Source organism: Thamnophis sirtalis, unplaced genomic scaffold (genome assembly GCF_051295495.1).
Source record: "Thamnophis sirtalis isolate CommonGarterSnake01/CBP01778 unplaced genomic scaffold, rThaSir2_p1.2 scaffold_11, whole genome shotgun sequence".
Taxonomy (NCBI): domain Eukaryota; kingdom Metazoa; phylum Chordata; class Lepidosauria; order Squamata; family Natricidae; genus Thamnophis; species Thamnophis sirtalis.
Genome location: NW_028261391.1, coordinates 16,879,884 through 16,938,049, shown reverse-complemented (window position 1 = coordinate 16,938,049; position 58,166 = coordinate 16,879,884). Strand labels below are relative to the sequence as shown.

The window sequence follows — 58,166 nt, the reverse complement described above, 5'->3', positions numbered from 1 at the left end:
TACAGAAGAGTAATACCATAATCCTCTTTGTAAAATTACTGTAAAGGTTATAAACATTGTGCAGCTAATGAAAATCAAGTGTGCATTTGGGTTAAAATATATAATACTTATCATACTACTATGAATATGAAATTGTGCTCTGCCGACAACTACAGAATATGCAAAAAAAAATTAAAATGCTGTAGCATTTACATATTTAAAATATAAACATTCAAAGAAAAGTCGTTCACAAAACTAAATCAACCCAATATTCAACTCAGTAAAATGTAAATCGTGTGCTAAAAGTGATTTATAAATCAGCATGTGTGTACTCTCTAATTTAGTCCTTTAGAGGACCCCACTCTTAAATTCTTTAAAGTGAATGGGACCAAAGTGGCTATTTTTGTTTGGAAGTTCAACAAATGGGGCCAAATGTGTAATTCTGCTTTGGTGTAAGTTCCCTTCACAAAGCTACCTTTATTTCCAATAGTTGCTCATAATCTTTGCTTGGCTGAAAACAAATTGTCAGATTTTTGCTACATAGCCACAAGGCCTTGCTGTATAAATAATGTAATGATAGTAAAAGTTGAGAATTGGAGAATAATGCAATAATATATTTGATCCCCCACCACATGGACATGTTTTAACAATAGCAATTAATTTTCTTAAGTTATACAGATTGCTTTGAGCTTCCAATAACCTTCAATATTAATCTGTCAATATGTAAACAGCTAGGAATCCTTCTGAAAGTATTCCAAAATACCAGATATGGAATCAGTAAAATGCTGTTTAAGGCTTAAGTGCTCTTGCTAGCTCTAAATAACTGTCAATCAATCGAGGTAATAAGCATTTTTTTCTAATAATTCTCTAATCAAATAAAGAATTTTTTTTGAGATTTATAACTGTAATACTATTTATCACCAGGATGATACCCATGTAGTTCTTCATGAGTGACCTTCTATCAGTCAGTGAAAGACGTGTGAGCAGAGTGATTATTTGCTCCCCATCCAGACTGATTTGGGGAGTCTTCCAGTTTCACAATTTTAGGACCCCCAATAGGCAGGAAGGAAATAAATGAAAAATCACCCTTTATCTATTTTGACAGATTCTTTCAGTGGAATAACCATAACCAGGTATCTTTGCTAGTACCGAGGAATTAACTACAGTAGCTTTCAAGTTCTTCCCAAGAAACAAATCTGTATTAATTATATTATACTGAAGTCTACCTATGTCAGAAATGAATACAGACCTTATGACACCTTATGGAAGATTTACATTCAATTATATAGAGGCTCCCCCTCACCTGGTCATCCCTAGCTAGGGCTGATGGGAACTGTAGTTCCCTGGAGAGTTCTGAATTGGAAGAAATCTGTTACAAGGAACTTCTTTTCTACCATAAAGGTCACCCTTCTCAAGTGTTATCTTACCCAAGAAAAATCATTGGTGTGCATGGCTGATCAAGCCCTATCATGGCAACAAGATCTTTTGGTTTATAGTGCAAAATATTAAGCAGACGCAGAGGGCAAACACCTGACCACTTGCTAATAATACTTTGGTGCCATTGATTTAGGATCCTCGTCACAGTGATGGTGGCCAGTTTCTGCAGATAACACTGGGTTGTGAGAAAACGCTAAGAGCTGAAACCAATGTAATTTCAACCTGTGCTTCTTCCAATAACATCCCTAACAGCATTCAAGGGAGGAAGGGAGGAAGGAAGGAAGGAAGGAAGGAAGGAAGGAAGGAAGGAAGGAAGGAAGGAAGGAAGGCAGGCAGGCAGACACAAAAGACAGATGGAAACAAAGCATGGTAGCCATTTTACTTCTTTAAAAACTACTCTAACAGAGCTGCACACTAGCATTCGGATGAAGAGGTGCCTCTACTCTAGGGATTGGACAGATGAGTGTCAACTCCTTTGGTCTACACGAACCAGCAGCAAAGGCAAAAAGACAGTAACATAATGCCCTCTTCAACACACAGCATCATACAAAGAGATAGTGTATGTGCTTTTGTTAACCGTGTCCTGCAGCTATACTGCTGCATGCATCATACTCACTGGAAGCTCCACCTATTCATACCTCCCCATAGACTAAGGGGGGGGGGGATCTAAACATTGATGGGGGTTCTGCTTAAACTGGCAAGGAGGGCACATGTGATCTGTTAAGATCTAAGTGTCTATGGTAATGGTGGAAGGTTTGCGGGATTCCCAAAATATGACACATGTTTACAGAAAAGCTTCCACGCTTAAAGGAAATGGTATCATGGTGGTTTGAGCTGTAGGATTAAGGGAGAAGAGAAGGTGAACTACAGGTTCTCTTCAAACCATAGGCTCAAGATTAACTGAAATCCAATGAGCACAATTAAATGCATAGCATTTTACCATAGTCAATGCTTCCACAAACTCTGTGGACTCTTCTGTTAATCCGTATTTGTAAAAGCTTTCTATAAAGGAAAAAAAAAGTGTATAGAAACATAATGTAAAACTGTAATCAAGGTTATATATTCAAAAGAAGCTTAATTCTTGTAATTGCCTTTTTTTTTTGGAATAAGCATCACCCATAACATTTTACATACACTTCTTAAGAGCTTCCCACTGACTCTACCTCACTCAGGTTTTGACTAATATTTTTTTTTTAAACCAGCACAGCTTATGCTTCCTGAATAGCTGGAAAGTTTTGAAAGTTCATATTAAAAATGTTCCTCCGACAGTTTTTATGTGGAAAAAAAAAATGCTTAGCAAAGCAAAGCAGTAATCATTGCATCGAACACTGAGATGTTGGCTTATTACTTTACAAGTCAATTTAAAACTGTGGTTTAAACCTTGGTTTTCCACTACAATTCCTTCAGAGAGTTGATCCGTGCACAGATTTTTAGTGCGGGTCCTAGCTTAATATTCATCGCACTCATGAGATGATCCTCTTTTAATAAGAGAAGAGCCTGCCCATCAATCTCTTGGGCTCGAAATTCATCAGCAATATCTTGACAACCTGCAATAGATAACAAACATTACTAAGAAAGGAAGGCAGGGATGCCTTGAAATGAGGGACCAGAGGATATCCTTTATAACTGTGTCACCTGGGGCTTTTCAAGGTGGCGAGAAATTCTGGATAAGATCCCAAGAGATACTGGAGCAGAACCATTTTGCAACTTCCATCAAGAAGCACCAAGAGATTATTTGGAATGTTTAGTAGCATTAGCACTTATATACCGCTTCATAGTGCTTGACAGCCCGTGTCTAAGCAGTTTACAGAGTCAACATATGGCTCCCAACCATAAGGGTCCTCACGGAAGGATGGAAGGCTGAGTCAACCTAAAATGGAAACTTAAGTAGAGGAAGGTGGGGAAATACTGACATATGTTTGTTTATATCATAACGTTTTATCTTCCTGTTATATGCTATTAGATAGCGCACAGTACTGCAATGGAAATTTACTGCATTTTTTGGAGTATAAGATGCACCTTCCCCCCACCCCCAAAGAGGCTGAAAATCTGGGTGCGTTTTATACATTGAATACAGCATTTTTTGCCTCCCGAAAAACCCACCCGCTTCACAAAAATAGACGTGGAGAGGGTTTGGGAGGCCTGAAAAGTGCTCCTGGGGGCTGGGGGGAGGGCAAAACAAGCAAAAAACAGGCCATTTTTTGCTCATTTTTGCCCTTTCCAGCCCCCCAGAAACACTTTGCAGGCGCCTCAAACTCTCTGCATACCCCGTTTTTCACAAAAAAATCGAGGCGTGCAGAGGGCTTGGGAGGTCTGGAGAGTGCACAAACTTTTTTAAAAAATTTACCTTGATGCGTCTTATACTCCAAAAAGTATGGTATTTATTGTTCACATTTTTGAACCACAACTCTCTCCCTCAAAGAATGATAAGGTATCTAAATGCAAAAGAAAAAAGTCCCACAATATTATACCATGTTTTCCCCAAAATAAGACTGGGTCTTATATTATTTTTTGCTCCAAAAGATGCATTGGGGCTTATTTTCTGGATAGGTCTTATTTTGGGGAAAATACGGTACTAATTGTGTCTGCCTGGTTGACGATTTTAATTGGGGCTTATTTTTTGGGTAGGACTTATATTACCTGAAAAATCATGTTGGGACTTATTTTCCAGTTGGGTCTTATTATCGGGGGAACTGTGTAATTAAATTTATAATTTAAAGAAGGCAATTAGGAGTACTGTTCATCACATAACATATTTTTCGGAGTATAAGACAAACTGGAGTATAAGACAAACTGGAGTATAAGACGCACCAAGGCTTTGAAGAGGCAAATTTTTTAAAAAAAGTTTTTGCACTCTGCAAACCCCCCAAAAACGGCCTGTTTTTGTGAAAATGGGCCAGTTCCCCCCCCCAAAAGGGCATGAATAGCCCTTAGGAGGCTTGTAGAGTGCTCGGGGGGGGGGGGAGCTAGGAAAAAATGTCCTGTTTTTCGCATAAATGGGCCCATTTTTTGTCAAAAAAAGGGCATGGATAGCCCTTAGGAAGCTTATAGACTGCTAAATGGTCAGTTTTTTGCTCATTTCTGCCCTCCCCAGCCCCAGGAGCTCTTTGAAAGCTTCCTATAAACTATGCATGGCCATTTTGGTTAATGGGGCGGTGTTTCGGGAGGCAAAAAATGCTGTATTCAGGGTATAAGACGCACCCAGATTTTCAGCCCCTTTTTTGAGGGAAAAAGGTGCATCTTATACTCTGAAAAATACGGCATTTCCTGCTGATTATCAAACTCTCTAGATCTACCTAGCATTCACTTTAAAAAAAAATTCAGAACCTTGTGTGCTGCAAAGAAAACCACTAACCTCAGGAACAATGAATTCTTATATATAAATATAATATATATATTTCCTCTATACTTTTTCTTTTCCTTCTTATATTCTTCTTAGCTTGCATTAGTTTTTCATCTTTGTGCTTCTAAGCTTTAACAAAGAGTTTTGTTATTATAAATTATTAAATGAAAACGAACACCCTATATGAATGTGCAACCCCCATTAGGCTTCACATGGACTATGGACTCATTCTTTTAAAATAAAATGGTGTTGGAATACATTCCAGGATTTTTGATAGCTTTACTATATGGCAGATGAGTTATGACAGAATGCAGAAGATACAGACAGTCTGCCATCCTGTTATGTCACCTGTCACACATTCAAATTATTCTTGTGGAATCTGGGAAAAGAACCAGAAAAAGAGTTTTCACACACAAGCAAGTCTTCTCAAAATATTCTGAAAGTAAATTCTAGATATATCACATGCAATAGGCGGTACATCCGAAATTTCCCCAACGTTTTTGCAACAAAGTATGGACCTCATATACAGGTAGTCCTCGGCTTACAAGAGTTCATTTAGTGATGGCTCAAAGTTACAACAGCCTTGAAAAAAGTGACTTAGGACTGTTTTTTTCACACTTATGACTGCTACAGCACCCCCATGGACACATGATCAAAATTCAGATGCTTGGCAATCGACTTGTATTTATGGTGGTTGCAGTGTCTTGTGATAGTGTGATGCCCTTTTGCAACCTCTTTAAAAGCAGAGCCAATGGGGAAGCCAGATTAATTTAACAACCGTGTTACTAACTTAGCAACTGCAGGGATTCACTTAACAACTGTGGCACGTAAATTGGGGCAAAATGCACTTAACAAACGTTTAACTTAGCAACAAAAATTTTGGGCTCAAAGGCGGGTCGTAAGTCGAGGACTACCCGTCTTCCCCTCCCAGCGAGCCTGTCTTCGCAAATTGAAACAGATTTCTGCTGCGTACCAGGTAATGAACGGATGAAGGCCCAGACATCTTCGACGGTCCACCCCGATGGGACCGACTGCATGGCTGGCGACAAATCCATGTTGTCGGCTGTTTTCCGAATTCTCAGTTCCCTAAGTTCCCGCTCCCTTTCTCTCTCGCTTTGCCTTCGCAGGCGAGTGGTCATGGCAACTGGCACGCTGTCTTCCTGAGAGGCCAAGTCTTCTTCTGCAGATGGATAAGTAATTGGTAGCTGGAAAATGCAGTACAGACAAACCACAGTATAACCATTTTCCTTTGCGACTCTTGTTAAAAGGACACCGTGGAGTTCAATTAGTATTCTACAGACCTGTCGAAGGAAGTGTTCCCTTGGAGCTCCTTCAGAGCCACTGGGACGCCGCCCTCGCCGCCCAAGAGCTGGATTATCTGGACTACGGCTCCAACGACTGCTCTTGTCTGATGAATATAATCCAAATTTCTTACCACAGCTCACATTATACCTAGATGCAAATGACGAAACAGTATGCAATCATTATTATAATGGTTCTACAATGAAAACCATCGAAAGTTTCAGTTGAAGTAAAACAGAACAATGAACCAGTGAAACGACTTGCCTCCAGAAGTTGTGAATGTTCCAACGCTGGACGTTTTAAAGAAGAGATTGGACAACCATTTGTCTGAAATGGTATAGGGCTGGGATGACGAACCTGTGGCACGCGGAGCCATTTGTCAGGGCACGCGAGGCGTTGCCCTGTCAGCTGGCCAGCACTCATGCGCGTGCTGGCCAGCTGAGTTCAGCCGTTTTTAAAGCCATTTTTCACCCTCCCCAGGCTCCAGGGGCTTTATAGGAGCCCGGGGAGGGCGAAAAGAGCCCCCCCCCACCCGGAGGCTTCAGGAGCTTCCCTAAAGCCTCTGGAGCGCAAAAAAAATGGCCCTATGGGCAAACTGGAAGTTCAGGAAAGGACTTCCAGGTTGCTCGTATGGTCGGTTTAAGCCCTCCGGAGTCTTCAGGGAAGCCTCCTGAAGGTCCCTGAAGTCTTTGGAGGGCTTAAACCGCCCCTATGAGCAAACCGGAAGTCCTGAAGGTTCCTGAAGCCTCCAGAGGGCTTAAACCGCCCCTATGAGCAAACCGGAAGTCCTGAAGGTTCCTGAAGCCTCCAGAGGGCTTAAACCGCCCCTACGAGCAAACCGGAAGTCCTTTTCTGAACTTCCAGTTTGCTTAAATGACTTCCGATTTGCTCATAGGGTCCTTTTCAGTGCTCTGGGGGCTTCAGGGAAGCCTTCTGAAGGTCCCTGAAGCCTCCAGAGGGCCTCTGGGGGAGGGGGAGTCTGTTTTCGCCCTCCCCTGGCTCCCATAAAGCCTCTGGAGCCTGGGGAGGGCAAAAAAAGCATGCAAAAAAATGGGGGGAGCGCCTCTCATGCGCGCACGCACACTGGGGGAGGGTCATGCATTGCATTATGGGTGTGGCATGCCCGCGCACAACCCCCCTGTGCTCCCCCCCCTTATGGCACGTGAGCCAAAAAAGGTTCGCCATTGCTGGTATAGGGTTTCCTGCCTGAGCAGGGGGTTGGAATAGCAGACCTCCAAGACCCCGTCCAACTCTTCTATTCTATGTCAGGGTTCCAAGTAACACCCCAAATGAAAGAAACGTTGTAAAAGATGGCTTCCAGACTGACATTGTATTGTGTTCTGTTCTGTTCTATTCTATTCTATTCTTGGAATTGAGGGTAGAGTCCCTTTAGTCTCATCACAAAAAGATGTTAAGATTCAGTGACTTGTAGTTCAAATAAATGTATGTTTCGATACTCTGGATGAAATACACACAGCCATGCATAAACTGGAAGTAATTTACACACTTCCTGTTATGGTTTTAAATGATGTAGTCACTTCATTGCAAAATATATTCATAAATTTTTAAAAAAGTAAAGATTTGATTTGAAATGTTTATATTAAGCACTCTGTGTGTGTACGCACGAGTGCATGCAGGCACACACACATTTCTTTTATAGCCTGAATTTTCCCCAAAGGTTCACTGTGGCTAATACAGTGTTTTTTTTAATTTAATTTCATTCTTCCAATTCCCACCCATGAGATAGATTGGAATGAGAGAGAGGGATTGGTTCAAAAACCTGTTTGAGGACAGGCTAGAAACTGTATTTCTTCATTCCTCGTCTGTCCTTGGTGGAAATTTATCACTTTTGATTGTTTACATACTCTAATGATTCTTCAATGAGGAAGTTTTAAAATGTATCAACTGAATATTACTACAATTTAAAAAGAGCTTTGTTTTTTTCCTATTTAATATTGCTTAGGTTGAACAACCTGTTCCCTTTTTTGTTTTAATTGCTTTTGACATACAAAGAATCATATTTCCAAAGAACATGATCTCTATTTTCAACATATAATTGTTCTCTAAAGTTGTTTATGGTGTTATAAGCTTCTGATTAAATACAATTGATTAAGAAGCTTAAAAATCTGAAAGGACAGAAGAAAAAAAATCTGAAAAAAGAAAAAAATCCATTTGAATGGACGAAAGTTTGTACATTCACCTCAGTAAAACTTTGGAGGCAGAAGCTTTATAGAAATTTATCGGCTTTATGAGTAGAAGAGTTATAGAAAGCGCGCGAGAGAGAGAGAGAGGGAAGGAGGGAGGGAAAGAGATTATTGAACTATTTTATATAATGTACAACTTTTTCTTTGATCTTATACTCCTTTGATACAAGGATAGGTATTCATCTGTTCCAGTGTATAAATAATATTTCTCATTTCCAAGCTTCTTTTTAATATTAATATATATACACACATATATATACACACATATACACACACACACACACACACACACACACACACACACACATATATATATATATATATGTGTGTGTGTGTGTGTGTGTGTGTGTTATTTTTATTTGTGCTGATAAATAAATAAAGGGAGACTGGTATAGATCTATTTCAAGCTATTTAGCTCTCATCAGCTAGCCATACCCTTACTGGGATTTGAACCTGGGCTATATTACATCCTAGGCAAACTTCTTAGCCATTAGGCCACAGGCTCTTATCCGTTATCAGCGAAGCCAGGGTGAAAGGTATCTATTAGATTTTTTACAACCCCTGGTATATATATATATATGGGTGTATATATATATTGGTTGGGTGTATATATATGTATATATATGTATATATATATACATACATATACATATATATACACCCAACCAATGCTGGGATTCAGTCAGTTGGCACCTATTTAGGAGAACCAGTTGTTAACTTTCTAAGCAGTTTGGAGAACCGGTTGTTGGAAAAAAATCTCCTTTGTTTTTTTCCACTTTACAGGGCTAATCCTGTAAGGAAACATTCTGGTGTTGTTTCTAGCCTAATCTTTATTGCCCTTCTTACAGAAACTGCCTCTCTGGTTAACCCTTATTAGATTGTAACAGAAGGTGAAGCGCCCATTGACGTGAGTGACGTTGAGTTGGCCATGCCCACCCAGTCACATGACTACCGAGCCATGCCTACCCAGCTGGTCATTAGAGCAGAAAACTGGTTGTTAAATTATTTGAATCCCACCAGTGTACCCAACCATTTAATAACATATCCTTATGGATGAAACAAGCAAATCCTTTACTCAGAATCATCCCAGCGAGTACCTTTGTTTGAGACTCATCTGATTTAGTATCAGGGTTCTGAAGGATGCCCTAACTAAATCATGAGCCTTAAGCCAAGCTTCAAAAGAAATCCAATTATTTATTAGGAGCGTCATGTTGGCACGTTCCCAAGTGAAGCCAGGTCTGACCCCACGTAATTTACGGCCCCAATCATGACCCCCCCCCCCAGGGTGTGTCATCAATCACATTCAACAACGGGCTGGTTGTAGAGATCACTCCCCTCCTGCCGCTATAATTAACCCTGGGATACAGCCTTGAGAGAGATAAGTTTGGAATGTGCATCTGTCTTTTGCTGCCAGGGCCGTTTCATCAGTCCCCCCCCCCCCCCCGCTACTTGAGAGCAGACCAGGGATCCTTTGCAAGTTGACATTTAATACATAAGAATTCGATTCCAAATGGTGCACTGTATTCATGGCTTTTACAATCTCTAGAATGATAACGAGTGAAGAATACCTCTTAGCGCAGGACATGGTGCAGAACCGTTTTGACCTCAGGAACTTGTTCGCGTACCCCATTTTCCCACAAAATTCACACTTGAGAAGATCTGTCTCCATCTCATCCAGTCCCTCTAAAGGAAATAGCAGAATAACTGCAGTTAGTTTGTACCATTCCATTACAACAGAAGGGTTTGAAAGGCTCAAGTCTTGGGGAATTGTACGCCAAAATGATCTGGAGACTCTGAAAAGCTAGTGGTCACAAGGAAGGCCTTTCCTTATGACTGAACCTTCCTTGATTTAAAGACAAATCAAGAACATAGCATTAGTTCTGCCAGATTAAGATCAAATAATTTAAAAAAATTCTATCCATTATGGACCATCTCACCCTAGGAACCACATACATCATTACAATTAACCTCATTAATTGTGAAAATATTCACAATTAACATTACAAATCAAAGATGGTTTTGTGCAATCAAACTATATGTCCAGCCTGCCTAGTTAGCAATAGCAATAGCAATAGCAGTTAGACTTATATACCGCTTCATAGGGCTTTCAGCCCTCTCTAAGCGGTTTACAGAGTCAGCATATCGCCCGCACAGTCTGGGTCCTCATTTCACCCACCTCGGAAGGATGGAAGGCTGAGTCAACCTTGAGCCGGTGAGATTTGAACCACCGAACTGCAGATAGCAGTCAGCTGAAGTAGCCTGCAGTACTGCACTCTAACCACTGTGCCACCTCGGCTCCATTTTAAAAAATGTCAGCAGCTCACCATCAGAAATATAGGTGTTACTGAGTCTTTAATACTTAGTTAATGACAGGTATTACTTAATTAATGACACCACAACAACTGTTGGAGCTTGCAATACCACTGAACAAGTGGTGCTGACAACTGCTTCTCTAAATTCCAGCTGCTGTAACGATCCCATGATCATTATTTGTGACCTTCCTCTCTAGCTTCTCACAAGTAAAATCAATGGAAAAGTCATGATTACAATGACATCCTTAACTCAACAACCTACACAGTCCTCATTTAATGCTGGCAATCACTGACAATTGACATTGTTCAGCAAGAACGACCTGTAACTTCTTATTCAATAATCAAATTCTTTTAAACTGATCAGAGGTTTTAATACCAAGACCATCCATGTATAGAGCAATAGCAACAGCACTTAAACTTACCGGTATATATTGCTTTACAGTGCTTTACAGCCCTCTCTAAGCGGTTTACAGAGTCAGCATATTGCCCCCAACAATCTGGGTCCTCATTTTACCAACCTCAGAAGGATGGAAGGCTGAGTCAACCTTGAGCCGGTGAGAGTTGAACTGCCAAACTGCCGGCGGTCAGGAATTAGCCTGCAGTACTACATTCTAATCCCTATACCACCATGGTATATGTTATTTGATTTTACTCTCTAGTGTCTAGTACACAAAAACAGGTACATTGTATTGTTCTGTGTGTTATAGCTTGAAATTGTATGTCTTTTGATCCTGTAAAACCATATATATATTAGCAATAATAAAAGAGTTCCTACAAACGCAGGTTTACGAATGTCAGCATTCAAAACTACAGACCTGCATACATTTCCCGAGCGCAAGGCTCATTAAAAATAAGATTGATAACAACATGGCTTCTCCTCCAAATTAATAAATTTAGGACTAATGAAAGAGACATGGTATTTTCCAAGTAAATTCATATCTTTTTTTTGAAAAAAGCCCATAAGCAATATCTAATATCAATTTCCGTCACTGCTTAGTCATATGTCAATCAAGCCTCTGATTTTCATATAGTGAGGAAAAAAGCCTCCAATAGGTACCGTGTTTTCCCGAAAATAAGACAGGGTCTTATTTTCTTTTGACTCCTGAAATAAACCCTTGGCCTTATTTTCGGGGAGGTCTTATTATTTTTGAGGTGCAGGAGGCGGCAAGTGTGGGTCACCTCATGGCTGCTGCTGTGTTGCAATATTTTGGGAGGAGGGCTTATTTTCAGGGGAGTGTTTATTTCAGCGCATGTGCTCAAAAGCCCGATTGGGCTTATTATCCGGGGAGGTCTTATTTTCACGGAAACAGGGTAGTAATAACATGGTGGTGCAGGTAGTCCTCAATTTACAATGCTTCCTTTAGTGACTGTTTGAAGTTACAACAGCACTGAAAAAAAGGGACTTATTTCTGTTTTCCCCCGCATGCGACTGTTGCAGCCTTCCCGTGGTCATGTGATCAAAATTCTGATGCTTGGCAACTGACTCATATTTATGATGGTTGCAATGTCCCAAGGCCATGTGTTCCCCTTTTGCGACCTTCTAACAAAGTCAATGGAGAAGCCAGTTTCACATAACAACCGAGTTATTAATTAAACATCAGCAGTGATTCACTTAACAATGGTGGCAAGAAAGAGGCAAATGTCTCACTTAACAACAGGAAGGTTGAGCTCAATTGTGGTTGTAAGTCGAGGACTACCTTTATTCCCTGAAAGAATGAATATTGCTTGCCCGCAGTAATAATAACAATATACATTTTAACCTATAAGGTAAAGGTAAATGTTCCCCTCACACATATGTGCTAGTCTTTCACGATTCTAGGAGGCGGTGCTCATCTCCATTTCAAAGCCGAAGAGCCAGCACTGTCCGAAGACGTCTCTGTGATCACGTGGCCGGCATGACTCAACGTCGAAGGCGCATTTTTCTATTTTTACATGCTTTCGAAATGCTAGGTTGGCAGGAGCTGGGACAAGTAACGGGAGCTCACTCCATTACACGGCACTAGGGATTTGAACCGCCCAACTGCCGACCTTTCCGATCAACAAGCTCAGTGTCTTAGCCACTGAGCCACTGCGTCCCTATAAACTATATTAACCTATAAACATTTGAATTTTCCACCTTATTCTGTGAGGTGTAAATTGCCAGCCACTGTATTTAAATACACTGTTAATCTTCAATAAACCTTCGATGAGCTGAAGCATTCACAAGATTACCTCCAACAGGAATTTAAAGATGGGATTCAAGTGACTCATTCATGCAGTCAATGCAACTTTTATTCCCATTTAGTTATAACAGTGCAGATGGGAATATACATCTTCTTCCAGAGCCTTTAAGTTAATCTAACATGAAAACCTAAAGCCAGGTACAGGACAGTGGTGGGTTCCGGATCCCGTTGCAATGGGCCGGCGTCCACATGAACGTGTGCAGCACCCGCACGCGTCCTTACCTCCTGCGATGCTCCAGCTACTCGGCGGAGTGTTGCGCAGGCGCCATACACTCCATGCATGGAAGCGCCGAAGAGCTCAAATACAGGTAAGGAGCGCGGGCGGGCGGGTAGGCCCTCTGGTGCACCGTACCGGTACCCGGTACTCCTGGCACGCACCGGTATGCCTGTACCGGGGCGTACCGGTCGTAGCCCACCTGTGATACAGGATGTTCCCTTGCAGTTTCAGCCCTGACACCTTACAGTTGATTGGTAACTTCCTTGCAACAAACTCTTTTAAGAATCTGGTATCCCAAAGGTGGGAAGGTCATTCTGGATGATATTTAAAGCTCCTGGGAAAATAAGAGGAATAAATATTCATATAGATTAAAGGAAATACAAAAACCTTCAGTAATTATGTCCTCCATCTCTGTGTCTGAGGAGTTGTCTGCATGTTTGGCATTGTTCTGAAGCTCCGGTTCAACACACATAACATTCACAACTTGCTCCTCCAATAAGAGTCTCTTTTTTGCAGGCTGGTCAGTCAGAAGAGATGAACAACTTACCTGTTAAGAGAGGAAGACAAAATCATTAACAAAAATAAATAAATGTTTGATTTCTCATATCAAGTGTCTGAAGAGTTCAGGGCTTTGCTGATTTGGTAATCTAGCTACTGCTACAAGGACATACAGAGCCATAGATTAGATGCTTCTATCAATTTCAAAGACAGGCACCAGTATAGCCATTAGAGGGGTGGGGTGTCCAGAGGCTATGGGTGAACCACCAACATATGGAAGAAAATGTGAAATAAAATATGGAGATGTGAAGGGGGAAAAAAAATCAGTTTTTAATATGAAATAACCTTTGTTTGAATCTTCCATTTGTGGCTTTGTAATGAGATGCCACAGAAAAAGAAAAATGTTATCTTCAGGATACATCCTGAGTTACTGTTCTATTCTATTAAGAGGAAATGGGATTATATTCTGCTGTCTCTTTCCAGCCCTGACATGCACAGGAAAACAGACGGGGAAATATAACTTTTTGTTATGAAAGAGAAGAGCAACCAACTTTAGGATGAAGGGCCATAAGTTGAAAACACACATTTATATTTAGTTAGTTAGTTAATGTGTGTGTGTGTGTGTGTTTTTCTGCGTGTGTCTGTGCATACTGGGATTTTCCATTTGCCTTTGGATGTGCAGCTCTTATGTGCAATTTTGCAAGCTGCGCTGAATGCTAACAGTACATTTAAATCTATCAATACATAAAGGAATACAAATAATTGCATTTATGAAACAGAAAAGTATTGAGCCTTAGTTGTGTTTAAAAGATGTCTTCAACAAAAAGGCAGGAGTCCATGCTTCCTGCCGAATGGAAAATGTCACCTTACTTCTACCCTGATGGCATCTTTGAGAAGCAACCTGCCCCTGGGAAGGAACTGGTTTCCACTCAAAAAGACAATGGGAAGGACAAACGAAAATCAACACCAGGAATCACACTCCTCGACCAAACACTTAATATTCCTCAACTATAGGATAAGTATTTAAAAAAAAATCTCTTAAGAAAAATAATTAAAAACAGATCAGTTTAAATATAGTTTAAATGTAACTTTAGAGACATTGTTTGGTTATTTTAAAATTCCCAATTCAAAATTATTGATGGACTAATCCCCGACATTTATCTCCAGGTTATGCTTTTTTCCCTTCCCCGAGTCAACATAATTTACAGGGATTTACAGGGAGCAAATACAATCATTACTAAGACTTATGGGCCCATCATAATTTTATTTATTAAAAATATTTAGCTACGCAGTTCACCAGAAGTGACTCTAGTGAGAATGCTGCTGATGTTGAGGAAAGGAGATTCAGTCATTTTGCGTTTATGTCAGTGGTGGGATACAACCGGTACGCCCCAGTACGGGCATACCGGTGCCTGCTGGGAGCACCAGGTATTGTTCTGGTACGGTGCTCCGGAGGGCCCACCTGCCCGCTTGTCTTCCTTACCAGTATTTGAGCCGATCGGAGCTTCCGCGCATGGAGCGTACGGCACCTGTGCAACACTCCGCCGAGCAGCTGGAGCATCGCGGGCGGTAAGTACGCATGCGCATGCTGTGCATGTAATGGACGAGCGGCCCCGTTGTACCGTACTGGTTGCACCGGGATTTGGAACCCACCACTGTTTTATGCTTACTCTTGATAACACTCAACACGTATTTTATGACCTCACATTTGTTCTCCATTTATGGTATATCCAACCACCCATGTGCTAAGTCTTACGTTACAAAATTTGGTGGGTAGGAACATGAACCTTTTTAGGGAGAGATTGTAGGAAGGATTTTTGGTAGCAAATATTCTCAAAGCGTTTGGTCCCACCTTTTCCAACCAACAAATCTGACTAAAAGGCATACATTTTTGTGAGTTGCCTGATCCTTTCCAGCAGAGGTCATTCTGATTGCAGTCACTAAAGTTCAGAACGCTGTTGAGCAGAAAGCTTAAAACTTCACTGGCTTCATGAAGAACAGACAATAATGATTAATAAGACAATTAGTCTAAATTATTCAGAGTAACAAAGATTAAAGAAACAGAAGCCCCAAATAACCACAGCACATTGCCTTTTTTAAAAGGAAAATATCACACATACAAGGTGCAACGATGTATTTTTTTTTGCACTTACACTTACAGGAAATGGTTCTAAACCCTCTTGGATCACAAAACCCTCAATGACATGAGTCAGGATTTGTGGTTTAACGATAGCCTGTGGAAGTTTGATTTCTATACTAGGGTTTCTATTGGACACTGATGCGCTGTGAGTCCTTGTTGCAATTGCTGGGAGCAAAAGAGGTGGCAGTGGAATAGAGGCATGCGAAGGGTCTGATGGTGATTTAATTACAGATGCGCTGACTGATGAGGCCATTGAAGAATGTCCCTCTTGTTCTGGAAAAAAAAAGTAATGTATGTATTTTTAAATAACTCAAAATACCTTCATAATTACAGAAAGCAATACTTTCATTCACAACTTGGCTACTACAGAAGTCTCTTCCCATATATATTGTATCAACTGACATGGAACTTTGGAAAATGAAGCAGATCTGGGGACCATATAGAACAGTGATGTCTAACCTTTTTGTTGTTGGGTGCCAAAAATGCGAGCGTGCATGCATAATAGTGTGCGCGTGTGCCAGCACCAGAATGCAAAGCGTGTCCCCACATGTGCATGCGCACACAAACCTACGCTCCCTCCCCCCACGTGGGCTGCACTGCTTGCCTCCAAGCTGAGGTTGGTATTGCTTCTGGGGGGGCTGGGGAAGGCCGCTTTTGCCCTCCCTAGGCTCCAGGAAAGCTTCCAGAGCCTGGGGAGGCTGAAAAACAGGCCCAACAGCCCTACCGAATTCCAGTAGGCCTGTTGGGTCTGTTTTTCACCCTCCCCAGCTCCAGAGGCTTTCCTGAAGCCTGGGGAGGGTGGAAATGGCCTCCCTCAGCCCTCTGGAAGTCTGAAAATCAGCTGGCATGCGTGCTGGAGCTGACGGCTTGCGTGCCAGCAGATATCACTCCTCGTGCCACCTGTGGCATGTGTGCCATAGGTTCACCATCATGGATATAGAATTTCCACACATTTATTTCTTCTGGAGAGGCAGACTGCGGTTCTGCTAGGGCTTTGCTGCCCTCATGAGGTTGATTGTATCTCTTGATTCCTCTTCATTTATCTGCTCCAGCAAATTTATTCACCCATTTGCAGCTAACCCTGCGTGTCTGGAAGACCCAGCACCTAAATTAGATTTCTTTGACTCTCAAGGCCTGAGGAATGTAAAGCATTCTCTACAGATTCTACAGTATCCAAGGCTGCGGCTTCGGACTAAAAGAACTCTATGGTTGTTGGGGCTTTGCAAAAGAGGTCTTCAACAAATCAGAAAATGACCAGTGGCTTCAAGATTGACAAGCTAGTAAGGGAGAGGCCAATGGATAAAGAACAGAATGGTTTTATCCTCTTTCTTCTAGTAATCTCAGCTGCAACAAGGCTCCCCATGTGAATGTATTCTTGAAAATGTCCATCCTACCATCAAACCCTTGTATGCAGCCCATGTGGCCAATAAAGTTTCCCACCACCAATGTTCTATCTCTGAAAGCATCCATTCCTGCTTGCGTTTGTGAAAACGCACAAGGAATAACTCAAGTAGTAATTCCCAGCTGTGCACTATTATCTACTGCTCTTCTGAGGTTTGCAGACAGCTTAAGTGAAACAGTTTGCGGCTCAACTATGTTCTGTTAACCTGCATGGCTTTTTTCCTCCTTGTAACTTATCATATTTTTCAGAGTATAAGACACTCCAAAGTATAGGACGCACCTAGCTTTTGGGGAGGAAAACAAGTAAAAAAAATCTGCCTCTTTGCAGCAAACAGCCCTTTTCAGTTTCAGTGGCCTCCCAACGATCAGCTGTTTCAGGCTGCAGGGATTGCCATAGCCTATTGCCGCCTCCATTCCAGATTTTCGGCCTCTGCATGCCCCATTTTCTGCCCATTCCAGGTGGTGGGAATCGGAATGGGCAGAAAATGAGATGCTCAGAGGCCAAAAATAGGATGCGGAGACTGAAAATGGGGTGCACAAAGTGGCAATAGGCAATCCCTGCAGCCTGAAACAGCTGATGGTCAGGAGGCCGATCCAACCAACAATCAGCTGCTTGTGCTAATCAAGCTGTGCTGAAGCTGAAACTGAAACAGGCTGTTTTCTGTTTGCTGGAAGGAGGCAAATTACTGGGAGGCAGAGGCCAAAGGGTGGGGGCCGGCAGGTAGGCAGGGCTACATTCAGTGTAAAAGACACACCCAAATTTTCACCCTCTTTTAGGGGGGAAATGTGTCTTATACTCCGTAAAATATGGTAATTATTCCCCGTGTTGCATTCTAAAATAACAGTTCTTGCCTTTCTTTCCTCTGACATTTCTCTCATTAAAGAATATTTGTAGCTCGGGGCTGAAATGAGGGGTACTTGGTGATCTCTGAGCTTGGTTGTTTTCTTGCAGATGTTTCATTACCCAAACTAGGTAACATCATCAGTGCTTTTGTCTGAATGTTACCTAGTTTCAGTAAGGAAACATCTGCAAGAAAACAACCAAGCTCAGCACCAGGGCCCCCTCTGATATCTCATCAGGTATATGAGGAGAACCACTGTGTCCCTTTTTAGTCTTCTCTTCTCAAAGCTGACCATTCCCAGCCCCTTTTCTTTTTCTCCCTTCATAGGACTTCACTTCTAGGTCTCTGGTTAGCCCGTCTTTATCTGATGCTGTTCTAATTTGCCTGGATCCTGCTTCAATTTTAGTTATGCAATTGCCCTGTGCAAATAAATGCAACAATGGGAGGTAACCAAATGAATCAGTAGACTAAAATGGGGGTGGTGGTGTTGAAATGCAATGTTTATTGTGGGGATTTAGCATGCAATGACAAACACAATAGAGACACCATATATTTATTGACCAACACCTGGTTTGCAGATGATCAGATTTTTGTAGCTCTAAAAAGTTTTGAAGTTTCAGTTTCCTAATGGTTCCCTTTTATCAAGTAGGGAAAAACCCACCTTGGGCAATATATATAGCCTCATTATTTTCTCTAATTCCTACAGCTCAGCAACACCCACTGTCAGTTAAAAAGTAAAGGTTCCCCTCGCACATATGTGCTACTCATTCCTGACTCTAGGGGGCGGTGCTCATATCCGTTTCAAACCCAAAGAGCCAGCGCTGTCTGAAGTCTCCGTGAACATGTGCCCGGCATGACTGATAGCCAAAGGCGCACGGAACGCTATTACCTTCTATTCCTACTTCTTACCTTCTATTTTTCTATTTGCATTTTTACATGCTTTTGAACTGCTAGGTTGGCAGAAGCTGGGACAAATAACGGGAGCTCACTCTGTTATGCGGTGCAAGGGATTCGAATCGCCAAACTGCTGACCTTTCTGATCCACTAATCCCTTTAGCCCCCATATACTTGTTCACATAATACAACCGTATTTTTCGGAGTATAAGACGCTCCGAATTATAAGACGCACCTAGCTTTTCGGGAAGAAAACAAGGGGAAAAAATCTGCTTCTGCCTCCTAGCAATTTGCCTCCTTGCAACAAACAGAAAACAGTACAGGCAATATACACTGTTTGTAGTGTTAAATTTCAAACTATACTTGTACAGATGCTATTAAAATTGATGTGCTTTCTGGAAGCTTGGTTATTAGTAGTAGTAGTAGTAGTAGTATAATCTTTATTGTCATGATACTTAAATACAATGAAATTGGTTATTCTCTGCTATGTAAAAGAAGATACAATAGCACTGGACCTCTTCAGATCAAGCATTTATTTTAAAAAGCTTCTTCATTTTGTTAAGCTGTCTAGAACAATAATAAAGCAATCTGTAAAAAATAAGTCTAATAATTTGAACATTCTATAAGCATTTACAGTTATTGACTTACCTTCTTGCAGCAAACAGCAAACAACCAGATTAGCACAAGAAAAAAATCTGCTTCTGCCTCATGGAGTTTCACTTTCAGTTTAAGGTGCCTCCCATCATCAGCTGGTTCAGGCTGCAGGGATTGCTTTGGCCTATTGCAGCCTTCACAAACCCCGTTTTCCCCGTTTGCTGCAAGGAGGTAAATTGCTGGGAGGCAGAGGCCAAAGGGTGGGGGACAGTGGGGCTGTATTCAGTGTATAAGACACACCCAAATTTTCACCCTCTTTTAGGTGGGGAAAAGGTGTGTCTTATACTCCGAAAAATACGGTAGCTCTCTCCATTGCCTCCAATATTTTTGAGCTGCCTAAGCTTGAGGTGTCAAGATGAAGAGAGATCAGTTGATGACATTCCTCCTCTTCTTTCTGCCTTGCACCAAGGGTGACTTTATGTTCTTAAGACAAGGGAATCCAATCTGTGAGCTTCCACATTCTTGCTTTCAATTTATAACAAAGCAGCAAGCCTGATTTTCAAAATGCCTTCAGCAGTACTGCACAGCCCTTAGAACTTAAAGATGATACCATGTTTTCCCGAAAATACGACCTTCCTGAAACTAAAGCTTGTCACATTTTTTGTGTGGGCAAAAATATAAGCCCACCCCCCGAAAATCAGCCCCTTGGACAACCCCCCCCTTCGGCCAGGCAGAGCACCACTCACCGACCTAGCGGTATCCCGAAGGTGCCAAGCCGCAGGAACAAGGTGGGGAGCAAAGGCGTTCGCGTTGCTTGGTGCTTTCGGGATACCGCTAGGTTGGTCAGTGGCGCTGTGCCCAGCTGAAGAGGGGGGGCTGCCGGGCAGCTGCTCTCTTGTGAGCGGGCTCCCGAAGAGCCGGGCACAGCCTCAGGATCGAATGGCTGTGTTGCGCTATCGCAGCAGCAACACAGCAGCCATGAGGTGGCCACGCTTGCGAGCAGCCGCCCGGCAACCCCCCTTTCCAGCTGGACATAGCGCTGCTGACCAACCTAGCGGTACCCTGAAAGCACCTGACTCTGCAGAGCTAGCCAAGGGCATCGTGAGCCTGTGAGTCGCGCAAGTGGGGAGCGGAAAAGCTGCTCGCGCAACTCCCCCCCTCTCCAGCCATGCAGAGCTCCATTCACTCACCTAGGGGCATTCCGAAGGCGCCGAGCTGCAGGAGGCGGAGGGCGGCGAACAGGTGCTCACGTTGCTTGGTGCCTTCCGGGTACCACTAGATTGGTCAGCGGCGTTCTGCCCGGCTGGAAAAGGAGTTTGCCAGGCGGCTGCTCGCGAGCGTGCCCACCTCATGACTGCTGTGTTGCTGCTGCGACAGTGCAACACAGCCATTTGACCCTGAGGCTGTGCCCGGCTCTTCGGGAGGCCGGTCGCAAGGGAGCAGCCACCTGGCAACTCAAAAACAATAAGCCCTCCCCTTTAATAAGCCCAAGGCCATATTTCATGGGTCTAAAAAATATAAGACCTTGTCATATTTTCGGGGAAACACGGTATGTCTATAGAGATTCTCAGTCTTCCAGGTCATGGTTATCCCCAAGGTGTTTTTTTAAAGAGGCAACTGGACTTTCTGGTGTTTCACTTCTCATCCAAGAAGCTTCTTCAGCTCTGACTGGATGGTGGGGAATGGAAGGATTTATACTCCTTACAGACAGCTGGTCATTTGCATCCTTTTAGCAGATCGCTAAGGCCACCTGGAGGTTTATGCGTGTCATCCAGGGTCACCTGAGTGGTGCAAATGGGTGTGGGGCCTTCTTGGAACTGTTGAAAGGACTGTGTTGTAGACTGGAGATAGATGATGTTGTATCCCTCCTTCTCTGTTGAGAGAGGGCTGTTCAATTTTGACATAGATGGCCTCTTTAACACAGTCCTTTCAACAGTTCCAAGAAGGCTCCACACTTGAAAAAAAGCACCTTTGGGACTTACAGGTGATGCCATGAAACAAGACATCTGAGCCAGAAACTGGGCTCGGTTACAATACCACAATGTGTGTTCTTTTTCTCACCTGCAAAAGCGTCTTCGTAAGAAAGCTCTTCGCGGCTTCTTAAAGTTATAGCTGGTGGTGACAGCGTTGGTGGGGTGGGAGTCCTAACCATGCGAACACCATCTGAGTCCTCAGGCATCTCATCTTCACAGACATCTTCCTCCTGGTAAAGCTGCATTGAACAAATCAACCCTCTTTAGAGTCAAGCTTTGTGGGTATTTTGTTAACCATTTGAAAAATTATTAAAATCAAAGTGCAACTAGAGTCAGTTTGTTTATTAAAATCAATTCTCAAGAAATGTATTAAATTTTTAAAGGCAAAACCTTAAAAATAGATCAGATAGCAGGCTAAATGAATTAGATTGAATCAAATTAAATACTCAAACTATTTACAATAGAACAAATATATACCGTATTTTTCGGAGTATAAGACGCACCTTTTCCCCTCTAAAAACAGGCTGAAAATCTGGGTGATACACTGAATACAGCATTTTTTGCCTCCCGAAACACCGCCCCCTTCACCAAAATGGCCGTGCAGAGCCTGTAGGAGGCTTTCAGAGTGTTCCTGGAGGCTGGGGAGGGCAGAAACAAGGAAAAACAGGACTTTTTTCCTCAATTCCCCCCCTGCCCCCAGGAGCACTCTATAAGCTTCCTAAAGGCTATCCATGACCTTTTTTTTTGACAAAAAAACAGTTCCGTTTTCGCGAAAAATGGGCTGTTTTTGGGAGGTTTGTAGAGTTTGCCTCTTCAAAACCTTTGTGCGTCTTATACTCCAAAAAATAAGGTATGTGTATGTGTACGTAAGAGTACACACACACACACACACACACACACACAAAAGAAATTAATTTAGAAGATGTTTTTGCTGTGAACCTGTCTTGCCTAAACTTGTTTCTTGGGATAAACAAATCAATCAGAAATCTGACACTGTTTTTTTAAAATTAGCTACTTTAAGTGGAATTATTTATTATCCCTTCATTTTTTTATGTGTGAACCATCCACAGAATCCTGGTAACTCGGTGGATAGAAATATATCAGTAAAGAAAAACTATGAACACGGAATATAAACTCATATTTCTGTAAAGAGAAAATGCCTAAAACTTTTCAAATTGGGAATCATCCCTGATAAAATCCATTGACATTTTAGGAGGAAAATACAGGCAAAATTAATTATGGCATCATCAATTACCTCTCAAGCAAACAAGTGCTTACAAAATTTCATTAGAGCTTTGCAAAGCATTGGTAAGGGGGCATTGCCAAGCACACTGGGCAGGCAAAGCGCCTCTCCCTCCAAGCATTAAAACAGCTACTCTCTTCAGAAGGCTCAGTATAACTAAAACAATTACGATGAGCTTTCTGAAGGACAGTGTCATTTTAATGCTCCAAGGGATGGATTTGCTTCTCCTGTACAAAACGCTCTACCTCGGTCTGCCTTCAACAGCTCTGCACAATCCCTATTTACAACAGTGCTTACAATCCTTCAAAATTTTGCTTCTTCAGCAGGAGCCTAATGCCAATAAATATTCCAGATAACGTTCACTTGTCCATCTTTCACGCAGTTTTAAAACTAGAACGGAAGTCATTCTCCAGAGGCTTACCACTGGGGTTTCAATAGGTACTGCTTGTTGCACTTGGAGGTTTACTGCAACCGTTTGGGGAGGCGGAAGAGTCTGAAGTGGCAGCTGGACCAAAGCTTCAGCAGCGGGAAGCTCCTCTTCAGAAACTAAGGTATTTTGTACCAAAACCTGATCTTGGGACAAAAGTTCAGGCTGGACTTGCAAAGATGGAACAGGAGGAAGGCTCATCTGTTGAGGGTGGGCTGGAGTTGATGACAGCTGTGGAGAGGTTGCAAGTGGAACTGGCGCTGGGTGCAATGTTGGGTATGGTTGATGAGATGATGGCGATGACATCTGTTGGCTGGGAGACAGCATGGAAGGCCGGTCTGCTGGTCCCCCGTGGACTAATGGGGAAGGGGACAACTGGGGCGGATGAGCAGCGGACTGTGAGGTTGATTCCGTTGAACTCTCATCAGCTTGCACCGAGTTATGTTCGGACTGGAGCGCCGACGATGTCAGTGGATGGGATTGAATAAGAGTCTGGGGGTGGATAATTATACTGGGGGATTGGCTGGGCGAAGTAGGGGGCGGCGGAGATACTACAACAGATTGTTGTGGGGATGGGGATGGGGTTGGAGAAAGTGGAGGAGGGTGGACATGGACAGGGGTGCAGTGCTGGGATGGGGTAATGGCGGGATCTGGAGTCAGAGGATGGCCCTGAAGGGGGGCACAGTGCTGGGACGGAGTGGCTTCGTGGCTGGGAGGCAGCTGGAGTGTGATTGGTTGGACTTGCTGTTGCTGAAAGATTAGCTGATGGTGAGAGAGCTTGGAAGGTGGCGAGTGAAGAGGGAGGTGCTGATGTTTTAACAGGGAATGAGGTTGCATCGGAGAATATGAGGCTACATAATAAAAATGGAAAGATTTACAATTAATATTTATTTTAAGAGCACAGAAAGCCATTAAAATATGCTTATTTTCAGATAAATATCAATATTTGTACGTAGGTTTACCAACTGTTTGCTGCTTAATACCCATTGTATTTAACATTACTTAAATTTCACAAAGCCTTAAGAGAAAGACATCTGTGATCATGTACAATTAAACTTACAATAAGTTTGAATAAATTAATCCCCAGTATGTTTTGATTTGTTTTTTAAAAAAAATAATTTTAGAAATCTTTAACATGAGCAGCTTTATCTAAGGATCTATACAACTGAATTTCTAAGGAAAAAAACCACATTCAGAGCAAGAAAAAAAATCTTGTACCTTAAGTGACTTAAAATAGATGTCTCGCTTTGAACTTTAACAACAAGAACTAAATCTACTTTATCTTTATTTTATTAAACAATAAAAGAAAGCAATGAGAATGATTTTTCTGGATTATTGGATCGAGTGCAAGGGAAATATTGTATTGGGTTATTTATGCTGCCTAAACTCTACAAGTAATTCAAGGATAGCAATAGCAATAACACTTAGACTTACATGCCGCTTTACAGAGTCAGCATATTGCCCCCAACAATCTGGGTCCTCATTTTACCCACTTTGGAAGGATGGAAGGCTGAGTCAACCTTAAACGTGGTGAGATCTGAACTGCCAAACTGCAGCCACCTGGCAGTCAGCAGAAGTAGTCTGCAGTACTGCACTCTAACCTCTGTGCCATCGTGGCTCATAGTTGTCAGCTAGAACTTTGAATCTAACATTTGATGCCGACTGATTTCTGAATTTATTGAATTCTGTACCGAAGTACTAAATTTCTTCTAACCAATTCAATTGGTTGTTAAGTGGCAAAACCTTCTCAAATGTTGATACACAAGGGATTCATTTCTTTTCTTTCTTAGCTTTCTTTAATAAATTAAAATATTGTAAATGCTGACTTCCCATATCTAATTATTCAGGTACATCAGATGTCTTCTTTGGAAAAATGTGATCCATGCCCCTAATATCGTAACTATCTAGTCAATAACAACATCTGAGATACAAAAGAGTCAGAGAAAAGAGAGCAGAGACTTCTGCTCCCTTAGTCCAAGGGCTTCGCATGAAATGGGTCCCCACCAATGAAGAGCATCCTTTAGTTCCGTAGAGATTCAGGTTTTGTAGCCTAGCCGACATATTATTGGATGCAAACCATCTGACATAATAATGCCTACAAATCAAGTGGTTTTGGTACTTGTGACTGGGGTAGCAACAAATGGACAAACATTTCAACAAAAGTCTTAACTATAAATCCTTCTGTGGGTTTTTAAGGATGTCCTGCTGTTGGATTGTCCTACCTGGTGCCATTAACTGATGAATACTTGACGAACGGGTAACAGCTGGACTTCGAGGCTCAGCATTTGGGCTGTCCCCTTTCCTTTTGCTTTCTAGATCCGATTGGCTGGCTTTGGCACCGGTTACAGATTTGCTAGGACACACAGCTAATGTCTGGGGTTGACTAGCGTTTTTGGGCGTTCCGTTTTGAGAAGTAGACAATACACCCAGCTTCTGACTCCGCAAAGTCAAATTCTGGACCTAAAAAAAAAAAGGCAAATAAATATTTTTAAAGGTATCTTTTCGTGTAAATACATGCATTCTCTGGGGCCGTGCCTGCACTGAGGAACAGCAATCCCTCCCAGAGATTTAGATGGGTTTAATTCTGTTAGCTTTTAGACTGAGAATAACTTTATTGTCACTTTGAATGTACACTAATCGGCATACATTAAAATGAAATTTCGTTGCATACAACTCTCAAAGGGTCACCACCTCCAATATGCACTACTTTTTGTAAGTCTTAAGTCCTGGCAATCATTTAGGCTAGTAAATTAGGTGAGTTTTGTTGTGATGTGGTTTTGTTTTGAGGGTTATTGTTTTAATCTGGGCATCATGGGGAACATATTGTTAGGTGGATTTAATCTTTGTATGCTTCCCAGAGTTGCTGTTGTGAGATGGGAAGCTCTATAAATGGTTTAAACAAACAAACACAAACACACACACACACACACACACACACACACACACACACACACACACAAGATCAGGGGTCGACAACCTTAAACAATCAAAGAGCCACAAAGGTCCTAACCGGAAGCTCCCTGTTCAATTCTGCAGCCGATCGGAAGTCCGGTTCCCCCACCATAGAGTCTCCTCCTAGGGTGGCATCCCTTTTCCTCTACCTGTCCTAACCAAAAGCCCAATTAATTGTGGAGCCAACCGGAGACAGGGAGCTACAGCAGAGGGATGAAAGAGCCACATGTTGCTGACCCCTGCACTAGATTTACAAAAAAAAAAAAATCTAATATTGAAGAAATTTGGCTATTTTCAAAACAAGACAGAAAAGCAAACCAGGATCAAGTTTCACAATAGCAAGAATTTAATATGCACCATGTCAGTGATATGGCAAATGTTGAAAATAATAGAAGCATTGTTTTAGCTGAGAAAAAGAATATAGTCTAAATTAAACTGGCAAGCCTTGCATTGGCAACGAGGAGTGGATTTCAAATACAGGTAGTCCTCAAATTACGACCAAAATCAAGCCCAAAACTTATGTTGCTAAGTGAAACATGTGTTAAGTGAGCTTGCCCATTTTACTTTTCTTGCTGCAGTTAAGGGAATCATTGCCTTCGTTAAGTTTGTAACATGTTGTTAAGTGAATCTGGTTTCCCCATTGACTTTGCTTGTCAGGTCACAAGAGATGATCACGTGACTCTGGGACACGGCAACCGTCATAAATATGAACCAGTTGTCAAGCATCTGATTTTTGATCACGTGACCCTGGGGATGTCGCAACGGTCATTTAAGTGTGAAAAATGGTCATCAGTCACTTTTTTCAATGCTTCTCAATCGCTTCTCGGCCTTTTGGCTAAGATCAAGTGTAGTATAATTTGGTTTTTTTCCACTTTACAGGGCTAATCCTGTAAGGGACGCAGGAAGAAAACATTCTGGTGTTGTTTCTAGCCTAATCTTTATTGGCCTGCTTACAGAAACTGCCTCTCCGGTTAACCCTTATTACATTGTAACAACTAAGGCGAAGGGCCCATCGATGTCAATGATGTCAAGTTGTCCACGCCCACCCCGTCACATGACCATCAAGCCCCGCCTATCCAGCTGGTCATTAGGGGCAGAGAACTGGTTGTTAAAGTATTTGAATCCCACCACAGATATGGTAGCAAGGAAGAACAAAAGTTCCCTCACGAACTGTTCTAATCAGGCAGTTTGAAGTGGTCCATAAACATCTCAGAATAGACTTGTTTTGAGATTGGATAACTTCCAAATCAAAATATTGTGTAATGGAAACTTTCCTATATTCCCCACTTGGTAGTTCTCTGTGTCATGTTTACAAGAGGGTTTTTTTTTTTAATTACTTTTTGGGAAAAAAACCTCCCAGTTGTTTTCCTCAAAACTTTCACAGTGTTAATAGATCAAGCTGCAGTAGTGACCTAAGCGCAGTCTAGTCACCCCTTTTGGCGCCACTCATCTCTCTCCACATTTGTCAAAATCTCCTAACTTCATAATTATCTCAAAAGATCTTAGTACATTATCAGTGCTTTCGCTATAATTTGCAGGGTATTGAAAATACCTTCTGAAATTCTGAAAAGGCAAATCAATTAACAGAGAGCAAACCCCACTTCCTTCTAGCCCTGAAAACATTACCTATTTGGGGAATGAAACGCCTGTAAGCGAATAACCAAAGACTCCGCAAACTATTTTCTGCGTTTCTAAACGTGAAGCTTATTTTAAGCTCCTTTCTGCCTTTCAGATTTGTACTTCGAAGTGACTGTTGCCTTGGTGCCGTTGGCTGTATGTTATCTAATGCAGACCTGTGTAGACATGTTCCTGAAACTCATTTGGTTTAGATTAAAATCTCATTTATTTAATTATAATTTATTATTTGAAAACTTCAGACAAAACAGGGTGCAAAACAGAGTGCAGGGGGTGCGGCGTGCCCCTCCCCACATGCCCTGTTTTTGCTCCCAGAAGGCTGCAGGGAGGCCTACTAGGCCCAAAATGGGGCATACGTGCATATGCACGGGGGAGCACGGGGGGGGGGATGTTGCGAGCACATTGCATTCTGGGTGCAGCACACAACAGAAAGGTTAGCCATCAATGACCTATTATATAGTGCAGCTTTCTATGGAGTAGCATATATGGCTGATACCATAGTTGACTAATTAGACTTACTGTATATACTCAAGTATAAGCCGAGTTTTTCAGCCCACTTTTTGGGCTGAAAAAAGCCGCCTCAGCTTATACTTGAGTCAGTGAAAAATTTGCCCAAAATGGAGGAGAAAAAGGGGCGGGGCCATGCCACTGGGTGACGCTCGTGAATGGCCCGGCGCCCCTGTGAGTTTCCCCTCCCTCTGTGTCAGTTTGCCGCGCAGCGCGCACCGCACCATCCCCCCTCCTCACGTTCTAATGTAATGCAGGGCTGTCTTACGATTCCCCTTCCTCCCCCTCCTGCCGCTCTGCAACAATGTCCCACCTCCTCCTTGTTATGGCAAGCAGCCACATAACGATGTCCCAGAGCTAGTTTACTGTTTTTCTTTGAAATAAATATTCAAAAACATTATTGGTATCTATTTTTATTTTTGAAATTTACCGGTAGCTGCTGCATTTCCCACCCTAGGTTTATACTCGAGTCAATAATTTTTCCGGTTTTTGGTGGTAAAATTAGGTGCCTCGGCTTATATTCGGGCCGGCCTATACTCGAGTATATACGGTACTTGAATACAGGCAGTTAGAAAATATCCACATTTTTGGGAAGGGGAGGGGACAGTTACTCTTGCCAGTGTTGAACTTCTGTTGTTAGGAAGTTTTTCAACTTAAATTTGCCTTCTTCTAACTTGATATTCTTCTAACTTGACCTCCATGTATTTGAAAATGTTACCCCATGCTAATCTTTTCTTAAGGCTAAATATATCCAGTTCTTTTAAATTCCTGGTTACTATTTTCAGCTTACTGCTCTACTCTATATTGTATCACTTCTTCTGGAACATTAGTGATCTCATCCACTTTTGGATCATCTACAAATATGATAAGCTATTCTTTTTTTTTTTACCTCTTTGTCCAAATCTTTAGTTAAAATAGTGAGAGATACTGCTCCTAAGGTCCAAACTACATTGCCTCCATTTGATACCAAACTTCAGTTTGATGAGAAGTCATCGATAAAAACTCTGTGTACCATTTTTCAAATATTACGTCTAATCCAGTGATTAGATATAATATCCAGACCTATTTAACTAAATGCTAATCAGATTATGATAAAACTAGTATATATCCTATGTCAAAATATATTCTACTCAGCACCCTTCCACAATTTGTATGGGATCAAAAAATGAAATGAGTTGAGTTTTTGACAAATTCATGTTCTCACAGCCATCGCTGCATCACAATTGAATAAACCAATTGCTGTTTTGAGCACCTTGGACACCTCAACCGATACCAAGTTTTTACTTTTTTATTAACACAATTTTTACAAATCCGAATGGCCTACATATACAATTCTTTGATGATTGGTCCCTCTTATTAACTCTTGCAATTGTCTTTTTATTTTCCTTCATTCTGTGTAACAATATTGGTTGTTATTCTTATGATTTATTGTGATACTGTCACGTTTTATTATTGTACTCTTTATGTCATCTTCTTCTTTTTAAATAACCCCATTCATCTTAGGCTCTTTTCTCATTCATTCACGTACCATTTATTTCCGGGTATATAATAAACAAAGGGAAGCCAAGATGATATGAAGAAACTGCAAATGCAACTGATACAAAACAATAACGGATAAGAAAAATGAAGAAAAAAGTAATAGCATAATGGAAATTGATTCAGGAATAAGTGAGCAGATTTTTAAACCAAGAAAGGCTTAATGGACAAAATGAGCTTCCCTTTTTTTTGTGATAAGGATCGTTGTCAAAGATTATGCTTCACTTTTCAAACACATTCAAACCAAACAGTATTATCAAGCTTTGTGAAATGTAATAAAATATACATTTTGGGGGAAACAAAATGACTTTTGGATCAATGTTATTTGTTTTGTTGACAGTGTTCTAAACATTGGTTTATTTAAGCAGCAAAGAAGACTTTTTCATGCAAATCCCATATCCTTAACAAGATGATTTTCATCCGTTGGTTTTACTTTAGTGCAGGTTGGGCAATGAGAACTGCAAAACAATCGAATGTTAACCATGACCAAGGGATGATTGGCTGCTGGATGATATTACTGCTTTATGATGTCACCGCTGTCATAGAAACAATCTGTGCACACAAATGAATATGCTACCAGCCAGCACAAGAGCATGGAAAGCTAAGAGAGGAGGCAACATCTTGAGTGGGGCAGGGTCAAGGTCAACAAAAACTGAAATAAGAGCGGTCGATGACCCGGGTTTCTATTCTGGTTCCGTTTAAATAGTATGGCTCATGAGATTGACTGGTTACACAGTCAATCTGGCCTTTGCAAAGTAGACCTATACAGCCGTGAAGGAGAAAGGGATCAAGATCGTAAAGTTATCTGTTTTGTTGATGTTGCCAACCTTAACATAAAGGATAGAAACAGACGTAAAAGAAGTGCCACTGACCCTTGCGTTGACCTAAGTAATCTTGAAGAAAAAGAAGTCATTGTGATCAAGGACAACGAACACAATCGGCACAGCAATACTGAAGGAGCGGTCTGCCTTTTCAAACAAGGGTCCTCTGAAGAACTTAACGTTGTGAGCTGGCTCAGCAACGACCTTCAGAAATACGCAATTGGATTCAAGCATGCACTAAGGCCCTCCGGCCCTCGTAAATCAGCTTACGAATCACCTACAATTGAAAAGATGTCCCAGGGAAGCGACACGTCATTCAGAGGCTCTTGTAGCCAGAGAGGAGATGACCTTTCATATTACGTTAACAAGCTTTGTTCCTTAGTGGTTCAAATGGCACACAAAGAAATGAAGGATAAACTGGAAAGCAGCGGAAGATGCATTCGTCAGTCCATCCGAGGATCTAACGGCAAGAATGGGGAAGACTATGCCAAGCTGTCTCCCAAACCATCTCAGGATGACCCAAGAAAGACCTCACTCTTTTACGGTGAGATGTCTAATCAGAGCAAGCAAAATGGCTACAACCAAGGAGCAGACAGACAAATGTTGGAAAGGAAACAGTCAGCACAAGATGATGGGTCTTGCAGCAAGGGACTGATGGTGTATGCAAACCAGGTTGCTTCAGATATGATGTTCTCGTTCATGAAAACAATGAAAGTCCAAAAGGGGAAGCATCCTCCACCAGCCTGTGTGGTGTTAAAGAAAGTTCTCCTCAAACACACCAGAGACGTCATATCTGACTTAATCGATTCCACCATGAAGAACTTACACAATGTAACAGGGGTGCTCATGACAGATTCGGATTTCATCAATACTGTGAAGAAGAACCTTTTCAACGCTGGGACCCAGAAATCAACGGAGATTCTGGAAGCGATGGTGAAACGCTTATTCAAAGCCCTTTCAGGGGACGATAAGAAATCTCAAAGCTTAGCTTTTGCAGCACTGAAAGCTGGTACTCATTGTGACTCCAGATCTCAAGGACTTCAGTTCGCATCACTTAAGGGCGAGATGCATGGCCCTCTAGGTGGCAGAGGAAACGGACAGATGAGACCTCTTCCATCCGGAAGCAAGGGTTCAGATAAGCACTGTTCAATGGATGTGTATGCTAAAGACCTTATCGTAACAGCATTAATGTTAATACAGCAACATCTGTTAGAAAAAAACAAAGACCAAGGATGCCGGGAGTCAAATACTACATCGTTTGGCTATGTCCATGACAGAACTGGAGGCTCCAAATATGGTTCAAGGCCAAGTGGAGGAAGGCAGGATAGCCTGGAATCACAAAAATGTGATATCTCAAGTATCCTTTTGTCAATCATCCAGAAAGTATTAAGAGAAGCTGGCTGTTGCGACGAGAGTTTTGACAAAGGCTACAAACAACCTTCTTTCGCTGAGTGCAGACCACAAAGGCCCCCACCAAAATCAAATGGATGCCCTGAGATGTATGACAACATGGAACAGATCAACAGACAATTTATTGACCAGCTGGTGGAATCTGTGATGAAGTTGTGCATGTTGATGGCTAAAGGCAATGAATCTGATGGAAGATGCAACGGGAGACCTTTGGTAGGTTCAGGATCCGAGGTGATTGTGAACAACCAGAACTGCAACAACAGTACCCAAAACAGAGAACTGCAAGCTGTGCTCCAGTGGTTGGTTGCTTCACAATTCAACGTGCCAAACCTGACTTTCATGAACGAGCACAATGGAGACCTAAACAGACTTCCACAGCTGGCTGATAAAGCCGTCAAGAAAGGCTACAGTGTGGGAGATATTGTTCAGGAAGTAATGAAGTATTACGAGAAACAACAGACGGATGGCATGTCAGGATGCAGGCCTCAATGTGGACTGGTCGACTGGCTGCTTTGTAACCTGTAAGAACCAACTCTTCCCTCTCATGTTACTCTCATGACCCCAGCGTAGGCGCCTAAACCATTCTTTCCTGGCGCATCCGACACCACCATTGCAACCCAACCGCAAGCAATAACGCACTGAATTGAACCAGGGTAGCTGGGCAAGCTCATCAATAAAAAAAAGAATAAAAAAAAGTGAGGGGGGAGACAGGCTGTTTATTGATCACTTCAAACAAACCGTTACAGATAGCCAAGTCCTAAGTTAGCTTTACCATCCTATTGTCCAAGGATTCGGGAAAAAAAAGAAACAAAAAGCACAATAAATAAACAACTATGCAAAAAAAAAAAAGAGGTGCGGCATGGTTATAGCCGTTCAGATTTCTACCATCCCCATAAAAGGGTATTGAAAACTAATGAGAAAAAGCAAAGAACAAAGAATTGGGGGTTGGGGGTGGGAATTCAGGATAATTTTTTGGGGAGGGGGAGGGAGGCGTGGCTTATAAATCTACCAGGCTCTAATACTAAAGGTATTCAAATGGTATTACATTCAATTTAATTTTTGGCAAACTTTTTTCTAAACAGTTTGAAAATCTGCAGTAGTACAATAAGACACATTTTTGCAATATGCATATTTTTCTACGCAGCTTACGCGATTACTTCGATACATATTTTTGCTGTAAGTTCCCCTAATTTTTTTCTTTGCATCTTTCCTAATATACTGACTGAAATGCCACTTAGCTCTAGCATATAATTTGGAACGTGATTTTTCTAACAATCTTGTTTATACAACCCCTTTCTAGCTCAAAACAATGAGCAACAGAAAAGTCATTGTTGTTATGGCAGAGGGCATAACAGAAGATCGTGGCATTTCAAGATAAACCCATAATAGGTTTTCTATGCTTTAATGGTTCAGAGAACATTTGGAAGCATCCATATCTCCACCATTTGGAAGTATCCATATCTCCATCTCTCCTTACATTGACTCTATTTGAGAGAGAAGCTCTCTTTTGGGTTCCAAATTGATGGGGCAGGGCAGCCCGCAAGATCCACCGCAATAGTACAAAATATATATATATCTTTCAGTAACCTGCACTCATCTAAAGTAGGACGTTATCGTCCTTCGGCTGTTATTCATTGGTTGCCCCATACTTTCCATGATGAGAGGGAGCATGATCCTCAGAAAAGAATCCCTTCAAACGACCTTGGCTTTTGAAGCATTTGTTTCAAAGCGCTTTCCTTGGGGATGTTGTTTAGGCATTTGACTCCATCCCGGTGACATCAGGTGGTCCAATGCAAACAGGCTGGAACCAAATCCTGTTGCATTTCCTCACCTCATACCACCATTTGCTTAAAAATTTAAGAACTTGTTAGGCAAAGCTGTTCATCCCAATATTTAGGAGAAATGTATTCTCTTTACCCAGAAGCTAACCGTTTTGCTGCAATCAAGTTATAATGGAAAGGATGGAATTATCATACCCTGTCACATACCTGTAGCTTTTATTCAATCACAGAGGTTATTGCTCATTAATACAAATTAGTAAGAAATGTTCTCAATCATGAACAACCTGAGGAGGAGGAGGAGGAGGAGGAGGAGGAGGAGGAGGAGGAGGAGGAGGAGGAGGAGGAGAAGAAGAAGAAGAAGAAGAAGAAGAAGAAGAAGAAGAAGAAGAAGAAGAAAGAATGCGGTTTCCTCATCATGAGAATCATGGACCTTGCTTCCATCAATCATGGCATCCTGCTTTTAAGTATTCGTTTCAAATGTAAACATGAATTTAGATTTCACCACAGGCTTACCAGGTAAAATAAGGACTCAATAGCTAGATTTATAAGGTAAAGGTAAAGATTCTTCTCCCACATACGTGTCAATCGTTCCCGACTCTAGGGGGCGGTGCTCATCTCTGTTTCTAAGCCAAAGAGCCAGTGCTGTCTGAAGACTTCTCTGTGGTCACGTGGCCGGCATGACTAAACGCCAAAGGCGCATGGAACGGACCACCTTCCCACCAAAGGTGGTCCCTATTTTTCTACTTGCATTTTTTATGTGCTTTCGAACTGTTGGGTTGGCAGAAGTTGGGACAAGTAATGGGATCTCACTCTGTTACACGAGGCTAGGGATTCGAACTGCTGAACTGCCGACCTTCTGATTGACAAGCTTAGTGTCTTAGCCACTGAGCCACCACATCCCTTGGCTAGGTTTATATTACACTGTACACTCTGAATCTGGATTAGTGGAATATAGATGTATTCATATGATCTGAAAACTACCCAACCCCATTTTAGAGTAATTTAGCATGTAACACAAAGCTGGTGGTTACCTACCATTTCTGGAACTCAGCAATAACAATCTAATGTGTTAAATTAAGATTACATGAATACCTACCATGTACTGGGACTAGCACTATGTTAACACTAAATTGGAACATAGTAATTTGAATGCCTTTTTTAGCTTAACACAAATTTTGCATTTCGGGTAGTACAATTAAGAGTGGACCTACACCCTAATTATTTTTTTGTAGGGAAGAGAAAACACAGATAACCTTACCAGCTAGAAGAGTTTAATACTTAACAGGCGAGGAAAAGTGCTTCTATCCTATAAAATCACCCATTATGGCCAACTGATCTATCTTAAGCATGTCACAATGCATCTTGACATTTATCTAGAAAAGCCCCGGAATCAGGAAAGGCCAAGATTTTATAATAACATTTTAGTCGTTTTGCAATTATAAAAGCATTTTTGGTGATACTTAAAGAACCTGGCAGAATGAAGAACAGAACCTCTTGCCCCAGGGAGCAGAACACAGAAAGCTAAAGAAAAGCAGATTCTGTTTGAATGTAAGGAAAAGGCTTCCTAACCGTGAGAGGAATTTTACAGCACAACCAATTATCTAGGTAATAACAACTAAACATTTCTCCAAAGGCGTCAAACTGTTGGCTGGAGAACTACCTGTCCGGAAACTTTGAACCTGGATTACTATACAGCAGTGGTTCCCAAACTTGGCAACTTTAAGACTTGTGGACTTCAACTCCCAGAGCTGGCCTGAGAATTCTGGGAGTTGAAGTCCACAAGTCTTAAAGTTGCCAAGTTTGGGAACCATTGCTATACAGGGACTCCTTGACTTATCACCACAATGGAGTCCAACATTTCAGTTGTTAAGTGAGACATTTGTTAAGTGAGTTTTGCCCCATTTCACAACTTTTCTTGCCCCGGTTGTTAGGTGAATCGCTCCAGTTGGTAAATTGGTAATCCAGTTGTTAAGTGAATCTGGCTTCCCCACTGATTTTGCTCACCAGAAGATCGTAAAAAGAGATCACATGATCTTGGGACACAGTAACACATCTAAATAGGAACCCAGGGTCAAGGCCCCTGAGTTTTGATCACCTGACTGTGGGGAATGCTGCAATAGTCGTAACTGTGGAAAAATGGTCAAAAGTCGCATTTTTCAAAGTTACCGTGGTAACTTTGAATGGTCGCTAAATGAACTTTTGTAAGTAGAGGACTACCTGTATTGACTTAGGGATAATCAGGATAGCCTGAATGGCCCCTTTCAATTCCATGATTCTATGAAAATGCAGACTTTTCAAGACAAACAATAAGAAGAACTGGCCTCTCTCCTTTCCTTTATACACACTTTTATTTGGGACGCTGCTTTTTCCCCGTTTATCTTAAAAGCACAATTTACAAGCCACAACTTATTTTTTGGCTCTGCTTATATCCATGTAAAATGTACCTAGGGCTTGTGTTGGATGACCATGGGCAGAACGGTGCCCTGATCTTAAGGAAAATATAAGCTTGGACTTGAACATTTATTTCCCTCGATCATTCCAATTTTACATCCCCACCATCCAGCCAGAGCTGAAGAATCTTCCTGGTTGAGAAGCGAAACGTCTTCCAAGAAAAACAAGAAAGTCCAGTTGCCTCTTGAAAAAAAATCACCTTTGGGCTAAGCCAAAGATATATCTAGAACAGTGGTAGTGAACCTGGTCCCTACCGCCCACTAGTGGGCGTTCCAGCTTTCATGGTGGGCGGTAGGGGTTTGCTGGAACTCTGCTTTATAAATTTTATAAAGTTACTTCCCTACTTTATAAATCACCATTACTGTGGAACCGGTGGGCGGTTAGAAAATTTTACTACTAACAGAGATACAAACGTGGGCGGTAGATAGAAAAAGGTTGACTACCCCTGATCTAGAAGCTAGATGAAATCTATTGAAAGGTGAGTCTAATGTTTTGAGTAGAAGAGTATTTTAAATCATTACATTTTATTTTTGAAATATTTCTATCGTTCTCTGCAACTAACTAATTGCAACTAATTGCAAATAAAGGATTACTACTGAGTCACAAAAATGTTAGGTAGACAGGCCTAATCTTTAAATAACTAATAGATCAGGCATACCCTGAAGTCACCTCAATGGACAATCATCAATACACAGAATGGATGGGATGTACACTTAAAACACAAGGGAAACAACGAAGAAGTCTTGTTAAAAATATGAAACCACAAGGTCATTTACATTCAGTCCTATATTCAAATTTAAATTAAAGCTGAATGGTGTCACAACTGGAAGACTAGATAGGGAGATCTGATTAAGCAAATACATTATATGCCAACATCACCCCAACTTTCATTAGACTTCTTACATTCTGTTCACACATTTCACATAATGAGATGTATGAAGCTTATCTATTCTCTGCCAGTATGAAATGTTATATTTTGTGCTAGCTTCAGAAAATATAGTAACACATGTAAGGAAGTCAAGCTAAAACAATTCATTACCCCCAATTTTTGCTGTAGAAAAAGACACAAATGGTATTTATACTACTGTGAATTTCTTCAGTGAGAATAAAAAGCTTAAGTGAAATCCTCTACATTAATTATTGATTTGTTATATTTCCTATCTTTCTTCAAAATTGCTTCCATGGGAATTCATTTCATCCCCAAAACAACTGTGAGGCACATCTGGTTGAGATGGAATAACTCAATTTTAAGGGATAAAAACGGATGTGAACTTGTCAAACATTTGGATGCAGCCTTTGACATGTTCCCATGGTGTATTTTTCTACTCATATAGTTTTAATTTGTTTGAGTCAATTGAGATGCAATTATGGAGAATCATAAGTGTGCACCCATTAAAATGTTAAATAAATTAATTGTAACATGAATATTTAATTCTTTTTTTCTCTCTGCCAGTTATCTTTCGCTCTTCATTTTGGCATTGTTCCTTTTAAAATCTGTCCTCCACCAGATTATCAAAAGCTGTGTTTCTTGATCTCATGAAGTTCCATATCCCGAATTTCTAAATTTTATGGAACTTATTTCCAGGTATGTGATATTTTTGAAATGCCAACAGCACTTAACCCAAAAGAAACTTGAGACAGTATCAGCTTTGAAATTTTAAACATTATATTGGAGAAAAATAACTACTTTCCATGCTGATTTTTACTTATCAGGTCATCTATCTTTCTTTCCTCTGAAATTTCAGTGCTGTGTTTATTTTGGTGGTATTTTAAAAAAATATTCATGACTTCTCCTTAAATAAATAGCAACTCATAGTATTATTTAATAAGTAGCTACAGAACTCAGTCATTTTTCTACAGTGACACACACAGACACACACAGACACACAAACACAGAGTCTGTAGAGATTCTCAGTCAACTGGACTTTTTTTTTCTTTTGAAGAGGGAGCTGAAGAAGCTTCTTGGATGAGAAGCGAAACGTCTTTGAAAGAAAAAAAAACAAGGAACTCCATTTGCCTCCTGAAAAAGCACCTTTGGGACAACCGTGACCTGGATAATTGAGAATCTCTCCAGACTTCTAGCTATACAATTTGGAATGAACACCCTTTGAATGGTGTGGGAGTAGGAATGGATTTCCAGAGGAAAAAAAATGCAGACTACAGGAACCAGGAGCATTGCTCAGGTGACCCTGAGGACAAAGATAAACCTCCAAGTCTTCCAAGTGCTTCAAGAACCTCTAAAAGGATGCAAAGGACCAGCTGTCTGCAAGGAATATAAATCCTTCCATTCCCCACTATCCAGTCAGAGATGAAGAAGCTTCTTGGAGGAGAAGTGAAATGGCTTCAAAAGAAAAAAAAAACAAAAACAAGAAAGTCAGTTGCCTCTTGAAAAAGCACCTTTGGGACACACGAAGAGAGAGAATTGAATCTGTGTGTGCCTATTGCCCTTTGGGTTAGTTGCGTCCGATGCCTGGGAATCTTTTCTTTCCCCGCCTCTGTGGTTCTCATACAACTGGTTGTTATTCTCTGTTGATTGACAGGGGCTCTCTTTGGAACCTTGATTGTGGCTGCTCCTGAGTGGTTGCTTTATTGCTGTTCTCCCAAAGAATTGGCTGCTTCATGCTTTACAAAGAAAATAACGCTAGATGGCATACCTATCAGACTTTTCCATACTCCCGAATGCTTCCACGGAGCTTAATAATTATTGGTAGAGTAACAGTTGCAGGCTGTTCAGAAATAGAAATATAGATACAATGTACACAGACTATTGGACAATAAATAATAGAAACACAGAAAGCCATTCCGATACTGTCAGCATCATTTGATTAAAGTTCTCCAAAGTTACTTAATGAGGGGTCCTCCACCTTCACCTTGAATGAGGCTGTGACATTGTGCTTGCGATGCAAATCCTTTACCATTCCATTTCCAAATCTATTGAGGGCTACTAGACAAGCTACCTTGAACTGCTTTTATGACATATAGGGATTGTCAAAACTTTCCCAGAGATGTGCTCTCTGTGTTTTATTGCTTCTTGCACATGTCCTTATTGCGCCAAATGCAGCTCAGGGTTTGCTACCACTGCAAACAGATCTGCAGCTAAAGAGGGAAGATTCTTTTTTTATGGACATGGCAGCTGAGCATGCAGGAAACAGAACTAAGAATTCCCTAACTGTAAGTGCTTCTCCAACTACATATAATTTGTCACACGACTTTTGCAGTGATGCTCTGAAGGACATTGTAATCAAAAGGTCCTCTAAGGTTTGGTATAGAAATAAGTTAACTACTCTTATTTCTCCACTATTATTTCAAGGAATGCAACATTCCTTTTTTTCCTAATGAAGACAAATTTCTCATAAACCGGGTAGGTGAATGAGAAAAAGTAGCTGAAATATATATTATCAGAGGGTGACAAGATGCTTCTTTGTGATGTCACTGCTGCCATAGAAACTATGTGTGCACACAAGTGAAAATGACATTTGGCAGCAGAAGAGCATGGAAAGTTGAGAGAGGAGGCAACATCTTCGGTCTGGCAGGGTCATCAAAGCAGTTCAGCTGATAAGGAACAACCTTATAGTCTTAGGTACATTTCCACTTCCAAGCCTCAGAAGATGTCTCAGGAAGTTGATTGGTTACACAGCCAAGCAGGTGTGTGTAAGGTCGACCTCTATAATCCTGGAGGAGGAAAGGATCAGGAACGCAAAGTGATTTGTTTTGTCGATGTTTCCAGCCTGAACATTAAGCAAACAGATGATACAGATAAGGATGCTGCTGGCCAATCTAAAAGCAGTGAATCTGCCACAGGACTTGATCTGGGGAAAATGCAGGACAAAGAGGTCATTGTTATCAAGGACAGTGACACGCCAGAACAGTCTAAGACAGAAGGAGCAGTTTGCCTGTTCAAACAAGGTTCAACCGAAGAGCTTAATGTTGTGTCCTGGCTTTTTGATGACCTGCAAAAATATGCATGTGGATTTCAGCATGCACTAACCCCTTCAACCGCCCCTCCTGCACAAAAGCCATCGGCAGCGGACAAGATGTCCCAGAATAACAACAATACAGCTTTCAAACCTTTGGAAGGTCAGAAAACACCATCAGATGAAGTAGCATGCACTGTCCAAAAGCTGTGCACTTTGGTTATGCAGATGGCAAGTAAAGAGATCTCTGAAAATTTGGAAGACGCCGCCAGCAAATGTATACGCAAGGCAATTTATGCCTCTAAAGATGGGAAACCCCTCAATGCCTCTGGTTCGGTAAGTAAGGTTGCATCCAAGATGGTGAATGACGTTATAGAAAATGCTCAGGATCCCAATAAAGAGGAAGGTAAAGGACTCCCCAAGAAAACGTCGCTTTTTTATGGTGAGTTATGTTCCAACCAAAGCGAATCATCACCAGATGACGAAGGAAGACCAACCCATGCCCACTTGATACATCCAAGAAAACAGTCATCCTGCAGTGAAGGTATTGGTTCTTTTAACAAAGGGCTAATGGTATATGCAAACAAAAATGCTAAGGATATGACATTTTCATTTGTGAATGCCACCAAGATACACAAAAGGCCACCACTCCCAGCCTGTGTGATTCTGAAGAGAGTGTTTCTCAAACACACAAGGGATGTCATATCGGACTTAATTGACTCTACCATGAAAAATCTGCACAATGTCACCGGAGTCCTCATGACAGACTCAGATTTTGTTACTATGGTGAAGAAAAACCTCTTCAATGCGGGAACCCAGAAGTCAACTGAGATTTTAGAAGCAATGGTATTAAGAATGTATAACGCTTTGATGTCGGATAATAAGGACAGAGGGCATAGTCTTGTATACTCTTTATTGAAAACAGGATGTTCGTTAGACCCCAATTCTCCAAATATGCACTTTGCATCTTTGAAGGGTGGGGTCCATATGAGGGAAAAGGGAAGGCAAGATGGACAGACATCAGCACAAAAAGTAGGTGAAACAATAATTAAGGATGGAATTAGCATGTTGAGATCAAGAGCAGGAGGCAAAGGTCCAGAGAGGGGGTGTCATGATAAGAAGTCAGAAAAAAGTAACTCTACCACCGAGTTTCTAGCAAAAGACCTCATTTTGACAGCTTTAATGTTGATACAACAACATCTCTTAACTCAGTACAAAGAGCCTGTTTGTGAGTCAAATACGTCTTCATTTGGATTTTATGAAAAGGGAGGTAAACATGGTTCTAAATCTCATAGTGCCAGGAGTGAGCCACAGCAGCAAGAATACCAGAGGGGGGAAATACAAAGTGCCCTTCTGTCAATCATCCAGAAGGTCCTACAAGAGGCTGGTTTCAATGTAGATGAGTGTGAAATAAGCAAGAATCCCAAGTCGAACACGTATGACGATAGATCTAATAGAAAGCCCCCATCCAAACAGAATAGTTCAGATGTGGATTGTGAAAATATGGAACAGATAAATAAGAAATTCATTGATCAGCTGATGGAATCTGTGATGAAGCTCTGTATGTACATGACTAAAAGCCCTGATTTTGTTGTGGAAGATTACTCTGACGAGCAAGGGACATACATCACAGCAAGAAACAAAGGCATGTCAACTCCAGATTCAATGTTATCCCAGAAACCTCCACGAACTAATATTGGAAAACCGCTTGTGCCTGCTGGTTCTGAGGTGATAGTAAACAATCAGAGCTCCAACAGCAGCTCACAGAACAGAGAACTCCAGGCTGTCCTCCAGTGGATGGCTGCTTCTCATTTCCAAGTGCCCAATCTCACTTTCATGAATGAGAATGATGATGAGCTGAAGAAGCTTCCACAACTGGCTGACAAGGCAGCCAAGAAAGGTGCAAGCGTGGGGGATATTTTGCAGGAGGTAATGAAGTATTTCGAGAAACAACAGGTTGACGCCGCTGTGGGAAACATGCCTCGTTGCGGATTACTTGACTGGTTGCTTGCTAATATGTAGACAAGTACCAACACCTCCCTCTCATTACTTCCACCCAGCAAAGTTCCATCTTAATTGTAAGATGGAACAACAATACAGCTGATTTTCCATAGACAGCGCTTCCACAGGCTGTGACACGCAAGCTGGGCAAAATCACCAATAAAAAAATACAAATGTCAACTGTTACTAATTTGTTTATTATTTTTTATGTAGATATTATAAATAAGTTACAAGAGTAAAAATAAACCCTAAAAGTATGTCTTAATGAATTGTTATCAGAGCAGTTGGTATGCTGATGGTATGTATCATCTTTGATTTCTCTTTTGTTTAAAGGACGTAGTTAATATCCTTCAATTCTAGGTCGAATTAAGAGTTCCTTTTCTCTTTCTTCTTTTCATTACTAACTCTAGCAAATAATTCAAAGTTGGATGTTGACATTGTACTTGCTTAACCTTTTTCTCTTTTATATTTCCAATTTTTTTTACTGTGTATTGATCAAAATCAATTAAACTTTAACATATTTATGAAAATAATTATGCTACTATATTTATTGATATTTAGTCATTCCATTGGTATCAGTCCATTGTACTAAAATTAATGAAATATGGTCATTCTTGCTGATGACCTGGAACTGTTGTGAAAAGTTTCATATATGTGTATTTACATGTAGGCAACACCCTTTCTCTGTCTTAACACACACACACACATGCTGCTGTACTAATTTGTCTTTGTTAAATTTTACTTCGCTTTTATTCCCCCACCCACTTTTTTTGTTGTTTTATTAAATAATGGTTGTTTTAAAAAATCCATAATAGTAGTGCTAAAGCAAATATAGAGGGATAGATATTTTAATCCACAGTACAAATTGTTATGATGTTTTTTCTGAAAAGTTTTTCACACACCCAGCATTTCATGTACACTTCTGCAAAATTGCCATGTCATTAAATCATAAAATCCTTTCCATTTTTCTGATATGGGATTGCTTATTGTTTGTTATAATTGATTGATCCAAAGTTGTGTTCATGCTTGTATAAATAACCGGGTTTGACCAAACACAAGAATGCAGGCATTTTCACAGATTATTTGAACAATAAAGTTCTCTATTGTCAATTTTTATTACTTTGATTAAAGACACAAATATATAGGAACCATGAGAATGGCTCAAGTGATTAGCCAATACTGCCTACTGTGTCAAACTTTAAAAAAAACAAGTAACTGAGGAAGTTTTTCACATAGGTATAAAAGACACCCAACTTACTTGCTCTATCACAGTTCTTAAACCTGAAGGGAGCTACTCTGAATGATTATATCACACTGTATGCAGTCTATTTATTATTGTTAAATGCATGTCTTATCTGCTCAAAGTTGAATTAAAGAAGGTTAAAGAATCTTAACATTAATGATTGCCCTTAGTTCTTCTTTCACCACAATACCACTGTAACTTTAAATTTTATACCAGGAAAATATGCTGAAGAAAGTTTGAATACTCAGCTGACAGTATTAAACAATGGACATTTTTAGAAGTTAATCCTGTTAACAGAGTTACAGGTACGATTAGGATTCAGTCTCTGTACAAATACGTTTATTCACTGTGTGCTTTAGGAATTAATGTTAAAGGTTAAAGCATAATAACTAGTGCATTGTTTTCCAAGTTGTTTTCCAAGTATGAACTAGCTAAGCATGGCCACATGTATCAGGTCTGTGAGGGTGCTCATCCTACTTTCCGTGGTTAAAAAAATAATAATTTTATCTTCAAGAAAACACACATTCACAAACTTTATACGATTAATTATTTATAACTGACCAAAAAAGAATGCGCATCTAGAACATGTTGTATGTGTGTTTGCAAGAGTCCGGTGGCCTTTAGCATTTAAAAGCACCACTGGCTTTTTGTGTGAGTGATTGCACACACAAAAGCTCTAATGCAATAATATTTTGACAAAAAAACAACCAACAATGCATATGAACATAAAGAGGAAAGTCGCATCCCAGTCCTTCACAATGGTTCTGGGTTACAGGTAGACACACACACTCTCCACAATCCATGCAGCCTCACCTGAGTAGCTGCAGACTGACAGGGAAACGAAGATGATGAGGACACAACAGGAATGTCAGACTGGACAGCTGCCACAGTGGTAGCAGGCGTAAAAATCAGCTGTGAAGGCAGGAAAAAGAAAATTGAAAGCCACACAAAGCACACACACACGCACACAGGCAGTCCTCGGCTTACAACAGTTCATTTAGTGACCGTTCCAAGTTACAACGGCACTGAAGAAAGTGACTCGTGATTGTTTTTCACTTATGACCGTTGCGACATCTCCAGGGTCATGTGATCAAAATTCGGATACTTGGCAACTGACTCATATTTATGACGGTTGCAGTGTCTCGGGGTTATGGGGCCACCCTTTGCTGCCACCTGATAAGGAAATCCAGGGGGGAAGCGAGATTCACTTAACAACAACAACAGCGATTCCCTTAACAACGGTGACAAGAAATGTCCTAAAAAAAGGGGACAAAACTCACTTAACAAATGTTTCACTTGGCAACAGAAAAATTGGGCTCCATTGAGGTCATAAGTCGAGGACTACCTGTAGTCTGAAAATAAAATTGGTGTGCCTTTTCTTTTAGCACAAGACCTACAAGTATTTATTCTAATGTCTTAAAAAGAACCTTAACACTTTTTGAGTAGCTTTGCTATTTCATCTCTTTGAAGAATGTCTACAGCCTGAGGCTTTCCCCAAGGCAACATAATTACATGCTGTTCTTCATTGGTATTTGAAAGTTACTAAAAAAAGAAACTAGGGACGTGATGGCTCAGTGACTAAGATGCTGAGCTTGTCGATCAGAAAAAATGTGCAGCTCGGCGGTTTGAATCCTTAGCGCCGCGTAACAGAGTGAGCTCCCGTTACTTGTCCCAGCTTCTGTCAAACTAGCAGTTAGAAAGTATTTAAAAATACAAGTAGAAACATAGGGACCACCCTTGGTGGGAAGGTAACAGTGTTCCATGCACCTTTGGTGTTTAGTCATGCCGGCCACATGACCACGGAGACATCTTGGGACAATACTGGCTCTTCGGCTTAGAAACGGAGATGAGCAACGCCCCCTAGAGTTGGGAACGACTAGCACATAAGTGCGAGGGGAATCTTTACTTTTTACTTTAAAAGGGAAACTGTCAAATAGACGTGAATACCTGGCCAACCTTGGCTGATCTTAAGAGTAGGTACTTGGTTGAGACACCACTAGGAAATATTAGCGTTGAGAACTAGGGTGGGAAATTGCCTACTTCCTGGAACCTTAGACCTCTGGCTGAACAGAGCAATCTAAACTTTACCAAAAGAGGCACAGATGCTTCTTCTATATTTACCAGAACATGAATAGGAATATTCCTATAATAATCGAAATAATAAAAATGCCACTGTTTGGAGTCAGACTATTTATTTATTTATAAAATGTATAGGCTGCATTTCTTATCTCACGTTAACTCTGGGCAATTTACAATCATTAAAAAAAACCTATATAGGTCAGTGATGGTGAATCCTTTCAGCACCAAGTGCCGAAATGTGAGCGCACACGGGAAGCATTGAGTGCCGAAAAGGGGGCACTTCAAGTGTGCACTTGTCTGGGGCGCAACCAGGAAGAGGAGTTGCCCAGGGGCATGCACACGCTGAAGAATTTACTTCTGGTTTTCAGCGCGCATATGAGTACCGGCTGGCGACTCTTCCTGTTACTGCTGCGCATGCGCCAATCAGCCGGCCAGCATGCATGCTCACAGCATGCAGCTCTTCCAGTTTACGGCACTGCCGCATGCACAAATGCCAGCTGATTGTCGCGTGTGCATGTGCACCAGAAACCAGGAAGAGGAACGGCCGATGCAATGCATGTCAGGGGCCACTTCGGGCACACGTGCCATAGGTTCACCATCACAGATATAGGTTAAAAGCATAAATAGTTAATGCAGAATCCAAAACGCTACAGCCAATTAAAAAATGGGCAGGGCGAGAGCAGGACGGGGGGAGGAGATGGGATCTGTTGTTAATTGATCAACTGCCTCCACTATGATATTCCCTAATTGGAACCCCAAGCTAACTGAAGAGCCAGTAAGCTCTTCTGAAAGGTCAGAGAATGGGGGCTGACCTCATCCCTGGGGCCAAGATATCCCACGGAGCAGATGCAGAACATCTCCTGGATTCTACCAGTTGGAGTAGTCAGGCTAATAGGGCCCGTAGTATGTCTCCTCGGGGCGGGGGGAGAATCCCAGCAGAATGAGACAGTCCCTCAAGTAGCCAGGACACACAAGGGCTTTATAGAAGATTACCAACACTTTGATTTGCATCTGTAAGCAAACCCGGCAGCCAATGCAACTCATGGAGCAGTGGTGTTAAATGGGCCATTCTGCCTGTGTGACCGCATCCTACCCCCCTATAGCCTCTGAATGCCCTTCAAGGGTAGCCCCATAAAGGGCACAAGTGCACTTACTTTTGTGACCCGTCAGCAGCCAGTAGAGCTGGCAGCAGATTTGGACAGTGAGGAGGTTGGAGATGAACATGGGCAAATCCTGGAGTCTCGGGAAGGCTCTGATGAGGGTCAGAGAGAGGGCCAGAGCCATATGCCAGTTATCAGCTGCCTTCAGAGTCAGACATCAGTGAGGCAGATGAACAGATGGAGCCTATTCCCTATGTGTGCATGCACAGAGTTGCCAGATGAAGGGAAAAGCTAAGGAACAAGGGCCGACTTGGGAGTAAGGCCACAGTTGGATGGTGAATGGCCCCTCCCATAGGGAATAAAAGAGGAATGAAAGGGGAGGAGTGTTTGCAGGAGACAATTAGTTCATTCCTGCATTCTTGCCAAGTATTGCGGCGTCTGAAGGATATCGGCGTGGCCACCCTCCAAGCCTGATAAAGGTCGGTAATTGTGAACTGTCTTGAAAGACCGTGAGAGAGGAAAGACTTTGCTGGAGAGGAATTCACTGTAAATTAAATAAAAGGGGTTTATCAGGAGAAGGACTCAGCTTTGTGCTGCTGGGGGAGCCTAGGTCAGAACACTTGCAACACGCAGCCAAAAGCCGTACACAGAGACAGGAGAGGACAAAAACGCCCAAAAGGGTAACATTAAATCTGCAAGACTTACCATCTGAGCTCGGAGATACATCTGAGCCTGACTGGCAGTCAGATTAGGAGAGGTGCTCCCTAACAGCATCGTCTGCTGCGTAAGACTGCTGCTACTAGTGTTGGAGGTCTGTGAACGGCTTATTAGCTGTGCAGGTGTAGGAGAAGCAGAAAGATTAATCTAGGGGAGAAAAATAAATCATCATTAACTATCTTTAGCCCTCTCATCTAAAGGCAGCCGCTCCCAACAATTCTATTCAATTGACTCTTCTACCGAAAACACGACAGCAGATGCCTAAGTAACATTCACATTATGCCGTGAAAGAATATTTTTGTTTTGAAATTATGCTCTGTGGGACAGAATTTGGATATGGCAAAATGCTAAGTCTCAGCTTTTAAAACTGTATTTTAGCCTGAAGTCTTTCCTCATTAAAAAGAATACTGGACATAGTCTACTACATGCTAACATTTGCTAACAAATAATAAGAGAATTTTCCAAGCTTAAACATGGGAATTAAACAGCCATATATTTTTTTGTGTAAGCTTTGCCCATTTGTTAGCCAGCTATTACATCTGAAGCCAGAATTCACTTCTAAACTCGAAACACTCTGCTTGCAATAAGCTAGCCATACCCTTACTGGGATTTGATTAGCTAGCTGATGAGAGCTAAATAGCTTGAAATAGATCTATACTAGTCTCCCTTTATTTATTTATCAGCACAAATAATAAACATATATATATATATATATATATATATATATATATATATATATATATATATATATATATATATATATATATGTGTGTGTGTGTGTGTGTGTGTGTGTGTGTCTGTCTGTCTGTCTGTCTGTCTGTCTGTCTGTCTAATCTTCGCAAAAGGGGAAAAGCAAAATAATGTTTAAACATCTATATTACTATTTCCAGCATTAAGGCACTGACACTTTAATACAGGAGTGTCAAAAGAAAACAGGCTCCTGAGGTCCATTTTCAGCTGCGAAGGCCTCCTTCAACCCTCTGCCAGCATGCAGCCCTCCTGAGCTCCATTTTCACTGGCAGAGGGACTGCGGGCCATCCTTTGCTGTTTCCAGGGTGGCCAGATCTAAGTACGCCGCGGGCAGATCCAGCCCCCGGGGCCTTGAGTTTGACACCCCTGCTTTAATAGGTCAAGAATCCCAGTTGTTGCTCCTCAAACATTTGCACAAACAATGTGAATATAAAGAATAAACATGGAACCTTATAAATTAAGAGAAATACTTTTGCTAGATACTTACCGAGGTTTCTGACATGCTGGACTGCTGACTGACACTGCCATTAGGAGAAGCACACTGCCTCCCACCTGAAAGATTTGCCTAAACAGCAAGCATATCTATCAAATGAGTCATCTGCATTGCTAGAAAAAATGCTTGACTAACAAGAGTGTACCCGCATTAAATTCAACGGCAGCCCCAAAGCTACAATTCTCATAATCACTTTTATTTGTGGTCTCCATTGTCTTTAATTCCAGTCGGCTTCCTATCTCTTTTGAAAGCTTAAAGAGTCATATGTTATCCTGAACTAACACTCCATCCACCTAGTAAGGAATTCCATAGTGATTTCCTTCAACCAACCAAGGGATGGTGCTACAATAGGGAGAACAATGTTTGTCCCCTCTCTTATTTTGTTTTCCTCTTTCTTTGCTTGGACCTCAAGGGTAGAAATGAAGCAGTAAATCGCTGGGTGCTAGAAATAGGAAAATGGGATTATATTTTCCAAATAAAAAAATCAATAAACTCTAACTTTTTATTGCATTTTGATGTCACTTTCATTCTTGCGTTTAATATTGCTAGAAGATTAAAAATCCTTGGACATGCAATTATTATAGATACTCAACAAAAATGATAAGAGTACATTCTCTGATGTCAAAAGAGAGAAATGAAAGTCACTGTATCAATAACACAAGGGATTGAAATAATCAGATATTCACAACTAATAATTATGAATTGTTACATTGTTTCAAAATGAAAATCAAATTGGTTCAGTCTCTAGTCTCAGGCTTCTGTTCCTTAATAGTAAGTTATTTTATTATTATTTTATCAACACACTATTAAATTGCTTGGTTGAAATATTAGATTTTTTTTAAAAAAATTACCTCTTCCACTTATGAATATTTTCTTGACTATTTATATCAGAGGTAGGAAATGTGAGATCTTTTAATATTGTCAAACTGCAGTTCCCAGCATGCCTCACTATTGCCTATGCTGGTTGAAGCTATTGGCTATTAAAGTTCCACTGCTCTTAAATACCAAATTATGCTTTAAGTGCTACAGACAAATATTTGTAGGGTGGGAGGAACGTTAGAAAACATTCCCTTAAAACCGGAGTATTGTATTATTATTATTATTATTATTATTAATAATAATAATAATAATAATAATAATAATATACTTTATTCATTAAACATGAAACTCAGTCAACTGAATATTTAAAAATGTTTCACAAATATTATTGACTGGCACTGATGGTTGATACAGGTTACTGCCAGCATCCTAGCTATCGACCAAATATCTTCTTAAAATGCATGACATTCTGAGTAGCAGAGTTTTTTTTTACTTCCGCTGATGTTATTGCAGGAATCTGTAATTTCTTGATGTATTATTATTATTATTATTATTCAATTGTATCACAGCAGCCAGTTGTTTCGCCGGATTTGGCATTGGTTACTAGTCGGGCCCCACCCAGGGGCCTAGGACGTCGTAACGTATTTTCGTAATATGCGTGCAGATCCAAGCAGTGCGGCTTTTTGCATTTGACTGTTGGTGATTTTGTCAATTTTTAACTGTTTTAAATGTAATTCCAGTGCTTTTGGAATAGCACCCAGTGTGCCAATTACCACTGGAATTACCACTGCTGGTATATTTTAAGAAGGTACTTGGTTGAGTCCTAGGAAGCTGGCAGCAACCTGTATCAACCATTAGCACCAGTCAGTGGTATTTGTGATGCACTTTTGAATGTTCACTCGATTAAGTTTCATGTTTAATGAATGAAGTATAATAATAGTAATAATAATGGTCAACTTCGTGATCTTTATTTTCTAATCTACCCCAGTCTTACCTGTGGAACATTGGCCAAACTCTGGAACGGAGTACTGCTCAAATGTTGCTGTTGTAAAGCTGCAGTTTGTAACATTAGATGCTGCTGCTGAGCCGCATACATCTGCTGAAGGTATTGTGCAGCTGAGCTGGGGGGACGATGCAAGGCCTGCTGAATGACCTGTGGGGTTTTGAGTAGCGGTAACCATGGCAAGAACAAGAGATGGAGAAAGATCAGTCCTGTCATAACAGCCATTTAAGCATTAGTATAGCCTACACTTCTAAGAAACTGCATCACTGCCTTTGTAACCAGGAACATTTTAGATCCCCTGAGCAACCCATATAATTAATCTGACCACTCAGTTTACTGCTAGTTCTTTGATCACAGGCTTCCATGTCCAGCATCAGAATATATGGCAGACATGTGAGAGGTGGGGTCCATCGAAGGGGAGTTGGGGTGATAAATGATAGTGAAATGGCAATTTCTCACAGGAAGGAGGAAGCACATTCCAGAAAGGGAAGGGAGACAAGAGGCAGCACAGTCTAGATAGGAAACAGAGGAAGAGAAGAGAAGAGAACAGCCACTCTTTAGACTCTCTCAGGATGTATCTGTTAGGCTGGGAGCAGTATTTAGTCTGGCAAAATTCCATCCGCTACAGTAGGTGTAAACAATTAAAGAACTGAACTTAGTTTGAATTGTCCAACGTTGTGCTTGAGAAGGTATCATTCCAAGGCAAGTGGTGTGTCATTGTGTGGTCACCATGCCACAAGGCCAAATACATGTTCTCTTAGTCTGGACTATCCTATCAGATGCCAATGCTTAAAGTTAACCAACTACACTGACTGTACGCTGCACAAACCAGAAAGAGGGCTGAAAATATATCTACAGACCCTTCATATACTTGTCACAAACTGTTTCAACTTCTCCCCTCAGGACACTGCTATTGGGCATTGCATGTAAGACACAGAGACAGCACACCACCACCACCACCACCCCCTGGGTGGTGCCATCACTCTGCTGAATACCTAATTCCCACAGCTCCAATTCAGGGGCAAATATATTTACCCATGTAGTAGGCTGTTGCTATTCCTTCTCATCTTTCTCACCTTTTCATTTCTCATCTTTCCTACTATCTGTTGCTATTGGTATTTTATGATTTACCGCTTGTTGTTTGTCTCTTATGATTAATGACTACAACTATGATTTACAATCTATGACCCACCACTTTGTGGTTTGCATGTACACTGAGAGGTTATGCACCAGAGAAAAATTTCTTGTGTGTTCAATCCCACTTGGCCAATAAGAATATTATTTATTCCATATCTGTTTTAGGTAAAGGTAAAGATTCCCTTGCACATATGTGCTATCGTTTCCGACTCTAGGGGGCGGTGCTCATATCCGTTTCAAAGCCGAAGAGCCAGCGCTGTCCAAAGATGTCTCCGTGGTCATGTGGCCAGCATGACTAAGGCGCATGGAACGCTGTTCCCTTCCCACCAAAGGCGATCCCTATTTTTCTACTTGCAGTTTTACATGCTTTCGAACTGCTAGGTTAGCAGAAGCTGGGACAAGTAACGGGAGCTCACTCCATTATGCAGCATTAGGGATTCGAACTGCCAAACTCCCGACCTTTCTGGTTGACAAGCTCAACATCTTAGCCACTGAGCCACTGCGTCCCAAGTGTTTTGCTTACATCCAAACATGCTCCTTCCAGGACCATCGATGGAATGCCAAAGTCAATCTGTCTTTGGAAGGCTCTATGTCCTTCCCCTGTAGCCTGACTTATCATTGGCCAATTAGAATCCCCCAAATCTGTGCAGGGCTACTACAACACAACACTGGCTTGCCTGATGTTTCTAGTACTGTGTTTTTCAAACTTGGCAACTTTAAGAAGTGAGGGTCTCAACTCCTAGAATTTCTCAGGCAGCAAGTCTGAAAAACAGACAGGTCTAGGGGTTGGGGAAATGTCAAATGGTTGGGAAGGGAGGATTGGTGGAAATTCCTGCTCAATAGGAATTTAGCCCACCCCCAGGCTTTCAAGGAGCTTCAGCATCTGAAATGGCAAAAATTTTGCCATTTGAGATTTTGGGCAGTTCAGACAAAATATTAGCTCCACTGCTCAACAAGGGCCAAATTCTTGGTGTCAGTGGCCTCAGCTGAACTTTCATAAAAAACGTTTTCTCTCAAATAATTGAAACTGCCTATTTTAAATAGTTTCCCCCCCAGTCCTCATGACTAAGTCACGGGAGTTGCCATTCCAAGAATTTTTAGCCTCAGGCTATCCTGGCTAAGAATTCTAGATCTAACCCACCTGGAAGATATCGGGTTGCAAAGGCTGTTTTACTAACATTCCACACAATACCACTGTTTTGTAACGATCAAGCATTTTACTTGCCAGATGGAAATGAACTGTATTAAATAACTTTCAAAATCTTTTGATTCTATATGAACCAAATGAACTACCAGTAGCAAAATTAGGATCAAAGATAAATCAGTGTTTAGAAGGAGCCTGGAAGAATCAAGAAGAGAAGCACTGAGATAGAAGAACAACATTAAAAAAGAGAGAAAGAAAGAATGTGATAGAAAAGGATGAAAGGGTACATACAGGCAGGATGAGGTTTTTAAAAGCTAGGCCAATTATTCTTTATTTTCCCTATAAATAGAGGCATCCACATAGAGTCAAAAAAAGTGAAGGCAATAGCCACAACCATCTAACAGAAACCCTACCCTATTTTGCATGTGTATTCACAGTCACTGTCTTTTTTTTAAATTACCATAACTCACTTCTCTCTATAGTTGCCCCTGCTGCTAATTCCAGAAATGATGCTGACTCCAACAAAGGATAGCAGAGAACTTCATTTGGTCTATGCTTTTAAGTAAACGAACTAACAGTTCCTAGACTGCTATGGATCAGAACACAAATATTCTTAAAACTGCACATTTCCCAAAATAGTTTGCAAGCATTTAATCTATCCAGAACGCTACACTGGTTGCAAAGGAAAAAAGAGAGAAACAAGCAGGAGGAAGGTCTGGTCAAGAGTTATTATTGAAATCATAGAAGCTGCATTTAATCAAAATATTTTTGGCAACGATTTTCAATTGCAATACATATTAACAGTGTTTCCTTGGTTAAATACCTGCACAGCATGTCGATCTGAGCCACTGTAGACAGATATCTGGGGTGGTTGTGTACGGGAGGGGGAAGATGTAGTAGCGATGGTTGTTGTGCCTGTAGAAGACGTTGTTGTGCTTGATTCATTCTCCATAGTTGTGGAATGATTTTGCCTCTGAACAAAGTATTAAAAAACAACAACATCAAATGAATACCATTTTCTTCTACCTCCTAAAGGAAACACACGTGTAGTTAGGATTCTATATAGAAAACAAGACCAAATTCCACAATATTTAATAACGCAAGTCCAAATCTCATGCCTGAAGTTTCATACTAGAGAACCAGAATAACAGTTTATCTCAAAATACTGTTGCAGGTATCATTTAAAAAATAAAGAGTGATTATTTTAGGAGTGAAACGGTGATGTTTCTTTTCTTTTAAATAGCTGTACATGTTGTAGATGCTCTGCTGTTGCCAATCACACCTGTTTATGCTTTTGTCTTCTATGAAGTTGCCCCTGAAAATTTTGTACAGCCGATGCAGAAGGCTGCCAGATATATCAGTACAATTTAAATGGCAAGTACATTTTGCTTTGGGAACAAACTATACTCAAGACTGGACAGGTAGTGTTTTATTTTTGAGGGAACGAAAACAAGTGGCCCACATTTAGCAAATTAATTAAAATGTACGTTTGAGATGTGATTTGAACTCAGACCTCCAAGTTTAATAGCACAAAATATGCAAATGCACTTAGAATTAAATCCTGCTGTGTTTAATATTGCTTACTTTCAAAGAAGTGTGCATGGGATTACTTTGTAAGACTAAAATCGTATCTGCATCACGCTGATGCAATGTTTAGCTGATCCATTTCTCCTGTGTGTTGTACTATGCAAAATGAACATGTAAGTAGCTACCTGAAACAGGAATGCTATAAATCACTTATACTTTCAGTTAAGCCTTATGAAATAAAAAAACTGTCCTTTCATAACATTTTAGAGAAAATGCAACTTTTATTGCAGGTGGGCACATGCTTGTGAATTGCAAAAATTAGCAGCTATTGTTAAAACAATTGAGATACCTGTTGTTATCATTATCATTTTTCAACTGCCACCTATCTAGTCATTTTTACATAGTCATATTTAGCATTTTGATATTTTGAAGGGTTCAGAAACACTTCACCTATCCTTACTGAAACCCTTTGAGTAAAAAGTATATCACTCACATTATAGATGGGAAATGAAATTGTAATTTTTTTTATAATCTGTATTAGGTTGCAATCCTATACAAGACTAGCATCATCCAGCCGTCCAAATGATAATGTAAGACTCCAAATTCTACCAGTCTAGCCATATCAAATGATCAGGCATGGCGGGAAATTAAGTCCAGTAGCAGAAGCATTGCAGGTTATATGCTATTAGCAGATCATATCTGTTCTGCAAAACTCTCTCTCCTCTCATTTAATGGCCATGCAAAATTTTGCAATCCAGAAATACAGTAGTGGGTTTCTCTGTCAGCATTCTTTATACTGGTAATGTCTTAACTTTGGCAGCTTGAAGATATGCGGACTTCAGCTCTAAAACTGAAGGCTGCTGCCCCTATCATCTCAAAAACCTGTGACATTGTCATCTTTGCTGACTAGGGAATTCTGGGAACTGAAGTTCCACACATCTTCAAGGAGCCAAGATCAAGAAACATTGGTCTGTACTTTACCTGGGAGCAAATATTATTAAAATCACTGAGGAGGAGTAGGTATGTCCAGTTCATGAAATACAGCATAATCTAGCACTGTGGCATCTTAAAAGATGTGTGCTATTCAGATAGTGAGAATCAGCAGCCTACAAATTTAGCAAACAGTAACAGCAATAGTTATTAATTAATTAATAAATACCAAATTAATAGTACATTTAAATTAATACTAATTTTAAATTAATACTAATTTTAAATTAATACTAATTTTAAATTAATACTAATTTTAAATTAATACTAATTTTAAATTAATACTAACTATTAAAATAGGTATTAATTAATTAATTAATAATAGTAAAATGGGGCACGGTGGCTAAGACACTGAGCTTGTCGAACAGAAGGGTCGGCAGTTTGAATCATTAGCGCCATGTAATGGAGTGAGCTCTCGTTATTTGTCCCAACTTCTGCCAAACTAGCAGTTCTAAAGCATGTAAAAATGCAAGTAGAAAAATAGGTGGGAAGGCAACAACGTTCCATGCGCCTTCGGCCGGCCACATGATCACAGAGACATCTTGGGACAGCGCTGACCGCCCCCTAGAGTTGGAAACAACTAGCACATATGTGCGAGGGGAACCTTTACCTTTACTTTAACAATAACAACAATGGTATTTTGGATGCCACAAGATTCTTTTGCCTTTCATGTTACACCAATAGTAATTTAAACCTAATGGGATTGTAGAAAAGCCAGCAAGGGCACAATTTCACTCCACCACCAGCACAGCAAATGTAAATTTTAACAGCTGCTACTTTATCTCATCAGAGAGATCTAGAGAATGAGCCCGACACGAATTTCGATTTTTAACCAACACTTCATTTTGATTCCAGGGAAAGGAATCAAATCCAATCCATCCATCTAGCAAGTCAGGTGAAAGGGGTGCACCTAGGTGTGTGCGGGATTTCCTCTTTCTCTTCCAGGACATCCTGCTTTGCTTAGCTAAAGCATTGCACATGGGGACTCTTCAAACACGGGGCAACTTTCATTTCTGGCCCCCAATATTAGACTTTGCACAGCACGGAGGGGTTGTCAGCGTCTTTTAAGAAAGGAGAGTGAGCCCCACAAGGGGTGGGGGGGGATACGCGGCTCTCTCTCTCTACGTGGGTGATTTACGGTTCACCCTTCACGCAAGGCTGAGCCAATGCAACCTTCTCCAGACCGGCACCTGGGTAACAACTCCCGAGCCCGCAGAAGCAGGGAGTGCGCGCGCACCTCCGGAGGGCGCCGGGTTGGGGAAAGAGAGGCGAGAGAAGCCCGGGGCCCAGCGGGCTTCTCCTCTGCCCGGTTCCCGCCATCCCCGCGGCCCCGCACGGCGTCGAGGATCGCTTTGCGCCAGCCCACTCTCCCCGCCGGCCAGGAGCCCCTCCCGCGTCGGGCGGACCGCTCGCTCCCCGCGCGCGAAAGAGAAACGCACCCGCTTCGGCGTTACGAACCCTTCACTCCGCTTCCGCCATGTTCTCGCCTCCCTCACAGGGAGGCAGCGCGCACGCGCCTCGCGGCCGGGAGGTTGCGCTCGACACGTTGGAGGGGAGGAATCGCGTGTGAATGGGCCGTTCCCGTGTCCTGGTCCCGAATTCTTCCCGATTTCTGTGGGGGTGGTGGTGGTGGTTTGTTTTTGCAGCTCGCTTAGGCTTGTCATTTTTCCAGATGACGGCAAAACTGGATGAAGATTGTCCACCCCTACCCCCCGACTCTCTTGGGGGTCCTGGGAAGCTTGAATGAGGGAAAATTCCCCGCGTGTGTTTGTCCAATCTTGGTCCTTTGCCGCAAGATTGGGAGGGGGGGGGCATCCAAAGGCACGCGTCAGCTGCATTCGGACGTTTCGGGAAGCCACCAATAAACGACGAATAAACAATGGCTTTTCAAAAATCGGGGAAAAAGCTTTCATAAACGTTTGCAACAAGAGACTGGGAACTGCACACCAGCCAACTCTGCTTTAGGTTTGGGTATGACACACTTCCAGCCTGAGTGATTCCTTTGTGTGAATGGAGTCGAGGGGAGGGGAGGGATTCAATAAAAATCCTGGTGGCCATAACAAGGGTTTTTATTTTTTTTATTTTTGTCACTCACGTACAAGATAACAGGAATAAGAATAAACATGAATAACAACACAGGAAATGGGGACAAAAAAATGGGGACAGTAGGCATGCTGGTGCACCTATGCACACCCCTACTGACCTCTTAGGAATGGGGTGAGATCAATAGTAGATAGCTTAAGGTTAAAATTATGAGGGTTTGAGGATGTAACAATGGAGTCAGGTAGTGTATTCCAGGCATTGACCACTCTTGCTGAAGTTGCATTTTTGCAATCGAGTTTGGAGTGGTTTACCTTGAGTTTGTACCTATTGGGTATGTATCTCCCCCCCTCCCCCGTGTATATATATTATATAGGATATAAAATATCTTGCATAGGGCTTTTCTTGTAGACGGAGAACAAAGTGTTAGGTAAAAAATGGACATCTGGGTTAATGAAAAACAGTTTAATTACTTATGGGTTTTTTTTCCTGTTCAGATGTCTGCACAAGTCCTTGAAGGTTTTGGATAATATTTTTCAGAAGCGATTTGCCATTTCTTTCTGGGACTGAGAGAAAGTGACTGGCCAATGGTCACTAGTGTGGCTTTGTGCCTAAGATAGGACTAGACCTTGGGAGGGGGGGTGGGATTCCTGGATTTTACTCTGATGACTTAAGCACTGTACCAAGGTGGCTCTTAAATGCTCTTTAAAGCAGTGTTTTTCAACCTTTTTTGTGCAAAGGCACACTTTTTTCATGAAAAAAATCACGAGGCACACCACCATTAGAAAATGTTAAAAAAATTTAACACTGTGCCTATATTGACTATATATAAAGTATATAGTGCCTGTGTACTGCCCCACTTCGGTGCTCGGAACACCGAAGGAGACGCGCCGCTGGTAACACTTACCAAGTTGACAGCGCGCGTTCTCCTTGCTGCTCCGGTCCTCCGCGATTGTTGCTATGGGCGCACGCATGGGACATCAGTGATGCCCCTGCGTGCGCTACCTCCCGGCGGTCCCCATGTTTTTAAAGTAAACGCGGGGCCGCAGGGACTTAATAGAGGCATCCCTGTGTCCCGAAAGCAACTTTCG

The 58,166-nt window shown here is 41.3% G+C and overlaps 2 protein-coding genes and 2 pseudogenes across 9 annotated transcripts; 3 read left to right on the top strand and 1 right to left on the bottom strand.

Annotated features, from left to right (window-relative positions):
• Nucleotides 1-436: 436 nt before the first annotated feature.
• PHC3 (polyhomeotic homolog 3) lies at nucleotides 437-56,553 on the bottom strand. Of its 8 annotated transcripts, none has more exons than XM_087725260.1 (15): nucleotides 56,475-56,553; nucleotides 53,345-53,494; nucleotides 50,232-50,390; nucleotides 48,413-48,490; nucleotides 47,164-47,322; nucleotides 44,093-44,191; nucleotides 25,251-25,488; nucleotides 23,023-23,879; nucleotides 21,447-21,597; nucleotides 15,668-15,927; nucleotides 13,404-13,563; nucleotides 9,834-9,948; nucleotides 6,061-6,211; nucleotides 5,733-5,964; nucleotides 437-2,963 (listed from the first exon to the last, which is right to left on the bottom strand). In XM_087725260.1, exons 2-15 carry the CDS (start codon nucleotides 53,471-53,473, stop codon nucleotides 2,809-2,811), a joined length of 2,943 nt encoding a protein of 980 aa, XP_087581386.1. In that variant the 5' UTR covers nucleotides 53,474-53,494; nucleotides 56,475-56,553; the 3' UTR covers nucleotides 437-2,808. The 8 variants fall into 8 exon arrangements, with proteins under 8 accessions (XP_087581386.1, XP_087581388.1, XP_087581389.1 ...); XM_087725262.1 differs by having other exon boundaries at nucleotides 15,674-15,927; XM_087725263.1 differs by having other exon boundaries at nucleotides 47,164-47,289.
• Nucleotides 26,796-26,944, top strand: LOC148043543 (U2 spliceosomal RNA; annotated as a pseudogene).
• Nucleotides 30,289-32,738, top strand: LOC148043542 (A-kinase anchor protein 4-like). Its single transcript, XM_087725269.1, has one exon. The coding sequence runs from the start codon at nucleotides 30,366-30,368 to the stop codon at nucleotides 32,412-32,414; it is 2,049 nt and encodes a 682-aa protein (XP_087581395.1). The 5' UTR covers nucleotides 30,289-30,365; the 3' UTR covers nucleotides 32,415-32,738.
• On the top strand, nucleotides 39,501-42,220 carry LOC148043541 (A-kinase anchor protein 4 pseudogene; annotated as a pseudogene).
• Nucleotides 56,554-58,166: the final 1,613 nt, after the last annotated feature.

What these genes read in the sequence shown, in the direction of transcription:
- LOC148043542 (XM_087725269.1), top strand. Translation starts at nt 30,366, where the DNA reads ATGGCTCATGAGATTGACTGGTTACACAGTCAATCTGGCCTTTGCAAA.
- PHC3 (XM_087725260.1), bottom strand. Translation starts at nt 53,473, where the DNA reads ATGGAGAATGAATCAAGCACAACAACGTCTTCTACAGGCACAACAACC. An exon ending in TGTATCTCCGAGCTCAGATG is followed by an intron (nt 44,192 to 47,163) that starts GTAAGTCTTGCA and finishes CTGCCTTCACAG; the next exon opens with CTGATTTTTACGCCTGCTAC. An exon ending in GTCAGTCTGCAGCTACTCAG is followed by an intron (nt 25,489 to 44,092) that starts GTGAGGCTGCAT and finishes TTTTTTTTTTAG; the next exon opens with GTCCAGAATTTGACTTTGCG.